The sequence below is a fragment of the Musca autumnalis genome, unplaced genomic scaffold, assembly GCF_047663935.1.
Source record: "Musca autumnalis isolate F117 unplaced genomic scaffold, ASM4766393v1 scaffold_2, whole genome shotgun sequence".
Classification (NCBI taxonomy): Eukaryota; Metazoa; Arthropoda; class Insecta; order Diptera; family Muscidae; genus Musca; species Musca autumnalis.
This window is the reverse complement of record NW_027411755.1, coordinates 175,838,030-175,905,968: the sequence shown is the minus strand read 5'-3', so window position 1 is coordinate 175,905,968 and position 67,939 is coordinate 175,838,030. Positions and strand designations below refer to the sequence as shown.

The 67,939-nt window shown below is 34.7% G+C and overlaps 2 protein-coding genes across 29 annotated transcripts in view; both read left to right on the top strand.

Annotated features, from left to right (window-relative positions):
• Positions 1-9,223: 9,223 nt before the first annotated feature.
• PLCXD (Phosphatidylinositol-specific phospholipase C X domain containing) lies at positions 9,224-49,989 on the top strand. 28 transcript variants are annotated; one of them, XM_073970018.1, is made up of 4 exons: positions 9,224-9,340; positions 22,965-23,977; positions 49,371-49,644; positions 49,716-49,989. In XM_073970018.1, the coding sequence occupies exons 2-4, from the start codon at positions 23,056-23,058 to the stop codon at positions 49,951-49,953; spliced, it is 1,434 nt and encodes a 477-aa protein (XP_073826119.1). In that variant the 5' UTR covers positions 9,224-9,340; positions 22,965-23,055; the 3' UTR covers positions 49,954-49,989. The 28 variants fall into 28 exon arrangements, with proteins under 28 accessions (XP_073826119.1, XP_073826104.1, XP_073826093.1 ...); XM_073970003.1 differs by lacking the exon at positions 9,224-9,340 and adding an exon at positions 14,722-14,983 and having other exon boundaries at positions 22,531-23,977; XM_073969992.1 differs by lacking the exon at positions 9,224-9,340 and adding an exon at positions 14,840-15,110 and having other exon boundaries at positions 22,531-23,977.
• An 11,897-nt stretch (positions 49,990-61,886) lies between these two features.
• Positions 61,887-67,939, top strand: part of LOC141394884 (uncharacterized) — a 7,155-nt gene continuing 1,102 nt past the window's right edge. Inside the window, exons 1-10 of the mRNA XM_073969987.1 lie at positions 61,887-62,110; positions 62,811-62,951; positions 63,033-63,310; positions 63,372-63,493; positions 63,562-63,847; positions 64,265-64,386; positions 64,471-64,867; positions 64,931-65,052; positions 65,112-65,314; positions 67,913-67,939. The exon at positions 67,913-67,939 is cut by the window's right edge and continues 188 nt beyond it. Coding sequence (XP_073826088.1) covers positions 62,008-62,110; positions 62,811-62,951; positions 63,033-63,310; positions 63,372-63,493; positions 63,562-63,847; positions 64,265-64,386; positions 64,471-64,867; positions 64,931-65,052; positions 65,112-65,314; positions 67,913-67,939 — 1,801 coding nt within the window. The 5' untranslated portion in view covers positions 61,887-62,007. The remainder of the gene's footprint in view (positions 62,111-62,810; positions 62,952-63,032; positions 63,311-63,371; positions 63,494-63,561; positions 63,848-64,264; positions 64,387-64,470; positions 64,868-64,930; positions 65,053-65,111; positions 65,315-67,912) is intronic.

Genomic DNA, 67,939 nt, shown 5'->3' with positions numbered 1-67,939 from the left:
ACTAACTTTAAATAAAAACCGCTTACACCTGGGAAGTTTTTTGCGGATTCTGAAACAGCAATGTTCATAGGTGAAAATTTTCCAAAAACAAGAAAAAATTGATGGAGGGATTTTTAAATAGATCGCGGTCAAAGTTCCCAATTTTAAGTTTATTTTAGGTTTTCGCGCATTTGCTTGGAAATCGCAAGTCCTATCGAAATGGGGCTAAAGAAAATGTTTCGTAATTTGTTCCTAGGTTGTACCATTTTTGTGATATATAAGTTTAAGTTGGGAAATTGCAGTCATGACGTTGTTTTATAAGGAGACGATACAGTCAGTGAATTGTCCAATTTGAACTTCTATATCTCAAAAATGGTAAAACCTACGAAATATCGTAAAGGGCAATCTTGTAGAGAATATTTCACTGCAACAAATTTTCTTTAGTTCCATTTTGATAGAGTTTGTGGTTTCCCAGCAAAATCGTGAAAACCTAAAAAAAACTAAAAATGTGGACTTTGATCGCGATTTATTTAAAAAGAGCTCCGGGGCTGTTCATCTATGAACATTGTAAAGGGTGTCCCAACTAGAACGCAATTTTTAAATTTAAAATAAAAGACAGATATTTAAAAAATCGTGAAACTTTATTATATCGTAAAGTAGACAGAATGAGGCTATGTATGAATTTCGTGCAGATGGCCGCCGCTGCTTTGCTGGCACACACGCGAAACAACACGACAGGGAAATGAATGATGCACCAATTGAATTGTTTCTTTGGCTATATGACATGTGGTGCCGTTCACACATTCATTTCTTCACTTCTAGGCAAGCAAAAACTGGTTATCATTTCACGATATCGAACCCCATTGCGAACTCCCTTCGCTATCCATGGTCAGCTGGCTTCAGTTCCTGAGTCAATTGAACTTTGTATGCATGAAGATGCACATCTTTCGTCAAAATTCGCTGCATAGTGGAATTGGAGACACCATTTTGCTGAGCTCGGTGTCGAATTGAGGTGGATGGAGTTTGAGCGACATCATCACGTACAGCTGCGATATTTTCGGTCGATCGAACTGGTCGAAGGCGCGTTGTTTTTTTTTACATCACTAGTAGACCCAGTTTTGGCAAATTTAGCCATTAATCACTTTACAGTTGATTTTTTGGAGCATTATTGTGACCCCAAATTGATCGCAATTTGCGAACTGTAGCCGCGAAACTGTCACCATTTTGGTAAAACAATTTCACAATCAGCCCAATTACGAATGAAAATTCCGTGCGGAATTTCTCTCTTTTCTCTTCTCTCCTATCTCAAACAAAAAATCCGCACGGAAAAAATTCCGATGGAGAAAAAGTAGGTAGGTACACTGCCCGTCACTTGAATAGGACACCCTAAAAATTTTTTTCCAACCTTAATTTTTTCCGGAATTATGCAAAATATGAAGTGTTGAAGATTTTTTATATTTAGTTTTAAGTGTTTGGAGTAAACTTAGTCATTCATTTGTATTCATATCTGATTTATATAAGAATTATACGACGAAAGACAAATAAAATCAAAAATTCATGTAAAAAAATTGCGTCATTTGAATAGGACCCCCCTAAAAACTTGGGTATACATAAAGATTGTACTAGAATATCGACGCACATTCACTCTATATTAAAAACGAAATAATTTCAGTAATATTCAATAAAAGTATATCCGTCCAGATTAAGGATACACCCCTATATCCTGCTTTGGCAAGGAATCGCACAATTTCCTTTCATAATCACGTGTAATGCTTAACAATGAAGGACTTTGGCGTCAATTCCTTTCCCCTTAAATGCGTACGATATTTTACAAAGGAATTCTAAAAAAGTCTTTTCCAGTAGTGGAAAGCATTTTCGGATGTCCGGAGTGGTAATTTCATCACGATATTGGTCCATTTTAAACACTTCGAGCAGCGAATACTAGCATTTCTCAGAAGAAATTCGGATATCCTGAAAGGACCGCCATATTTTGTAGTGGTAAATATTCTCTAAAATGTATAGGAAAGACTTCTGTGTAAAATCTACGACTCTGACAGACAGTACGCTTCCAAAAATAAACTTATTAAAGGAATAGTGCAAGCATTGTTAAGCATTACACGTGATTATGAAAGGAAATTGTGCGATCCCTTGCCAAAGCAGGATATAGGGGTGTATCCTTAATCTGGAGGGATATACTTTTACTTAATATTACTGAAATTATTTCGTTTTTAATATAGAGTGAATGTGCGTCGATATTCTACTACAATCTTTATGTATACCCAAGTTTTTAGGTGGGTCCTATTCAAATGACGCATTTTTTTACATGAATTTTTGACTTTATTTTTCTTTCGTCGTATAATTCTTATATAAATCAGATATGAATATAAATGAATGACTAAGTTTACTCCAAACACTTAAAACTGAATATAAAAAATCTTCAACACTTCATATTTTGCATAATTCCGGAAAAAAATTAAGGTTGGACAAAAATTTGTAGGGTGTCCTATTCAAGTGACGGGCACTGTATCATGAACGCTCTCAAACATGTGTTTTCCTCCAAAAAATCTCCCTTGCAAAACTAAAGGGAGATTACCAAAAAAGTTGGTATTTCCCAAAAATTTTGTATAAAACATGCAAAATAAACAGATTTGTTGGGTTTTTATACCAAAATCATCAATTCGCTGTTGTAAATTTCTTAAAAACTGAACATATTTTACAAAATAACATTAGTTTGCAAACGTTTTGTACCGATCAACGATGGGATGGCAGAATTTTATTTTGCACCTACAAAATACCGATTCGTTGTTGTTAGATAAATGCATATTTTCAATTATGTTAAATGTTTGCCATCTTTTTTAAAAACACTCGTTTTTAATGAATTCGAGATAGTGGCAGTTCCATAGCACAATGCACTGTTTCCTTGGAATTTTCCAATCTTATTTGATGTTTTTCGTAATAAGTAACATCTTCTGAATATCTTTGATGTGTAAAAGTGTAATTTATTTGATTAAATTTGTTTATTTTGTCTAAAAACACAAACACTTAACATTTCCTCTTTGTTTTCACAACAATTAGGGCACACAAGGTATGAAAAAGACCATTCCGTGCTGCCAAATTCAATGATTATTTTTCTCACATTATTCATGATAGGAGGAATGTTCTCTCGAGAAAAATCTATTCCGCGAGAACTGCATTCCGCAAGAATATTCATGATTGGGCTGAATGAGAATGCGTTGTTCATTCGTGTAGCGCTCCATTTTTACTATCCTCGTACCTTCTACTAGCAAACAATAACAATTGTTCAAATGTCAAACAATGACACTTCGAGTGGTGCCAAATTTAAAAATTGCTTTCTAGTTGGGACTCCCTTTAGTTTCAGAATCCGCAAAAACTTCCCAGGTGTAAACTCCTTTCATTTAAAGTTGGTTCAAGAGCACCGTGCAATTTGATAAATACGAATATCAACAATGTAATGAACTCCCAAATGCGCGTATTGTACAATGTAAGAATATCGTTCGAACAACATGCAATAAGCATTTTAGAGTTTCAGAATGTTCTAAAGAGTTGCTAAGCACATTATTGTTAAGATTTTTGCAGAATGTTCCTTCATGAAACTCCCAAAAGTTTAACAAATGTCACCAGAATTTCAGAAAATATGTTAAATGTTTAATATTTAACGATTTTGATGGATTAGATACAATTTGTCCTTTATTACTTTGTTTGAGATATTAATTCAACTACTTTAGGGCAACAATATTACTATAGACTCATTTCTGAGATAAAGCCCCGAACATTACAAAAGTGGTAGTTTTAGAGCGGTTTAGATGAGGCCATAAAATCCAAAAGGGATTTGAAAAGACAAAGCCCAACTAGAATTTTTGTAGTGTCAATATGTACTTTCAAACAATTCCTACTAAAAGTTGTCTTTTTAACCGATGCTGCGGTATTATCCATTTAATATTTCATATTTTATATTATAAAAATGTCCATATAATAATATTTCTAATATTTCAGCCGTCATCATCAGGCATATTTCTGGTATTATTTAACTAGCAAACAACATTCTTCCTTTGTCACTGGTGGTGTTGAAAAATGTTTCCACCAAGACCCATGAAGGGACATGAGGAGATTTATGTCATATGAACGAGTACAGCCCGATTCCATTTTTGTCTGAATGACATGAGGCATTCCACTTCGAACGGCGTGCTCTACATCTATTTTATTCTATAATCAGCTCGTGTGTTATGTTTAGCAATATTTCTACCATACACAATAGTAAGAAGAGTATATTATGTTTGTTCTTCCGTTTACGACCATATGTAGTATATAAACTCTTGATCAGGGCAGAGTTCTAAGGCGATGTATACATGTCCGTCCGTCTATTGTAATAATTCTATAATTTCAGCCACATTTTCGAACCGAAATTGCGGTAATTTACAAAACTTCTACACCAAAAATTTGGTATAGGTCTCCCAAAACGCCAAAGTAGCCAAAATCTGTCTAATGAACAAAACTGTCCAAAGCTTTGTCCGTCTGTCTTGCCGGCTGGTGTGCACAATATCTCTCGAAAGAAGTCACCGATTTCGTTCAACCTTTATACAAACTTAGAGCAAGTTCGAAAATGGAGTATTTCGGACGGTTCTCCCACAAGAACCCAAAAAGTTCAAGTAAATGCATTTTAAGGGCTGTTTGAGGATCGTTTTGATTTTTTTTACCGAAGTTAGTCATTGTTGTGCTGATTAAAAAGACATACTTTTTTCTGAGAGAATGTGTAGAAACCTCTAAGAACCCCTTCAGCCACCAACCAAAACATCTGTAGTGGGATTCTGTAGCTCATTTTTGCTGTTACCGACAAAAATCGGTAAAATTAAATCGCAAAATTATGACTAAAAACATAAAGAAAAGTTGGCATCACTGTTTGTGTCGGTAGAGCCTAGCGACCAATTTTTATTCATTGTTAACTTACCGAAAATTTTCGTTAATTATCGAAATTATAAGAATTTTAATTTTACCTACAATTATCGATAACAGCAAAAATGAGTTACAGAATCCCACTACTGGTGCCTACGATAACTCTTGGGTGTTACTAAAACGTATATTCGATTTTTTTTTAACATTTTTATATATTGCTTTTCAAAATAGTCAGGCTTAATCCCATAGTCGTTGTTTTAATATTTTATTAAAACAACTTTTATTTATTAGTGGGTTTTGTTTGCAAGTGCAGTTGATCAACTTTAGGTAGTACCAAGGCGAATTTAATAAGGCGATCCAAAACGCGAATTCAGGCCATAGTCTTCATTTGCTGTCAAAATTGTTTGCGCGATATATCGACAAAAGGTAGAAGAAACTGGTAAAATATTGTTCGCGATGCTTAAATAAAGATGTTGTTCACATATATTTTTGATAGAAGTGAAATATTTGTTATTTATTTTTGATTTAAAATATGTTTTGACAGCAAATGAAGACATCAGATGGTAATATTAGTTGTGTCTTTTTACTTTTTAGTAATAATTATTCAGTAACTTCTTTTCAGAGAATAAGGGAGATTTTACTCTTTGATACGAAAATAGAGAAAAAAGTAAAAAGACAGCATTTAGTAAACTTTAGCAAGATAACAGTTGATAACCATAACATTGGCGCCAATGCATGAAAGAAAAATTTACTCCAAAGCAATGAAAAAGATCTTCAATTTTAAGCAAAATAACTAAAAAATAATTAATATATTAATAAAACAATCATTAAATATAGGTGAATCGTAATATTTATAGTATTTTTCCAGAAAAATAAGGTAAACATTGAGCAGCTGACCATTAGCAGATGATTAAAAACAGCTGATCGAACTTGCAAAATGTTGCTGGGAAAAAATCTTTCAGCAACTTTTAGCAATTTCTGAGAAAACAACTATCAAAATGTTTCTCTCAGTTTGCTCTCTTTTACTGAACTTTTATGTAAAAAGACAGCATTTAGTAACATTTCGTAATAATTATTACAAATTATCACGTAAAAAGACACACCTATTGTATTCACCCTCTTTCTTTGGACACGTATGTATCTATTTGAGCGAGCAACTGCCACTTGGGTATAAAAAGTTTCTTGTTGAAAAAAACAAGGAAACTGATGAGGATCTGTGGCGAGATCCGCAACTATAGTCTTGCCTGCCTTACCACTTGGTAAACATCGCCAATTTTTCTCACTAATAAATTAAAGTTTTTTTAATGAAATATTAAAACAACGACTATGGGATTAATGCTTACTATTTTGAAAAGCAAAATAGAATTCGTCATCCCAAATAAAAAAACGCCGACCCTCCCATTTTTTATATATTTTACTTGCAAAAGTTGACATTTTGACCTCTTTTTCGAACAGATCAACCGAATTGGTCCAACATTTTGTTGTCATAATTTTCATCCAGACTTTTTGACCAGTTTCGAACATAAACTACATATGCATATACATATATCAGCCACTCCTTACGGTACCTCCCACACAAAATTTAAACATTTTTTCGCAAAAGTGTAGTTTAAGACCAGCTCTCGAATAGTTTTCAGTTTTTTCCAACAAGTTGTCCTCGCAGCAGCTATTACGATGGTACAAGTTTTTTAGGAGCAAGTCCATACTTCCTGAGATAATGTCCCAAAAGTTTTATGAAAACCTGCCGGCCACAACTAAAATGTCTGATAAGCAGCATAACTTACGTATTGAGTATTCCATTTGGGCGAAACTTTGCTCATGGTAAAATCTCTTCCAAACGTACATCAATTTCCCAGAAGATTTATATCGGGCAACACTAATGGGTATCACTCTCACAAAAGTTCAATATTTTCGCTTAAATGGAGTTTAAGGGCGGTTCAAGGATTCCTTTGAATTTTTATAGAAGGTGGTCAGTCCTTGTGATTCTGATTTCAACGATATATCGACACCTCCAAATAATAGTATGCTAATTCTGAATAGTGAGTTTTGCAGGACAAGCGCTAAAAGTTTGGAAATTTCTTTGACCTTCAGTACTATGCTAAGTAAATATTTGTTTATAACTTCTGTTCGGATTGTCCGATTATTACCAAAATTGGACAGAATTTATGTTAAAGGACGTTAATTTTAAAAATGTAAAGAACTTGAAAACATGCTAAGTCGACTTAGCATACTATTGTTTGGAGGCGTCGATATTTTTCCTACAACTGACTAACTAAAATGGCTGACACGATAACTAGCAGAAAGTAACGACTCCCAAATTTAGATGCAGTTCCTAGAATATGTTGGTGCATTCCTTTTGGTTGTTGTTGTTGTTTGCATGCTCGTTTTCCTGCTTAATCCAGCTCTGTGTCTAACTCCAGTTCTATGAATGTGGCGGCTTCGATGGCATGTAATCACAGATATACTGGACTTAGTTGAATAGGCTCGGCAGGGCAGTTGAAAAGGTGCAGTGTGCCGTGTGGGCACACGGCTCTCCGAGGACCGCATTCACACAATAGCTGTTTATGACGTCTGTGACTGCATCCGTGTGAATGCTATTTAAACCTGCTAGGCTTGTTGCATGTGTGACCAAGAAGAGAACAGACAAAATGTGAATTTATTTAAAATATTGACAGTGTGTTAGAAAGTTTGTATGCCCACAAGCTAGAAAACAATCCACCATATGGTGATTATGATGGCACTCACGGTAACACCCGAGCAAGTACTGCAACGAAAGCATGGCATTGTGTTGCCGTACTGGAAGAATCTTCCTTCAACAAATGTACAACACCCTTGCGGGTATATCTTAGTCGGCAAAGTAAAGTGATATTTTTTTACTTTATTTTTTTAAGAAATATAGGAAAATGAAATTTATTTGCGTACCCGATATTTGATATGTTTATAGAATATTTCTCATAAACCACCCAGAGGGAAAATATAGCCAACATTATGCTAAGACGTTAAACACCATGAATACACCTGGAATACATTTTAAACATCTCTATATAAAAAGTAAACAGGAGATAAAAATGCCGAAATGCTCTTTAAATTATGGTCATTATAACCATTAATAATAAGATTTAAAAATATACCAATTTATAAATACAAATATATTTATCAACAAATATTCATAATGCCTTTGTATTGATATTATTGCAGAGCAAAAAACGTGTATGTATTTTTTTCATTTTATGTAATTTTGTATGTATGCTTGCATTTAAACACTGACACATTTAGGGAAACATTTGTATCACAAATAAAATTGAAAAAAAAAAAAACTATTATATACATAAATATATATCGTGCTAAATAAAACTTACTTTAAAATATAACAAAAATGATATGCATTTTTACTATCAAATTTTTAAATTTTGACTTCATTTATATTTTCTGAATAATATTTTTTTTCTCTGCCACTAAGGACTAAGGATACGGATACCAAGTATCACAGCATCTCATAGCCCATATTCGAACCTGATCTATCTCTGGAAGAAATATTACGATCTGCAAAGTAAGGACCCAATTTGTTACTCCCTTCGACTCGAATTTGTCTGAAACGAATTTCATCCAAACCTACTTGGGGTATTATTTCGTTGATGTACATTAGCCTAAAGGCTGAGGCTTGGTGTTTTTCATTATTTTTCGGAGCTGTAAATATGTAATATAATAATAATATAATTGTTCCACAAACATCCCATACGGGACAAGGGAGACTTCTCTCATATCAATGAGTGCACACCGATTCATACTAGCTCAATGATATGGGACCTACTGTTTATTGCCGAGTCCGAACGGCGTGTCTTAAGACACCACTTGTAGAGAAGTTTTACATGGCTGAAATACTCAGGAAATGTCGCCAGCATTACTGAGGGGTATTTTGCCACCGTTGAAGATTGTTTGATGTTGCTTGACCGGGGAATCGAACCCACGACCTTCTGCGTGCAAGGCGGTTGTGCATACCATTGCACCACGGTGGCATATGTACATAGGTAAAAATAGCGCCACAACTACTTTAAATGGCTAGCATTTAGTATTTAGAATAGAATTACCAGTTTAGCTTCACGTTTTCATATAGCCTCTATAGAACGACAGTACCGTACCGATTTCCGGTATTTTTTAAGTTTTAGCCACATCATCCAACAAATGACTAAACTCGGGTCTCAATATAATTTATGGTTGAGGGTATAAAAAGTTCGGCCGAACTTAAACCGTTTTCATTTGTTCTTTCATTAAGTTGAAACAATTTCATTACGTTTAATTACCGTTACGTATAAATAACAATCAATTGAAACAGGTGACTCTAAATTGCAACAGCTGGGTAAACAAGAATAAAAAAACATAACAGCCGTGCTGTAGATTCGCACAAAACAACAAGATTTTAAATAAAAAATTATTGAATAAAATAATCTGTGTAAGTAATTAAATTTATTCAAAATTAAAATATTTGGAAAAAAATCATCGGGGCGATATTTTATGCCAATTCCAACAAAAGATAACAGAAAATAGTTTATAAACAAGATACCATTTCTCATCAAAACTCATCGTAGTGAGTCATATCAAGCATGTCACACATACATAACATTTTAACTACAGCTTTTATAACTTTTATTACCATAGCAAAAAAAAAACTATGTTAGACGTGAATGTTTGCATGATACAAAATAAAAGGGTGATTGGCTCCTCTTTGTGAGAACCAATAAAATGCAAATGTATTCTAACCAACATAACTTCTAAAGAAGAACAAGTAAAAAATGCGTTAAGTTCGCTACGACCTCTTTATACCCTCCACCCGTTGTATTTAGGCAAAATGGAATAAGTAGTTTCCTTAAATTTATGACAATCACCCTTATTACGGTTGGCGTAGTCGTAGACGTTCAAGTGACGTATACGTTGTCGTAGGCGTAGTCGTAAGTTACATTTTTTATGTGATGAAAAATGATATACAACGACAATTTTTTACTTTTATAGCACGTTATATCCTTAAAAAAATCGAAAGAAATACATTCGCAATACCCAGAACGGATTTCTCGTTTTAAACATAACATTTATTTTTTTTGATACGACAAATCGGCATTACGTTTGGCGTAATACGACAAATGGGTATAACGTATATGGCGTTGAAATACGAGGAAAGAGTCGTGACCGATTTTGTAAACGACAGCATATAAAAATAGAAACAAATCAATTTCAAAGGATTTTTTGGCAATGATTATTAAAATATATTGGAAAATAACTATAATAAATACAAACTTTACTACTTTTAAGCATTTGCATAAGATAAATTTCGTGTTTTTATCAGATGACAAACTTTCTATTGAAAATCTGTTAGAGTCCTCATATAACTCCCGCACATTTTTGAAGGTTAGTACAGATTGGGAGCAGTGTGACCGCTGCAAATTTGGAAAAAGTATCACAAAAAGTATCATTTCTGGAAAAAAGTGGCACAAGTTTTTTGAAAAAGTATCACAAAAAGTGGCACAATTTTTTACTATTGTTAAGGGGTTATATGCACTTATTAAGCACCAAAAAATTCATTATTCATGAATTTTTTTAAAAGAAATCTGAATTTTTGCATATTTTTCTGACAAATGCCCGCCTACCAAACATTGTTTTTACTAAAGCTGTTTGCGATGCCCACCGCAGTTCGAAAACAAATAAACCGATAAGCATATATTTAGTGGGATCAATTTCTTGTCCTTAAGCGAAACGGAAAATGTCGATTTCCTCATAAATGCGTCAAAAATTTAATAAAAATCCCTCGCTCGATTTTTATATTTATAATAATCCCACAAAAACATATGACGATCGGACCATCTGTTTCCAAGATGCAGTGGGCACCGCTTTCAAAATATCATTTCTATGCTACGTACAAAACACTATAAATTTGTCCCTATTCAGTAACTTTTTAACAACTATACTCATTGTTTATTTTACAACAATTTCATTTGTTTGTTTTGTAGTTGTTACAAAAACAAAAGAAATTTTAACGACATTTCAATCGATAAAAGTTACAGAATAGGCCTACTAGGGGCTTATTCTGTAACTTTTTAACAACTTTACTCATTGTTTGTTTTACAACAATTTCATTTGTTTGTTTTATTGTTGTTGCAAAAACAAAAGAAATTTAATCAATATCGATAGTTGTTAAAAATTACAGAATAGGCCTACAGGTTTTTAATTACTTATATGTAACTTCTTTTCTATATATTTGACTTTGAAACAGTTCTGCCTCTCAACTGGTACATTAAATGAAAAGGCCAAAGAGTTTAATTTTCCAGGATAGTTACTATGTAACGCGTTAGAATGGAGTTTGCTGAATGAGCGAATTCTTTAAATTTTCTTCCACTTAGCTACTCCTTATGAGAAACGGGAAACTCGTCTAGACATAGTTGTATTTTATTAATTAAGTTGTAATTCAATTCAGGGTTGCATTTTCTTAAACTAGGTTCACATTAATGTTTAAATTACTATATACGTTTACATATTAATTCAGGAGTTTTAACTTTACATACTAAATAAAATATTTACAAAATATACGCAGTGGACCGTTTCAACTTCCATTCTGATAATTTTAATTAGTTTAATTCTAGGTAAAACTTGATCACATTAATGTTGGTAATAGTACATTAAGACTACGCTGGATTTAGCAAATCCAAACGATTTAAATTGTTATTTTCATACAGTATACCTCAAATAAATCGGGATAATATCGTCGTATAAATTTGTGTGTTCGTCTATCCCTAGTCTAAAAGGCGTTTAATGGAAAAATTCCAATAGCCGAACGCACACACATACAACAACACACAATTAGAGACCATCTACGACTCATTTTTATTTGACTAAGAACCCGTCAAGGATCAATGAATGCGATTGTCGAAATCTTATCCAAAAGTGATCAAGCCCACTGAGCCACTCATATGATTGTGGCAAAATTCTTCCCGTGGGCTTGATCATTTAGGATAAGATTTCGACAATCGCATTCATCGATGCTTGCCTGGAAGTTCACATTATGTATACAGTTTAAAGAGGTGGCACAAGGTATGAAAAAGTGGCACAAAATATCAAAAAGTGGCACATTTGGTATCAATATAAAAAGGTGGCACAAAAGTATCAGTGCCGAAAAAAAGTATCAAAATTGATACTTTAGTGGCACAACGGTCACGCTGATTGGGAGCACTTTTATTGACAAATATCAGAGAGATTTTTATTTGTCGTAAACTCTCCCGGAGCGAATGTTCTCGTGTTATTCACTTATTGCTCTTTTTATTTGTATCAGATTTTGTTGCTGTTTTTCTTTGTTGGCTTATGTTTTGCACGAAATAAACGATATATTTAATAACAAAACGCAGAACTTTTCACTGACTTTATTTATTGTTATTGAGCACAGGGCGAACACAGGGTGTAAAGTTTAATTATGTATTACTTTTTGGGTTATAATGGTTTAAAAGTCACTTTAAATAGGATTTTCTTAGGAGCGAAAACAAACACGTCTACTCGCGGCAAAACACTTAAATATGTATGTTTTTACACCCTTCAGGCTTTTACCATCGTAATTGAGGCAGCGAATGCAAGTTGCTTCAACGAAAATCAAAGTGATTCGATATCAGGTCTTAAATTGAACTTATTATAAATTTTGTGTGGGAGGTACCGGATGGAGTGGACAAATGTAGTCCATATTGGAACCTGATCTATATCTGGTAGATATATTAGGATGTGTAAAGTATGGACCAATTCGGCCACTCCCTTCAAGAGTTACCGTACGAAAAAAATTTTCCGAAAATTTTTGAACTTTTGTGGGGGAGGATCCTGAAGGAGTGGACCGATATGGCTTATCTTCGAACTTAAACTATGTTTGGACAAAATATTGCTAAGGCCAAATTTTGGACCGAATCGTCAGATCCGTTCGAGAGTTATCTTGCGCTCAACCACCTCACACGGTGTCATAGGGGTTTTTTGCAACTTTCATGCTATTTTCTCAGGAAGTATGGACTTGCCCCTGATAAAACTTGTACCGTCGTATGGAGGGCAGTAAATACAAGTTGCTAAAACAAAAATCAAAGCAATTCGAGAGATGGCCCTAAACTGAACTTTTCCGAAATTTTGTGTGGGAGGTACCCGAAGGAGTGGGCCGATTAAGTCTATATTGAAACATTATCTAAGTTTGGTACACGTTTTACGATGGGCAAATTATGGACCAAATCGGTTACTCCCTTCAAGAGTTATCGTGCGCACTAACTTTCCGAACATTTTCGAACTTTTGTGGGGGAGGTACCGGAAGGAGTGGACCGATGTAGCTCATCTTCGAACTTAAACTAAGTTTGGGCAAAATATTACGAAAGCCAAAATTTGAACCGAATCCGTTCATCCGTTCGAAAGTTATCGTGCGCTCCAGCCAGCAGGACAGACAGACAGACAGACGGACGGACATGGCTAGATCGACTCAAAATTGTCTGAAACACATTTCGTCCAAACATACTTGGGGTCTAAAACCATTATTTCGATGAGGCACATTTTGCCCGTATGAAAGTGTATATACCCTCGTTAGCATAAATGCTGAGGGTATAAAAATTTTAAAACGATCCGAGATGAGCTGCTAAACTCCACTTTTCCCAAATGTTGTGTGGGATATACCCCAAGGACGGGACCGATGTATGAAATAATACTATGTGCAAAAAAATTCAAAACGATCCGGGAGGATCGCTTAAACTTCACTTTTTCCAAATATTGTGTGGGAGGTACAAGAAGGAGATATAGTCCATATTCGAACGCTATCTATGCCTAAAAGTAATATTACCATGGCACAATTATTACCAATCCAATTTGTTTACTAGCTTCGAAAGTTATAGTGCGCACTATTCTAGCGAACATTTTTGAACTTTTGTGGGGGAGTTACCGGAAGGAGTGGACCGACATTACCATCTTCGAACTTAAGCTAAGTTTGGAAAAAATATTACCAATGCGAAATTTTGGACCCGATCGGTTGCATCGTTCGAGAGTTATTGTGCGCACCACACTGACGGACGGACAGTTCTCAATCGACTCCAAATTGTCTGAAACAGATTTAGTCTTAGCATATTTGGGCTCTGAAGCCATTATTTCGTTGAGGCATATTTTTATTCATATCGAAGTGTATATACCCTCTTAAGCCTTACGGCTGAGGGTATAAAGGAGACCTATAACTATTCACATAGAAGTTTAATAGGTCTTTTCATAGAAGACCAATAGGTTTTCTCATAGAACACCAATAGGTCTTTTCAGAAGGGATCAACAGGTATTCTTATAGAAGTTTAATAAATCTTCACATAGACGATCAACAGAACATCTGACTGGAGGCCAACAAGTATTCTCATAGAAGTTCAATAGGTCTTCACGAAGACTAGTAGGTCTTCCTATAGAACACCAATAGATCTACTCCCAGAACACCAATATGACTTCTCATTGAAGACAAAGTGATTTTCCCATCGGTCTTCTTGTGGATTATTGATCATATAAATTTCCTATATTATGTATTAACGATTCCACTACGTAAAACAAAAAACGATCACGTTTTTTCATACTTCAAAACACTATCAATAAATCAAAAGTCATTACTCTGATTAGAACAAATAGACCAAAACAGAGAGCTCTGATTATAATTCTATTCTCCATCGTATTGATTATGAACTCTTAAATCTCCTTAATGGGGGGTAGTTCTGATGTCTGATGTTCTACTCTCAAATCTAAAACATTTATCATCCCACACAATAGCGCTGGCCGGCCGGCACAAACGACGACATAAAAACGACTCAAAACAGTCATTAATTTTTCTCCAAATGATTCTGATCCAGAGGCATCCATTCATCCATCGTTCGCTTGTGGGAGCAACAAAATTTCACTCATCATATTCCATGTGTTTTTTTATTGTGAGGCTTCAGTTAAGAATCGGATTTAAATGTGAACGGTGTTGAATCGGAAGATTAGTTTTTATTACAAAAGCAAAAAAGCATGGCAAGAACTTTCTGCTGACTGCAAAGCGAATTTTCAATTTTGTAAAATAAAAAAACAGATGTAAAATGTATAATTGAATTAATTACAAGTATTCGGAACGGAAGTGTATAATTAATAACAAAGAAGAAACAATAGAAAGTTGTGTGAATTTAACAACAAATACATACATATGTATATATATATTCTATTCAAACGTACTCGTCTGCCTCTTAGCCAACAACAACCTCTTATAGATGGAACTCCAACAATACAAAAAAGGGTAGTCTTCTGGTTATGGCTGTTAACTGGTCCCATTGATGATTTGTTTATTCAAAAATATAAATAATAATTTTTACTATTCAAGCCCCATCCCCTTTCGCCGATGCACTTTTGGCAAATAGTAATCACGACATTTCTGCATTATTTACTGCAATTTAAATCGATTGTAGATAACGTTGTTTAGAGGCTTAGTCACTCACATTAATAGGTCAAACATTGTTTAATTGTTGTGTAGAATGGTATATGGTCTGAAAAGTGACGGTCAAGTTGTTTATAGTATACAACGGATATAAGAAAATCGCATATAAGAAATAAACGTTGTTAAGCAAAAATAGTCATTTGTGAAATGGAAGGCATTACAATTCATGAAGGAACCCCCCCTTCGATTTGTACATCTGCATAAAAAGGCTTCAAAAATACTTCGCATGTGCAAATTTGCAATAATGATTTTATAAATAGAAGTTATCAAACTCAGCCTTTGTCTTTTAGCCATTAAAATCCGATATGCCTGATGAGGTGAATTAAACCACCAGGATCGTAGCATATTGGTTGTGTGTTTGGGACTTCGCTAGAATTCACTAAAAAAACTACTAATACAAGGTTATTTTAAATAACCTTTATACACTCAATTCTGTAGCTAGATTGTGTCAGGATCAGAAATGTGTGTCATTGAAATTTGGAATCGATCTGACCCTGTCCGTACGTCTGGCTGGTTAACTCGACAATCTCGATGGCAGTAACCGAATTTATCCATACTATGTATAACGTAATGTTTCTGTTAAACTTATATCAAGATCGGAGATGGTCTATTAGGGTCCACTTCTTCGGATAATTCTACCATAAAAGTTAAAAAATGTTTCATTATGTGCTGTTTAAGGACTCTTTGAGCATCCTTTTGGAATTTTTACTAAAGGTAGTCTTTGTGGCCCTGATTACAATTACAAAATTTGTTTCGTGGACAAGGCCAAACTTGCCGAGATAATGTCTCCGAAGTTCTAAAAAGCCTACCCACACTATCTAAAATAATTGATGAGTATGATAACTTACATATAGAGTTTCAGAATTATTCAAAACGTTGCAAATCTTAATATTTCAATTCAATTTCAATTTATTTACATTCAATACAAAGAAAGCCATTTAAGGCCAATAACACATGTATAGGGAGATTAACTTAATATAGTGCAAAACTATGATGGAATGAACAAATTTAACAAGTAAAAAATTATCAATTGGCTTTGCCGACAGAGATATACCTTCAGAATATGTGAATTGAAACATTCATCTACGGATTGATCGAATGAATTTAGGGCCTTTTCAGAATTTTGTCGACTTTTTGGGATATTTGAATTTGCCGACAAAAATGTGGATTAGGATTAAAGTTCAAAAGTATTGCGGAAGTGGTACTTAAAGGAATGGACCGACATAGTCCATTAGGGAAGTGAATCTTATTTTGGGAGTCATATCTTTTCGATGGATATCGCACCCACTAGTCATTTCGGTGCGTCATCGTACAACATTTGGGCCAGTATGCCAGGAAGCATGGACATGTCCACGGAAAACATAATATCGCTGTAAACAGCACCACAACGAACACAATCGGTAAACATTCCAAAGGATCTTCGAACAGACCCTAAACTGCACTTAGACACAAATGTTGAACTTTTGTCGGGAGGTACCCTAAGGAGAGGACCGATATGGGCCATTTTAGAATTTAAACTAAATTTGGACAAAATATTAGGAGATCCAAAGTTTGGTGATTCGAGAGCAGATCTTAAAGTGAACTTATCCGAAATTATGTGTGGGAGGTACCCGAATTAGTGCACATATATAGTCCATATTCGAACCTGATCTATATCTGGTAGTTATATTAGGATGTGTAAAGTATGGACCAAATCGGTCATTCCATTCAAGAGTTATCGTGCGCACAATTTGTCCGAACATTTTTGAACTTTTGTTGGGGCGGTACCTGAAGGAGTGGACAGATATGGCTTATATTCGAACTTAAACTAAGTTTGGACAAAATATTACGGAGGACAAATTTTGTACCGAATCGGCAGATCCGTTCGAGAGTTATCTTGCGCTCCAACCACTATACACCGTGTCATAAGGGTTTTTTGGAGCTTTCAGGCTGTTTTCTCAGGAAGTATGGATTTGCCCCTGATGAGACTTGTACCGTCGTATGGGGGGCAGTGAATACAAGTTGCTACAACAAAAACCAAAGCGATTCGAGAGCAGGAAATTTGTGTGGGAGGTACACAAAGGAGTAGACGGATTGAGTCCATATTGGAATCTCATCTAAGTCTGATAGACATTTCACAATGTGCATAGTATGGGCCAAATCGGTTACTCCCTTTAAGAGTACAAATTTTCCGAACTTTTTTGGGGGAGGTACCGGAAGGAGTGGACCGATATAACCTATCTTTGAACTTAAACTAAGTTTGGACAAATTCTCCGATGAAATGTGATTTCCAACACTTCTTTAGGTGACGTAAGAATAGCAAAACTTTTTTAGTCGATCAATAGGTCTTCCCATAGCAGATCATAAGGCCTTCTCATAGAAGACCAACATAACTTCTCAAATCAGTTCATTACATTTACTCGTAGAAGACCAACAGGTCTTCTCATTGTAGACCAATTCGTCTTCTCATAGAAGACTCACAGGTGCTCTCATAGAAGACCAACAGTTCTTCCCACAGAAGATCAACATAAATTCCCAAAGCAGATCAATAGGCCTTCTCATAGAGGACCAACATAGCTTCTCAAATCATACTTGTACTCATAGAAGACCAACACGTCTTCTATTAGACCAACGGGACGTCCCATTGTAGACCAATTCGTCTTCTCATAGAAGACTCACAGGTGTTCTCATAGAAGACCTACAGCTTGTCACATAGAAGGCCAACAGGTCGTCACATAGAATACCAACATGTCTTCTCATAAAAGTTCAAAAGTTCTTCCCACAGAACACTAATAAGTCTACTCAATGAACACCAATAGGTCTCCTCAGTGAAGACCAATTTATTTATTTCAGCAAATCAGTACATAGAAAGCTTCCTAAAAGGAGACAAACAGATCATCTAATAGAAAAACCAACAGATCTATCCATGTTTTCTCATAGGAAACCATCTTATAGAACAACATATCTTCCGATAGAATACCTTTTCGATTAGAAGACAAACAGGTATTATCATAGAATACCAACACCTTTCTCTTCGATGACCAAAAGTTCTCTCACAGAAGATTAATAGGTCTTCTCATAGTAAATAAAGAGGTCTTCCTATAGAAGACCAACAGGTATTCGCATATAATTTCAATAGGTCTTCACAGAGTAAACCAAAACTTCTCCTCATAAAATACCAGCAGGTCTTCTTACAGAAGACCAATATGTCTGTATGATGTATTCGGCTTCGGATGTAGATGTTGGTGAACTCTAGGTATTCGGCTGTAGATGTTCGGGAACACGATATATTCGGTATTCGGCTATAGATGATCGAGAACACAAGGTATTCGGCATTCGGCTGTAGAAACACAATGTATTGGGTGTTCGGCTGTAGATGTTCGGGATGTTGGTGAACACGAGGTTTTCGGCGCTCGGCTGTAGATGTTAGGGAACTCGACCTAGTCAGCGTTCGGCTGTAGATGTTAGGGAACAGGAGGTATTCGGCGTTCGACTCTAGAATTTTGGGCGAAATATCGTCCGTACCATTTAAGGGAAGAAATTTTAACTATTGTGTGGGAGGTACCGGTAGGAGTGAAATATTACGTTCGAAAGTTGTCGTGCGGGCCAGTCACAACCCATTGTGGCCGTTGGGATTTTTACAGCTTTCAGTCCTTCTTCTAAGGAAGTATAGGACGTGCACCTTAAAAAACTTGTGCCGAGAGCCAAATTTTGACCCAAATCGGTTGATCCATTCCAGATTTATCGTGCGCTCCACAGCGACAGACAAATAGAGTTGGTTAAATCGACTTCAAATTGTCTGAAATAGATTTCACCCATTCATCATCATAAAAAATACCAAACTTATGAGGTTAAGAACTTTAATGTCGATCTCAAAAATAAATGTCTTGCTATCTGGAGGGATTTGCTTCCGCAAAACAATGGAATGGAAGGAGACATTCAAATCCGAATCGAAAAAGCCACAAGAACACTTTTGTCTCTTCATAAAGTATGGAAATATAGTCGTATTACAAGAAAAACAGGTAAAAAAGTCACAGTCGGCTTGGTCGACAGAGATATACCCTCAGCCTCGGACCCATAGAGGGTTTTAAACCTTTCGTACTATTTTCTAATGAAGTATGGACTTGCCCCAGATAAAACTTGTACGGTTGTAATGGGGGCAGCGAATACAAGTTGTTACAACTAAAATTAAAGCGATTCGAAAGCAGGTCCTAAACTGAACTTTTTTCCCGACATTTCCGAAATGGGAGGTACACGAAGAAGTGGACCGATAGAGTCCATATTGGAATCTCTTCGACGTCTGGTAGAAATTTCACGATGTGGAAAGTATGGACCAAATCGGTTACTTGCTTCAAGAGTTATCGTGCGCACAATTTGTCCGAACATTTTCGAACTTTTGTGAGGGAGGTATCTGAAGGAGTGGACGGATATGGCTGATCTTCGAACTTAAACTAAGTTTTGATAAAAATTACTAGCGCCAAATTTTGGACTAAATCGGTTCATCCGTTTGAGAGTTATCGTACGCTCCATCCAGCCAGACAGACATACGGACGGACATTGCTAAATCGGCACCAAATTGTCTGAAACAAATTTCGTCCAAACATACTTGGGATCTAAAACCATTATTTTAATAAGGAACATTTTGCCCGTATGAAAGTTTATATATCCTCTTTAGCATAAATGCTAATTAGGATAAGGATTTTGAATATAAATATTATATGTCGGTTCTACTGTATGGAACCTGTCAATCATGACTGCAAAATTTGGTTTAGAGTTTGAAACATTTGGTCGAGCTGTATTTTATGTCGTTTCCGGCTTATATTTTATTTTGCTATATGTTTTTTTTTCTACTTTTCGAGATCCATACCCTCTACTTTTCTATGGAAAATTTAACTAAATCGTTGGCCTTAATCACTTGTCAATTCGTGTTGGCCAATACATGGTTGGCTCCAGTGGTTATAGCCATTGTTATTTGTTTTCTCTAACAAAGCGTGCTATAAATTCAAAGAATATCAATCGTATTCAAGTGTTTCTTTCATTGATAACAAAGGCTGACATAGATGACACAGGCTGGAAAGTGTCGGACAAAACACATTTTCCACAATCGTCAAAAGATATGGGTCATGATTCAACTTTGCTCAAATTCAGCTACCTAAGTTACCATCTTCGATCGTCCGAGACTCGTCCTAACGTTAAACCACTCCACTTATACGGAGGATTTACAAAAGTAAATAAAAAATAATCAGGATTTGTTTTGGAAGTATCATAACCAGTAGACCTAATAATTCCACTGACAAGACTAATCAAGACAATTTACACGAATAAAATCTACCCGGCGTTTTTTTGGAACTTTCAGACCCATTTTTGTGGATAAATTTTTTATAACTTTTTAATAGAGACCGAAAAGACTACCTGTAGTGGAATTCTGTAACTCATTTTTTGACTTACCGACAAAAATCGGTAAAATTAATATGCTTATAATTTCGGTAATTAACGAAATTTTTCGGTAAATTAACAACCAAAATCAAGCTGTCGCTAAGTTCTACCGATAGCAACAGTGTTGTCAACTATATTGATACTTTTCATTCATAAGTTTGTATTTATATTTTACCGATTTTTGTCGGTAACTCAAAAAATGTGTTACAGAATTCCACTACTGTAGTACGATTCTCTATCTCATTTTTTGAGGGTGCTTTTATAACACCTTTCTGAAAAAGGGTGCTTCTATAGCACCTTTCTGAAAGAAAGGGTGCTCCTATAGCAGCATTCTGAAAGAAAGGGTCTATCTATATCTATCTTAAAGAAAGGGTGCATCTATACCACCTTTCTGAAAGAAAGGGTGCATCTATACCACCTTTCTGAAAGAAAGGGTGCATCTATACCACCTTTCTGAAAGAAAGTGTGCATCTATACCACCTTGCTGAAAGAAAGGGTGCATCTATACCACATTTCTGAAAGAAAGGGTGCATCTATACCACCTTTCTGAAAGAAAGGGTGCATCTATACCACCTTTCTGAAAGAAAGGGTGCATCTATACCACCTTTCTGAAAGAAAGGGTGCATCTATACCACCTTTCTGAAAGAAATGGTGCTTTTATAGCACCTTTCTGAAAGAAAGGGTGCTTTTATACCACCTTTCTAAAAGAAAGGGTGCTTCTATACCACCTTTCTGAAAGAAAGGGTGCTTCTATACCACCTTTCTGAAAGAAAGGGTGATTCTATACCACCTTTGTGAAAGAAAGGGTGATTGTATACCACCTTTCTGAAAGAAAGGGTGCTTCTATACCACCTTTCTGAAAGAAGGGGTGCTTCTATACCACCTTTCTGAAAGAAAGGGTGCTTCTACAGAACCTTTCTGAAAGAAAGGGTGCTTCTACAGAACCTTTCTGAAAGAAAGGGTGCATCTATAGCGCCTTTCTGAAAGAAAGGGTACTTCTATACCACTTTTCTGAAAGAAAGGGTACTTCTTTACCACCTTTCTGAAAGAAAGGGTACTTCTTTACCACCTTTCTGAATGAAAGGGTACTTCTTTACCACCTTTCTGAAAGAAAGGGTACTTCTTTACCACCTTTCTGAATGAAAGGGTACTTCTTTACCACCTTTCTGAAAGAAAGGGTACTTCTATACTTTTCTGAAAGAAGGGGTGCCTTTATACCAACTTTCTGAAAGAGAGACTGCTTCTATATCACCTGTCTTAAAGAAAGTGTGCTTCTTCTATAGCACCTGTCTGAAAGAAAAGGTGCTTCTATAGACCCGTTCTTAAAGAAAGACTCCTTCTATAGACCCTTCTTAGAGGTCTACCAAACACGGAGATCTTTCCCTACAATAATCAATCTCTACGCATTTTACTTCACTTTCAAAACATTTTTTTCTTCCTTGTGAAAATATTCCCCTCATTGATAGGAAGCGAACAAAGCAAACATCGTAAACTGAACAATGGCCAAATTGGGTTTTCTTTTCAAACAAAGCAAATTTGCAGTTTACAACAATTTCGACCATATACGGTGGATCGGTCGGTCGGTCAGTTACAAAATTTCTCAGATAACTGTCATTGATAAATAAGTAAAAAAATGTCCGGCTGTTGTTGTTATTGTTGGAGTACTATGTATATAAATAGAGGCTCGTCTGAATAGAATGTTCTTAGTACGAGGTGTCATTCTAAATTAAAAACAATTTAAGATTGAAACGGATCGGAATAGCTTGCTAGTCCCGTCAGTCAGTCAGCAAGCCAGCCAGCCAATCAAAGTGTGTGTGTGTTGTGTGAAAACCAAAAGCCGACAACCACAAAAGGTGACAAGCAAATTTCCAAAAAGCTGCCGGCTGCCCAAGACGTTCGTTGTTCATGAACATGAGAATTTATTGAAGATTACGATAATCGTCTGTAATCTAATTTTGAAAACTGCAAAGAAAACAAAACTAAATTGAATTAAGTCAAGAGCAAAGACCCACTTCATTGAGAGCAAAAAAAAAACAAGAAAACAAGATACTGGCGCAACTATAACCGGGGCTGGATATCTATTCATTCATTCATCCAAGCGACCATTCATTATTTGAGACACAAAAGAATAAAAGAAGACATATTTCACATTCAAAATGATACCCAATTTCCACAGAGAACAACAACAACGACGACGACGACACCAGCAACAACATGTGTTTGAAATTATTGCCTTGGTCTTGATTTCTCAATGCACCGTACCCACAATGTCTGCCAACAATAACAACAATGACAATAATGAATTCTGGGATTTGGGTTCATCTCGGCCCGATGATAATCCCACAAAATTACGTCTGTGGCTAACAATTAGTGCCCAAAAACGTTTCCTGGAAATATCATGGATCAATGCTCCCGCTTTGGAAGATGATCGCATCATGTTAACCTCCGGTGAACCTTATAATTTTGAGAAATTAAAATGGATACCCACAGAACGTACGCCCATGGCAGAGTTTAGCAAAGAAGAAGATGACATCTCGGCCATAACTCAAGAGGATGGTAGTGGTGCAGGAGAACCACCCACCTCTACTTCAACACCTACAACTGCTTCCCCCTACAATGCCAAAGATATTCACTATTGGATCTCCAACAATGGCACCAATAAGATTGTGGCTGCTCTAACCCCCACTGCCAATTCATTGTGGTTTACCACAGGTGTTCCATTCGACTATAATCTATCGAAAAATGTTACCTCCCGGACGAGTTGTTATGGCTACTGGGCCACTTATGTTAGTGGTAATGGTACAGTTATGGCCAGCACTTGTTTGCGTGCCTTTCCACGTTGGATGCATGAAATGCGTTCCCAAATAGGTGGCTTGCGAATGCGTGATCTCTTTATTCCTGGTTCACATGATTCCGGTTCTTATCGCTTAAATTTTGATCCTTTACGTCACGAAACATTGGTCACAAAATATTCCCTGTGTCAGGATGATGATGTCCGTGGGCAGCTGATGCATGGTATTCGTTATTTGGATATCCGTGTGGGTTATCATCGCAATACGCCGGAACAGTTTTTCATTAATCATGGCATTACCCGGCAGCGGCCTTTGTTGGAAATTATTGATCAAGTGAAAGAATTCGTCGAAGAGACCAATGAAATTGTCATATTTGGTCTGAAGGAGTTTCCAGTTGGTATGTATTTTGGCAAAGAGAAAAAGGTTCTACGAAGTTCCAATATGGAATTTCATAAAAAGTCCTATATTAGCCCTATGTGGCTTTCTTCCGCTAGAAAATCCCAATACCAAAGAGGACAATAGGCGTGGATTTTTAAAGATTTTTTAGAAGGTACCAAAGAGGACAATATGCGTGGATTTTTAAAGATTTTTTTAGAAGGTACCAAAGAGGACAATAGGCGTGGATTTTTTAGGAGGTACCAAAGAGGACAATAGGCGTGGATTTTTAAAGATTTATTAGGAGGTATCAAAGAGGACAAGAGGCGTGGATTTTTAAAGATTTTTTAATAGGTGCCAACGAGGACAATAGGTGTGGATTTTTAAAGATTTTTTAATAGGTGCCAAAGAGGACAATAGGCGTGGATTTTTAAAGATTTTTTAATAGGTGCCAAAGAGGACAAGAGGCGTGGATTTTTAAAGATTTTTTTTAAATAAGTGCCAAAGAGGACAATAGGCGTGGATTTTTAAAGATTTTTTTTAAATAAGTGCCAAAGAGGACAATAGGCGTGGATTTTTAAAGATTTTTTAGGAGGTACCAACGAGGACAATAGGCGTGGATTTTTAAAGATTTGTTAGGAGGTACCAAAGAGGACAATAGGCGTGGATTTTTAAAGATTTTTTAATAGGTGCCAAAGAGGACAAGAGGCGTGGATTTTTAAAGATTTTTTAATAGGTGCCAAAGAGGACAAGAGGCGTGGATTTTTAAAGATTTTTTTTAAATAAGTGCCAAAGAGGACAATAGGCGTGGATTTTTAAAGATTTTTTAATAGGTGCCAAAGAGGACAATAGGCGTGGATTTTTAAAGATTTTTTAATAGGTGCCAAAGAGGACAATAGGCGTGGATTTTTAAAGATTTTTTAGGAGGTACCAAAGAGGACAATAGGCGTGGATTTTTAAAGATTTTTTAGGAGGTACCAAAGAGGACAATAGGCGTGGATTTTTAAAGATTTTTTAGGAGATACCAAAGAGGACAATAGGCGTGGATTTTTAAAGATTTTTAGGAGATACCAAAGAGGATAATAGGCGTGGATTTCTAAAGATTTTTAGGAGATACCAAAGAGGACAATATGCGTAAATTTTTAAAGATTTTTAGGAGATACCAAAGAGGACAATATGCGTGGATTTTTAAAGATTTTTAGGAGATACCAAAGAGGACAATATGCGTGGATTTTTAAAGATTTTTATTAAATACCAAAGAGGACAATAGGCGTGGATTTTTAAAGATTTTTATTAAATACCAAAGAGGACAATAGGCGTGGATTTTTAAAGATTTTTAGGAGATACCAAAGAGGACACGCCTATCCCAATCCCAATCCCAAAGAGGACAATAGGCGTGGATTTTTAAAAATTTTTTAGGAGGTACCAAAGAGGACAATAGGCGTGGATTTTTAAAGATTTTTTAGGAGGTACCAAAGAGGACAATAGGCGTGGATTTTTAAAGATTTTTTAGGAGGTACCAAAGAGGACAATAGGCCTGGATTTTCAAAGATTTTTTAGGAGGTACCAAAGAGGACAATAGGCGTGGATTTTTAAAGATTTTTTAGGAGGTACCAAAGAGGACAATAGGCGTGGATTTTTAAAGATTTTTTAGGAGGTACCAAAGAGGACAATAGGCGTGGATTTTCAAAGATTTTTTAGGAGGTACCAAAGAGGACAATAGGCGTGGATTTTTAAAGATTTTTTAGGAGGTACCAAAGAGGACAATAGGCGTGGATTTTTAAAGATTTTTTAGGAGGTACCAAAGAGGACAATAGGCGTGGATTTTTAAAGATTTTTTAGGAGGTACCAAAGAGGACAATAGGCGTGGATTTTTAAAGATTTTTTAGGAGGTACCAAAGAGGACAATTGGCGTGGATTTTTAAAGATTTTTTAGGAGGTACCAAAGAGGACAATAGGCGTGGATTTTTAAAGATTTTTTAGGAGGTACCAAAGAGGACAATAGGCGTGGATTTTTAAAGATTTTTTAGGAGCTAACAAAGAGGACAATAGGCGTGGATTTTTAAAGATTTTTTAGGAACTAACAAAGAGGACAATAGGCGTGGATTTTTAAAGATTTTTTAGGAGCTAACAAAGAGGACAATAGGCGTGGATTTTTAAAGATTTTTTTAGGAACTAACAAAGAGGACAATAGGCGTGGATTTTTAAAGATTTTTTAGGAGCTAACAAAGATGACAATAGGCGTGGATTTTTAAAGATTTTTTAGGAGCTAACAAAGAGGACAATAGGCGTGGATTTTTAAAGATTTTTTAGGAACTAACAAAGAGGACAATAGGCGTGGATTTTTAAAGATTTTTTAGGAGCTAACAAAGAGGACAATAGGCCTGGATTTTTAAAGATTTTTTAGGAGCTAACAAAGAGGACAATAGGCGTGGATTTTTAAAGATTTTTAAGGAGCTAACAAAGAGGACAATAGGCGTGGATTTTTAAAGATTTTTTAGGAACTAACAAAGAGGACAATAGGCGTGGATTTTTAAAGATTTTTTAGGAGCTAACAAAGAGGACAATAGGCGTGGATTTTTAAAGATTTGTTAGGAGCTAACAAAGATGACAATAGGCGTGGATTTTTAAAGATTTTTTAGGAACTAACAAAGAGGACAATAGGCCTGGATTTTTAAAGATTTGTTAGGAGCTAACAAAGATGACAATAGGCGTGGATTTTTAAAGATTTTTTAGGAGCTAACAAAGAGGACAATAGGCGTGGATTTTTAAAGATTTTTTAGGAACTAACAAAGAGGACAATAGGCGTGGATTTTTAAAGATTTTTTAGGAGCTAACAAAGAGGACAATAGGCGTGGATTTTTAAAGATTTTTTAGGAGCTAACAAAGAGGACAATAGGCGTGGATTTTTAAAGATTTTTTAGGAGCTAACAAAGAGGACAATAGGCCTGGATTTTTAAAGATTTGTTAGGAGCTAACAAAGAGGACAATAGGCGTGGATTTTTAAAGATTTTTAGGAGCTAACAAAGAGGACAATAGGCCTGTATTTTTAAAGATTTGTTAGGAGCTAACAAAGAGGACAATAGGCCTGGATTTTTAAAGATTTGTTAGGAGCTAACAAAGAGGACAATAGGCGTGGATTTTTAAAGATTTTTAAGGAGCTAACAAAGAGGACAATAGGCGTGGATTTTTAAAGATTTTTTAGGAACTAACAAAGAGGACAATAGGCGTGGATTTTTAAAGATTTTTTAGGAGCTAACAAAGAGGACAATAGTCGTGGATTTTTAAAGATTTGGTAGGAGCTAACAAAGAGGACAATAGGCGTGGATTTTTAAAGATTTTTTAGGAGGTACCAAAGAGGACAATAGGCGTGGAGTTTTAAAGATTTTTTAGGAGCTAACAAAGAGGACAATAGGCGTGGATTTTTAAAGATTTTTTAGGAGCTAACAAAGAGGACAATAGTCGTGGATTTTTAAAGATTTGTTAGGAGCTAACAAAGAGGACAATAGGCGTGGATTTTTAAAGATTTTTTAGGAGGTACCAAAGAGGACAATAGGCGTGGATTTTTAAAGATTTTTTAGGAGGTACCAAAGAGGACAATAGGCGTGGATTTTTAAAGATTTTTTAGGAGCTAACAAAGAGGACAATAGTCGTGGATTTTTAAAGATTTTTAGGAGCTAACAAAGAGGACAATAGGCGTGGATTTTTAAAGATTTTTTAGGAGCTAACAAAGAGGACAATAGTCGTGGATTTTTAAAGATTTGTTAGGAGCTAACAAAGAGGACAATAGGCGTGGATTTTTAAAGATTTTTTAGGAGGTACCAAAGAGGACAATAGGCGTGGATTTTTAAAGATTTTTTAGGAGCTAACAAAGAGGACAATAGGCGTGGATTTTTAAAGATTTTTTAGGAGCTAACAAAGAGGACAATAGTCGTGGATTTTTAAAGATTTGTTAGGAGCTAACAAAGAGGACAATAGGCGTGGATTTTTAAAGATTTTTTAGGAAGTAACAAAGAGGACATTAGGCGTGGATTTTTAAAGATTTTTTAGGAAGTAACAAAGAGGACATTAGGCGTGGATTTTTAAAGATTTTTTTGGAAGTAACAAAGAGGACATTAGGCGTGGATTTTTAAAGATTTTTTAGGAAGTAACAAAGAGGACATTAGGCGTGGATTTTTAAAGATTTTTTAGGAAGTAACAAAGAGGACATTAGGCGTGGATTTTTAAAGATTTTTTAGGAAGTAACAAAGAGGACATTAGGCGTGGATTTTTAAAGATTTTTTAGGAAGTAACAAAGAGGACATTAGGCGTGGATTTTTAAAGATTTTTTAGGAAGTAACAAAGAGGACATTAGGCGTGGATTTTTAAAGATTTTTTAGGAAGTAACAAAGAGGACATTAGGCGTGGATTTTTAAAGATTTTTTAGGAAGTAACAAAGAGGACAATCGGCGTGGATTTTTAAAGATTTTTTAGGAGGTACCAAAGAGGACAATAGGCGTGGATTTTTAAAGATTTTTTAGGAGGTACCAAAGAGGACAATAGGCGTGGATTTTTAAAGATTTTTTAGGAGGTACCAAAGAGGACAATAGGCGTGGATTTTTAAAGATTTGTTAGGAAGTAACAAAGAGGACAATCGGCGTGGATTTTTAAAGATTTTTTAGGAGGTACCAAAGAGGACAATAGGCTTGGATTTTTAAAGATTTTTTAGGAGGTACCAAAGAGGACAATAGGCGTGGATTTTTAAAGATTTTTTAGGAGGTACCAAAGAGGACAATAGGCGTGGATTTTTAAAGATTTTTTAGGAGGTACCAAAGAGGACAATAGGCCTGGATTTTCAAAGATTTTTTAGGAGGTACCAAAGAGGACAATAGGCGTGGATTTTTAAAGATTTTTTAGGAGGTACCAAAGAGGACAATAGGCGTGGATTTTTAAAGATTTTTTAGGAGGTACCAAAGAGGACAATAGGCGTGGATTTTCAAAGATTTTTTAGGAGGTACCAAAGAGGACAATAGGCGTGGATTTTTAAAGATTTTTTAGGAGGTACCAAAGAGGACAATAGGCGTGGATTTTTAAAGATTTTTTAGGAGGTACCAAAGAGGACAATAGGCGTGGATTTTTAAAGATTTTTTAGGAGGTACCAAAGAGGACAATAGGCGTGGATTTTTAAAGATTTTTTAGGAGGTACCAAAGAGGACAATTGGCGTGGATTTTTAAAGATTTTTTAGGAGGTACCAAAGAGGACAATAGGCGTGGATTTTTAAAGATTTTTTAGGAGGTACCAAAGAGGACAATAGGCGTGGATTTTTAAAGATTTTTTAGGAGCTAACAAAGAGGACAATAGGCGTGGATTTTTAAAGATTTTTTAGGAACTAACAAAGAGGACAATAGGCGTGGATTTTTAAAGATTTTTTAGGAGCTAACAAAGAGGACAATAGGCGTGGATTTTTAAAGATTTTTTTAGGAACTAACAAAGAGGACAATAGGCGTGGATTTTTAAAGATTTTTTAGGAGCTAACAAAGATGACAATAGGCGTGGATTTTTAAAGATTTTTTAGGAGCTAACAAAGAGGACAATAGGCGTGGATTTTTAAAGATTTTTTAGGAACTAACAAAGAGGACAATAGGCGTGGATTTTTAAAGATTTTTTAGGAGCTAACAAAGAGGACAATAGGCGTGGATTTTTAAAGATTTTTTAGGAGCTAACAAAGAGGACAATAGGCGTGGATTTTTAAAGATTTTTTAGGAACTAACAAAGAGGACAATAGGCGTGGATTTTTAAAGATTTTTAGGAACTAACAAAGAGGACAATAGGCGTGGATTTTTAAAGATTTTTAGGAGCTAACAAAGAGGACAATAGGCCTGTATTTTTAAAGATTTGTTAGGAGCTAACAAAGAGGACAATAGGCCTGGATTTTTAAAGATTTGTTAGGAGCTAACAAAGAGGACAATAGGCGTGGATTTTTAAAGATTTTTAAGGAGCTAACAAAGAGGACAATAGGCGTGGATTTTTAAAGATTTGTTAGGAGCTAACAAAGATGACAATAGGCGTGGATTTTTAAAGATTTTTTAGGAACTAACAAAGAGGACAATAGGCGTGGATTTTTAAAGATTTTTAAGGAGCTAACAAAGAGGACAATAGGCGTGGATTTTTAAAGATTTTTTAGGAACTAACAAAGAGGACAATAGGCGTGGATTTTTAAAGATTTGTTAGGAGCTAACAAAGATGACAATAGGCGTGGATTTTTAAAGATTTTTTAGGAACTAACAAAGATGACAATAGGCGTGGATTTTTAAAGATTTTTAAGGAGCTAACAAAGAGGACAATAGGCGTGGATTTTTAAAGATTTTTTAGGAACTAACAAAGAGGACAATAGGCGTGGATTTTTAAAGATTTTTTAGGAGCTAACAAAGAGGACAATAGGCGTGGATTTTTAAAGATTTGTTAGGAGCTAACAAAGATGACAATAGGCGTGGATTTTTAAAGATTTTTTAGGAACTAACAAAGAGGACAATAGGCCTGGATTTTTAAAGATTTGTTAGGAGCTAACAAAGATGACAATAGGCGTGGATTTTTAAAGATTTTTTAGGAGCTAACAAAGAGGACAATAGGCGTGGATTTTTAAAGATTTTTTAGGAACTAACAAAGAGGACAATAGGCGTGGATTTTTAAAGATTTTTTAGGAGCTAACAAAGAGGACAATAGGCGTGGATTTTTAAAGATTTTTTAGGAGCTAACAAAGAGGACAATAGGCGTGGATTTTTAAAGATTTTTTAGGAGCTAACAAAGAGGACAATAGGCCTGGATTTTTAAAGATTTGTTAGGAGCTAACAAAGAGGACAATAGGCGTGGATTTTTAAAGATTTTTAGGAGCTAACAAAGAGGACAATAGGCCTGTATTTTTAAAGATTTGTTAGGAGCTAACAAAGAGGACAATAGGCCTGGATTTTTAAAGATTTGTTAGGAGCTAACAAAGAGGACAATAGGCGTGGATTTTTAAAGATTTTTTAGGAACTAACAAAGAGGACAATAGGCGTGGATTTTTAAAGATTTTTTAGGAGCTAACAAAGAGGACAATAGTCGTGGATTTTTAAAGATTTGTTAGGAGCTAACAAAGAGGACAATAGGCGTGGATTTTTAAAGATTTTTTAGGAGGTACCAAAGAGGACAATAGGCGTGGATTTTTAAAGATTTTTTAGGAGCTAACAAAGAGGACAATAGGCGTGGATTTTTAAAGATTTTTTAGGAGCTAACAAAGAGGACAATAGTCGTGGATTTTTAAAGATTTGTTAGGAGCTAACAAAGAGGACAATAGGCGTGGATTTTTAAAGATTTTTTAGGAGGTACCAAAGAGGACAATAGGCGTGGATTTTTAAAGATTTTTTAGGAGGTACCAAAGAGGACAATAGGCGTGGATTTTTAAAGATTTTTTAGGAGCTAACAAAGAGGACAATAGTCGTGGATTTTTAAAGATTTTTAGGAGCTAACAAAGAGGACAATAGGCGTGGATTTTTAAAGATTTTTTAGGAGCTAACAAAGAGGACAATAGTCGTGGATTTTTAAAGATTTGTTAGGAGCTAACAAAGAGGACAATAGGCGTGGATTTTTAAAGATTTTTTAGGAGGTACCAAAGAGGACAATAGGCGTGGATTTTTAAAGATTTGGTAGGAGCTAACAAAGAGGACAATAGGCGTGGATTTTTAAAGATTTTTTAGGAGGTACCAAAGAGGACAATAGGCGTGGATTTTTAAAGATTTTTTAGGAGCTAACAAAGAGGACAATAGGCGTGGATTTTTAAAGATTTTTTAGGAGCTAACAAAGAGGACAATAGTCGTGGATTTTTAAAGATTTGTTAGGAGCTAACAAAGAGGACAATAGGCGTGGATTTTTAAAGATTTTTTAGGAGGTACCAAAGAGGACAGTAGGCGTGGATTTTTAAAGATTTTTTAGGAGGTACCAAAGAGGACAATAGGCGTGGATTTTTAAAGATTTTTTAGGAGCTAACAAAGAGGACAATAGTCGTGGATTTTTAAAGATTTTTAGGAGCTAACAAAGAGGACAATAGGCGTGGATTTTTAAAGATTTTTTAGGAGCTAACAAAGAGGACAATAGTCGTGGATTTTTAAAGATTTGTTAGGAGCTAACAAAGAGGACAATAGGCGTGGATTTTTAAAGATTTTTTAGGAGGTACCAAAGAGGACAATAGGCGTGGATTTTTAAAGATTTTTTAGGAGCTAACAAAGAGGACAATAGGCGTGGATTTTTAAAGATTTTTTAGGAGCTAACAAAGAGGACAATAGTCGTGGATTTTTAAAGATTTGTTAGGAGCTAACAAAGAGGACAATAGGCGTGGATTTTTAAAGATTTTTTAGGAAGTAACAAAGAGGACAATAGGCGTGGATTTTTAAAGATTTTTTAGGAAGTAACAAAGAGGACATTAGGCGTGGATTTTTAAAGATTTTTTAGGAAGTAACAAAGAGGACATTAGGCGTGGATTTTTAAAGATTTTTTTGGAAGTAACAAAGAGGACATTAGGCGTGGATTTTTAAAGATTTTTTAGGAAGTAACAAAGAGGACATTAGGCGTGGATTTTTAAAGATTTTTTAGGAAGTAACAAAGAGGACATTAGGCGTGGATTTTTAAAGATTTTTTAGGAAGTAACAAAGAGGACATTAGGCGTGGATTTTTAAAGATTTTTTAGGAAGTAACAAAGAGGACATTAGGCGTGGATTTTTAAAGATTTTTTAGGAAGTAACAAAGAGGACATTAGGCGTGGATTTTTAAAGATTTTTTAGGAAGTAACAAAGAGGACATTAGGCGTGGATTTTTAAAGATTTTTTAGGAAGTAACAAAGAGGACATTAGGCGTGGATTTTTAAAGATTTTTTAGGAAGTAACAAAGAGGACATTAGGCGTGGATTTTTAAAGATTTTTTAGGAAGTAACAAAGAGGACATTAGGCGTGGATTTTTAAAGATTTTTTAGGAAGTAACAAAGAGGACAATCGGCGTGGATTTTTAAAGATTTTTTAGGAGGTACCAAAGAGGACAATAGGCGTGGATTTTTAAAGATTTTTTAGGAGGTACCAAAGAGGACAATAGGCGTGGATTTTTAAAGATTTTTTAGGAGGTACCAAAGAGGACAATAGGCGTGGATTTTTAAAGATTTGTTAGGAAGTAACAAAGAGGACAATCGGCGTGGATTTTTAAAGATTTTTTAGGAGGTACCAAAGAGGACAATAGGCTTGGATTTTTAAAGATTTTTTAGGAGGTACCAAAGAGGACAATAGGCGTGGATTTTTAAAGATTTTTTAGGAGGTACCAAAGAGGACAATAGGCGTGGATTTTTAAAGATTTTTTAGGAGGTACCAAAGAGGACAATAGGCCTGGATTTTCAAAGATTTTTTAGGAGGTACCAAAGAGGACAATAGGCGTGGATTTTTAAAGATTTTTTAGGAGGTACCAAAGAGGACAATAGGCGTGGATTTTTAAAGATTTTTTAGGAGGTACCAAAGAGGACAATAGGCGTGGATTTTCAAAGATTTTTTAGGAGGTACCAAAGAGGACAATAGGCGTGGATTTTTAAAGATTTTTTAGGAGGTACCAAAGAGGACAATAGGCGTGGATTTTTAAAGATTTTTTAGGAGGTACCAAAGAGGACAATAGGCGTGGATTTTTAAAGATTTTTTAGGAGGTACCAAAGAGGACAATAGGCGTGGATTTTTAAAGATTTTTTAGGAGGTACCAAAGAGGACAATTGGCGTGGATTTTTAAAGATTTTTTAGGAGGTACCAAAGAGGACAATAGGCGTGGATTTTTAAAGATTTTTTAGGAGGTACCAAAGAGGACAATAGGCGTGGATTTTTAAAGATTTTTTAGGAGGTACCAAAGAGGACAATAGGCGTGGATTTTTAAAGATTTTTTAGGAGGTACCAAAGAGGACAATAGGCGTGGATTTTTAAAGATTTTTTAGGAGCTAACAAAGAGGACAATAGGCGTGGATTTTTAAAGATTTTTTAGGAACTAACAAAGAGGACAATAGGCGTGGATTTTTAAAGATTTTTTAGGAGCTAACAAAGAGGACAATAGGCGTGGATTTTTAAAGATTTTTTAGGAGCTAACAAAGAGGACAATAGGCGTGGATTTTTAAAGATTTTTTAGGAACTAACAAAGAGGACAATAGGCGTGGATTTTTAAAGATTTTTTAGGAGCTAACAAAGAGGACAATAGGCGTGGATTTTTAAAGATTTTTTAGGAGCTAACAAAGAGGACAATAGGCGTGGATTTTTAAAGATTTTTTAGGAACTAACAAAGAGGACAATAGGCGTGGATTTTTAAAGATTTTTAGGAACTAACAAAGAGGACAATAGGCGTGGATTTTTAAAGATTTTTAGGAGCTAACAAAGAGGACAATAGGCCTGTATTTTTAAAGATTTGTTAGGAGCTAACAAAGAGGACAATAGGCCTGGATTTTTAAAGATTTGTTAGGAGCTAACAAAGAGGACAATAGGCGTGGATTTTTAAAGATTTTTAAGGAGCTAACAAAGAGGACAATAGGCGTGGATTTTTAAAGATTTTTTAGGAACTAACAAAGAGGACAATAGGCGTGGATTTTTAAAGATTTTTTAGGAGCTAACAAAGAGGACAATAGGCGTGGATTTTTAAAGATTTGTTAGGAGCTAACAAAGATGACAATAGGCGTGGATTTTTAAAGATTTTTTAGGAACTAACAAAGAGGACAATAGGCCTGGATTTTTAAAGATTTGTTAGGAGCTAACAAAGATGACAATAGGCGTGGATTTTTAAAGATTTTTTAGGAGCTAACAAAGAGGACAATAGGCGTGGATTTTTAAAGATTTTTTAGGAACTAACAAAGAGGACAATAGGCGTGGATTTTTAAAGATTTTTTAGGAGCTAACAAAGAGGACAATAGGCGTGGATTTTTAAAGATTTTTTAGGAGCTAACAAAGAGGACAATAGGCGTGGATTTTTAAAGATTTTTTAGGAGCTAACAAAGAGGACAATAGGCCTGGATTTTTAAAGATTTGTTAGGAGCTAACAAAGAGGACAATAGGCGTGGATTTTTAAAGATTTTTAGGAGCTAACAAAGAGGACAATAGGCCTGTATTTTTAAAGATTTGTTAGGAGCTAACAAAGAGGACAATAGGCCTGGATTTTTAAAGATTTGTTAGGAGCTAACAAAGAGGACAATAGGCGTGGATTTTTAAAGATTTTTTAGGAACTAACAAAGAGGACAATAGGCGTGGATTTTTAAAGATTTTTTAGGAGCTAACAAAGAGGACAATAGTCGTGGATTTTTAAAGATTTGTTAGGAGCTAACAAAGAGGACAATAGGCGTGGATTTTTAAAGATTTTTTAGGAGGTACCAAAGAGGACAATAGGCGTGGATTTTTAAAGATTTTTTAGGAGCTAACAAAGAGGACAATAGGCGTGGATTTTTAAAGATTTTTTAGGAGCTAACAAAGAGGACAATAGTCGTGGATTTTTAAAGATTTGTTAGGAGCTAACAAAGAGGACAATAGGCGTGGATTTTTAAAGATTTGTTAGGAGGTACCAAAGAGGACAATAGGCGTGGATTTTTAAAGATTTTTTAGGAGGTACCAAAGAGGACAATAGGCGTGGATTTTTAAAGATTTTTTAGGAGCTAACAAAGAGGACAATAGTCGTGGATTTTTAAAGATTTTTAGGAGCTAACAAAGAGGACAATAGGCGTGGATTTTTAAAGATTTTTTAGGAGCTAACAAAGAGGACAATAGTCGTGGATTTTTAAAGATTTGTTAGGAGCTAACAAAGAGGACAATAGGCGTGGATTTTTAAAGATTTTTTAGGAGGTACCAAAGAGGACAATAGGCGTGGATTTTTAAAGATTTTTTAGGAGCTAACAAAGAGGACAATAGGCGTGGATTTTTAAAGATTTTTTAGGAGCTAACAAAGAGGACAATAGTCGTGGATTTTTAAAGATTTGTTAGGAGCTAACAAAGAGGACAATAGGCGTGGATTTTTAAAGATTTTTTAGGAAGTAACAAAGAGGACATTAGGCGTGGATTTTTAAAGATTTTTTAGGAAGTAACAAAGAGGACATTAGGCGTGGATTTTTAAAGATTTTTTAGGAAGTAACAAAGAGGACATTAGGCGTGGATTTTTAAAGATTTTTTTGGAAGTAACAAAGAGGACATTAGGCGTGGATTTTTAAAGATTTTTTAGGAAGTAACAAAGAGGACATTAGGCGTGGATTTTTAAAGATTTTTTAGGAAGTAACAAAGAGGACATTAGGCGTGGATTTTTAAAGATTTTTTAGGAAGTAACAAAGAGGACATTAGGCGTGGATTTTTAAAGATTTTTTAGGAAGTAACAAAGAGGACATTAGGCGTGGATTTTTAAAGATTTTTTAGGAAGTAACAAAGAGGACATTAGGCGTGGATTTTTAAAGATTTTTTAGGAAGTAACAAAGAGGACAATCGGCGTGGATTTTTAAAGATTTTTTAGGAGGTACCAAAGAGGACAATAGGCGTGGATTTTTAAAGATTTTTTAGGAGGTACCAAAGAGGACAATAGGCGTGGATTTTTAAAGATTTTTTAGGAGGTACCAAAGAGGACAATAGGCGTGGATTTTTAAAGATTTTTTAGGAGGCACCAAAGAGGACAATAGGCGTTGATTTTTACTGATTTTTTAGGAGGTACCAAAGAGGACAATAGGCGTGGATTTTTAAAGATTTTTTAGGAGGTACCAAAGAGAACAATAGGCGTGGATTTTTAAAGATTTTTATGGGGTACCAAAGAGAACAATAGGCGTGGATTTTTTAAGTTTTTTTTAGAATGTCCCAAAGAGGACAATATCCGTGGATTTTTAAAGTTTTTTTTTTAGAATGTCCCAAAGAGGACAATATCCGTGGATTTTTAAAGATTTCTTAGGAGGTACCAAAGAGGACAATAGCCTCGAATTTTCAAAGATTTTTAGAACATCCCAAAGAGGACAATAGGCGAGGATTTTTAAAGATTTTTAGGAGGTACCAAAGAGGACAATAGGCGTGAATTTTTAAAGATTTTTTAGGAAGTACCAAAGAGGACATTAGGCGTGGATTTTTAAAGATTTTTTAGGAAGTAACAAAGAGGACATTAGGCGTGGATTTTTAAAGATTTTTTAGGAAGTAACAAAGAGGACATTAGGCGTGGATTTTTAAAGATTTTTTAGGAAGTAACAAAGAGGACATTAGGCGTGGATTTTTAAAGATTTTTTAGGAAGTAACAAAGAGGACATTAGGCGTGGATTTTTAAAGATTTTTTAGGAAGTAACAAAGAGGACATTAGGCGTGGATTTTTAAAGATTTTTTAGGAAGTAACAAAGAGGACATTAGGCGTGGATTTTTAAAGATTTTTTAGGAAGTAACAAAGAGGACATTAGGCGTGGATTTTTAAAGATTTTTTAGGAAGTAACAAAGAGGACAATCGGCGTGGATTTTTAAAGATTTTTTAGGAGGTACCAAAGAGGACAATAGGCGTGGATTTTTAAAGATTTTTTAGGAGGCACCAAAGAGGACAATAGGCGTTGATTTTTACTGATTTTTTAGGAGGTACCAAAGAGGACAATAGGCGTGGATTTTTAAAGATTTTTTAGGAGGTACCAAAGAGAACAATAGGCGTGGATTTTTAAAGATTTTTATGGGGTACCAAAGAGAACAATAGGCGTGGATTTTTTAAGTTTTTTTTAGAATGTCCCAAAGAGGACAATATCCGTGGATTTTTAAAGTTTTTTTTTTAGAATGTCCCAAAGAGGACAATATCCGTGGATTTTTAAAGATTTCTTAGGAGGTACCAAAGAGGACAATAGCCTCGAATTTTCAAAGATTTTTAGAACATCCCAAAGAGGACAATAGGCGTGGATTTTTAAAGATTTTTTAGGAGGTACCAAAGAGGACAATAGGCGTGGATTTTTAAAGATTTTTTAGGAGCTAACAAAGAGGACAATAGGCGTGGATTTTTAAAGATTTTTTAGGAGCTAACAAAGAGGACAATAGTCGTGGATTTTTAAAGATTTGTTAGGAGCTAACAAAGAGGACAATAGGCGTGGATTTTTAAAGATTTTTTAGGAAGTAACAAAGAGGACATTAGGCGTGGATTTTTAAAGATTTTTTAGGAAGTAACAAAGAGGACATTAGGCGTGGATTTTTAAAGATTTTTTAGGAAGTAACAAAGAGGACATTAGGCGTGGATTTTTAAAGATTTTTTTGGAAGTAACAAAGAGGACATTAGGCGTGGATTTTTAAAGATTTTTTAGGAAGTAACAAAGAGGACATTAGGCGTGGATTTTTAAAGATTTTTTAGGAAGTAACAAAGAGGACATTAGGCGTGGATTTTTAAAGATTTTTTAGGAAGTAACAAAGAGGACATTAGGCGTGGATTTTTAAAGATTTTTTAGGAAGTAACAAAGAGGACATTAGGCGTGGATTTTTAAAGATTTTTTAGGAAGTAACAAAGAGGACATTAGGCGTGGATTTTTAAAGATTTTTTAGGAAGTAACAAAGAGGACAATCGGCGTGGATTTTTAAAGATTTTTTAGGAGGTACCAAAGAGGACAATAGGCGTGGATTTTTAAAGATTTTTTAGGAGGTACCAAAGAGGACAATAGGCGTGGATTTTTAAAGATTTTTTAGGAGGTACCAAAGAGGACAATAGGCGTGGATTTTTAAAGATTTTTTAGGAGGCACCAAAGAGGACAATAGGCGTTGATTTTTACTGATTTTTTAGGAGGTACCAAAGAGGACAATAGGCGTGGATTTTTAAAGATTTTTTAGGAGGTACCAAAGAGAACAATAGGCGTGGATTTTTAAAGATTTTTATGGGGTACCAAAGAGAACAATAGGCGTGGATTTTTTAAGTTTTTTTTAGAATGTCCCAAAGAGGACAATATCCGTGGATTTTTAAAGTTTTTTTTTTAGAATGTCCCAAAGAGGACAATATCCGTGGATTTTTAAAGATTTCTTAGGAGGTACCAAAGAGGACAATAGCCTCGAATTTTCAAAGATTTTTAGAACATCCCAAAGAGGACAATAGGCGAGGATTTTTAAAGATTTTTAGGAGGTACCAAAGAGGACAATAGGCGTGAATTTTTAAAGATTTTTTAGGAAGTACCAAAGAGGACATTAGGCGTGGATTTTTAAAGATTTTTTAGGAAGTAACAAAGAGGACATTAGGCGTGGATTTTTAAAGATTTTTTAGGAAGTAACAAAGAGGACATTAGGCGTGGATTTTTAAAGATTTTTTAGGAAGTAACAAAGAGGACATTAGGCGTGGATTTTTAAAGATTTTTTAGGAAGTAACAAAGAGGACATTAGGCGTGGATTTTTAAAGATTTTTTAGGAAGTAACAAAGAGGACATTAGGCGTGGATTTTTAAAGATTTTTTAGGAAGTAACAAAGAGGACATTAGGCGTGGATTTTTAAAGATTTTTTAGGAAGTAACAAAGAGGACATTAGGCGTGGATTTTTAAAGATTTTTTAGGAAGTAACAAAGAGGACAATCGGCGTGGATTTTTAAAGATTTTTTAGGAGGTACCAAAGAGGACAATAGGCGTGGATTTTTAAAGATTTTTTAGGAGGCACCAAAGAGGACAATAGGCGTTGATTTTTACTGATTTTTTAGGAGGTACCAAAGAGGACAATAGGCGTGGATTTTTAAAGATTTTTTAGGAGGTACCAAAGAGAACAATAGGCGTGGATTTTTAAAGATTTTTATGGGGTACCAAAGAGAACAATAGGCGTGGATTTTTTAAGTTTTTTTTAGAATGTCCCAAAGAGGACAATATCCGTGGATTTTTAAAGTTTTTTTTTTAGAATGTCCCAAAGAGGACAATATCCGTGGATTTTTAAAGATTTCTTAGGAGGTACCAAAGAGGACAATAGCCTCGAATTTTCAAAGATTTTTAGAACATCCCAAAGAGGACAATAGGCGAGGATTTTTAAAGATTTTTAGGAGGTACCAAAGAGGACAATAGGCGTGAATTTTTAAAGATTTTTTAGGAAGTACCAAAGAGGACATTAGGCGTGGATTTTTAAAGATTTTTTAGGAAGTAACAAAGAGGACATTAGGCGTGGATTTTTAAAGATTTTTTAGGAAGTAACAAAGAGGACATTAGGCGTGGATTTTTAAAGATTTTTTAGGAAGTAACAAAGAGGACATTAGGCGTGGATTTTTAAAGATTTTTTAGGAAGTAACAAAGAGGACATTAGGCGTGGATTTTTAAAGATTTTTTAGGAAGTAACAAAGAGGACATTAGGCGTGGATTTTTAAAGATTTTTTAGGAAGTAACAAAGAGGACATTAGGCGTGGATTTTTAAAGATTTTTTAGGAAGTAACAAAGAGGACAATCGGCGTGGATTTTTAAAGATTTTTTAGGAGGTACCAAAGAGGACAATAGGCGTGGATTTTTAAAGATTTTTTAGGAGGCACCAAAGAGGACAATAGGCGTTGATTTTTACTGATTTTTTAGGAGGTACCAAAGAGGACAATAGGCGTGGATTTTTAAAGATTTTTTAGGAGGTACCAAAGAGAACAATAGGCGTGGATTTTTAAAGATTTTTATGGGGTACCAAAGAGAACAATAGGCGTGGATTTTTAAAGATTTTTATGGGGTACCAAAGAGAACAATAGGCGTGGATTTTTTAAGTTTTTTTTAGAATGTCCCAAAGAGGACAATATCCGTGGATTTTTAAAGATTTCTTAGGAGGTACCAAAGAGGACAATAGCCTCGAATTTTCAAAGATTTTTAGAACATCCCAAAGAGGACAATAGGCGAGGATTTTTAAAGATTTTTAGGAGGTACCAAAGAGGACAATAGGCGTGAATTTTTAAAGATTTTTTAGGAAGTACCAAAGAGGACATTAGGCGTGGATTTTTAAAGATTTTTTAGGAAGTAACAAAGAGGACATTAGGCGTGGATTTTTAAAGATTTTTTAGGAAGTAACAAAGAGGACATTAGGCGTGGATTTTTAAAGATTTTTTAGGAAGTAACAAAGAGGACATTAGGCGTGGATTTTTAAAGATTTTTTAGGAAGTAACAAAGAGGACATTAGGCGTGGATTTTTAAAGATTTTTTAGGAAGTAACAAAGAGGACATTAGGCGTGGATTTTTAAAGATTTTTTAGGAAGTAACAAAGAGGACATTAGGCGTGGATTTTTAAAGATTTTTTAGGAAGTAACAAAGAGGACAATCGGCGTGGATTTTTAAAGATTTTTTAGGAGGTACCAAAGAGGACAATAGGCGTGGATTTTTAAAGATTTTTTAGGAGGTACCAAAGAGGACAATAGGCGTGGATTTTTAAAGATTTTTTAGGAGGCACCAAAGAGGACAATAGGCGTTGATTTTTACTGATTTTTTAGGAGGTACCAAAGAGGACAATAGGCGTGGATTTTTAAAGATTTTTTAGGAGGTACCAAAGAGAACAATAGGCGTGGATTTTTAAAGATTTTTATGGGGTACCAAAGAGAACAATAGGCGTGGATTTTTTAAGTTTTTTTTAGAATGTCCCAAAGAGGACAATATCCGTGGATTTTTAAAGTTTTTTTTTTTAGAATGTCCCAAAGAGGACAATATCCGTGGATTTTTAAAGATTTCTTAGGAGGTACCAAAGAGGACAATAGCCTCGAATTTTCAAAGATTTTTAGAACATCCCAAAGAGGACAATAGGCGTTGATTTTTACTGATTTTTTAGGAGGTACCAAAGAGGACAATAGGCGTGGATTTTTAAAGATTTCTTAGGAGCTACCAAAGAGGACAATAGGCGTGGATTTTTAAAGATTTTTAGGAGGTACCAAAGAGGACAATAGGCGTGGATTTTTAAAGATTTTTTAGGAGCTAACAAAGAGGACAATAGGCGTGGATGTTTAAAGATTTTTAGGAGCTAACAAAGAGGACAATAGGCGTGGATTTTTAAAGATTTTTTAGGAGCTAACAAAGAGGACAATAGGCGTGGATGTTTAAAGATTTTTTAGGAGCTAACAAAGAGGACAATAGGCGTGGATTTTTAAAGATTTTTTAGGAAGTACCAAAGAGGACATTAGGCGTGGATTTTTAAAGATTTTTTAGGAAGTACCAAAGAGGACATTAGGCGTGGATTTTTAAAGATTTTTTAGGAAGTAACAAAGAGGACATTAGGCGTGGATTTTTAAAGATTTTTTAGGAAGTAACAAAGAGGACATTAGGCGTGGATTTTTAAAGATTTTTTAGGAAGTAACAAAGAGGACATTAGGCGTGGATTTTTAAAGATTTTTTAGGAAGTAACAAAGAGGACATTAGGCGTGGATTTTTAAAGATTTTTTAGGAAGTAACAAAGAGGACATTAGGCGTGGATTTTTAAAGATTTTTTAGGAAGTAACAAAGAGGACATTAGGCGTGGATTTTTAAAGATTTTTTAGGAAGTAACAAAGAGGACATTAGGCGTGGATTTTTAAAGATTTTTTAGGAAGTAACAAAGAGGACATTAGGCGTGGATTTTTAAAGATTTTTTAGGAAGTAACAAAGAGGACATTAGGCGTGGATTTTTAAAGATTTTTTAGGAAGTAACAAAGAGGACATTAGGCGTGGATTTTTAAAGATTTTTTAGGAAGTAACAAAGAGGACAATCGGCGTGGATTTTTAAAGATTTTTTAGGAGGTACCAAAGAGGACAATAGGCGTGGATTTTTAAAGATTTTTTAGGAGGTACCAAAGAGGACAATAGGCGTGGATTTTTAAAGATTTTTTAGGAGGCACCAAAGAGGACAATAGGCGTTGATTTTTACTGATTTTTTAGGAGGTACCAAAGAGGACAATAGGCGTGGATTTTTAAAGATTTTTTAGGAGGTACCAAAGAGAACAATAGGCGTGGATTTTTAAAGATTCCCAAAGAGGACAATAGGCGAGGATTTTTAAAGATTTTTAGGAGGTACCAAAGAGGACAATAGGCGTGAATTTTTAAAAATTTTTAGGAGGTACCAAAGAGGACAATAGGCGTGGATTTTTAAAGATTTCTTAGGAGCTACCAAAGAGGACAATAGGCGTGGATTTTTAAAGATTTTTTAGGAGGTACCAAAGAGGACAATAGGCGTGGATTTTTAAAGATTTTTTAGGAAGTACCAAAGAGGACATTAGGCGTGGATTTTTAAAGATTTTTTAGGAAGTAACAAAGAGGACATTAGGCGTGGATTTTTAAAGATTTTTTAGGAAGTAACAAAGAGGACATTAGGCGTGGATTTTTAAAGATTTTTTAGGAAGTAACAAAGAGGACATTAGGCGTGGATTTTTAAAGATTTTTTAGGAAGTAACAAAGAGGACATTAGGCGTGGATTTTTAAAGATTTTTTAGGAAGTAACAAAGAGGACATTAGGCGTGGATTTTTAAAGATTTTTTAGGAGGTACCAAAGAGGACAATAGGCGTGGATTTTTAAAGATTTTTTAGGAGGTACCAAAGAGGACAATAGGCGTGGATTTTTAAAGATTTTTTAGGAGGCACCAAAGAGGACAATAGGCGTTGATTTTTACTGATTTTTTAGGAGGTACCAAAGAGGACAATAGGCGTGGATTTTTAAAGATTTTTTAGGAGGTACCAAAGAGAACAATAGGCGTGGATTTTTAAAGATTTTTATGGGGTACCAAAGAGAACAATAGGCGTGGATTTTTTAAGTTTTTTTTAGAATGTCCCAAAGAGGACAATATCCGTGGATTTTTAAAGTTTTTTTTTTAGAATGTCCCAAAGAGGACAATATCCGTGGATTTTTAAAGATTTCTTAGGAGGTACTAAAGAGGACAATAGCCTCGAATTTTCAAAGATTTTTAGAACATCCCAAAGAGGACAAAAGGCGAGGATTTTTAAAGATTTTTAGGAGGTACCAAAGAGGACAATAGGCGTGAATTTTTAAAAATTTTTTAGGAAGTAACAAAGAGGACATTAGGCGTGGATTTTTAAAGATTTTTTAGGAAGTAACAAAGAGGACATTAGGCGTGGATTTTTAAAGATTTTTTAGGAAGTAACAAAGAGGACATTAGGCGTGGATTTTTAAAGATTTTTTAGGAAGTAACAAAGAGGACATTAGGCGTGGATTTTTAAAGATTTTTTAGGAGGTACCAAAGAGGACAATAGGCGTGGATTTTTAAAGATTTTTTAGGAGGTACCAAAGAGGACAATAGGCGTGGATTTTTAAAGATTTTTTAGGAGGCACCAAAGAGGACAATAGGCGTTGATTTTTACTGATTTTTTAGGAGGTACCAAAGAGGACAATAGGCGTGGATTTTTAAAGATTTTTTAGGAGGTACCAAAGAGAACAATAGGCGTGGATTTTTAAAGATTTTTATGGGGTACCAAAGAGAACAATAGGCGTGGATTTTTTAAGTTTTTTTTAGAATGTCCCAAAGAGGACAATATCCGTGGATTTTTAAAGTTTTTTTTTTTAGAATGTCCCAAAGAGGACAATATCCGTGGATTTTTAAAGATTTCTTAGGAGGTACTAAAGAGGACAATAGCCTCGAATTTTCAAAGATTTTTAGAACATCCCAAAGAGGACAAAAGGCGAGGATTTTTAAAGATTTTTAGGAGGTACCAAAGAGGACAATAGGCGTGAATTTTTAAAAATTTTTAGGAGGTACCAAAGAGGACAATAGGCGTGGATTTTTAAAAATTTTTAGGAGGTACCAAAGAGGACAATAGGCGTGGATTTTTAAAGATTTTTTAGGAGGCACCAAAGAGGACAATAGGCGTGGATTTTTAAAGATTTTTTATGAGGTACCAAAGAGGACAATAGGCGTGGATTTTTAAAGATTTTTTATGAGGTACCAAAGAGGACAATAGGCGTGGATTTTTAAAGATTTTTTAGGAGGCACCAAAGAGGACAATAGGCGTTGATTTTTACTGATTTTTTAGGAGGTACCAAAGAGGACAATAGGCGTGGATTTTTAAAGATTTCTTAGGAGCTACCAAAGAGGACAATAGGCGTGGATTTTTAAAGATTTTTAGGAGGTACCAAAGAGGACAATAGGCGTGGATTTTTAAAGATTTTTTAGGAGCTAACAAAGAGGACAATAGGCGTGGATGTTTAAAGATTTTTAGGAGCTAACAAAGAGGACAATAGGCGTGGATTTTTAAAGATTTTTTAGGAGCTAACAAAGAGGACAATAGGCGTGGATGTTTAAAGATTTTTTAGGAGCTAACAAAGAGGACAATAGGCGTGGATTTTTAAAGATTTTTTAGGAAGTACCAAAGAGGACATTAGGCGTGGATTTTTAAAGATTTTTTAGGAAGTAACAAAGAGGACATTAGGCGTGGATTTTTAAAGATTTTTTAGGAAGTAACAAAGAGGACATTAGGCGTGGATTTTTAAAGATTTTTTAGGAAGTAACAAAGAGGACATTAGGCGTGGATTTTTAAAGATTTTTTAGGAAGTAACAAAGAGGACATTAGGCGTGGATTTTTAAAGATTTTTTAGGAAGTAACAAAGAGGACATTAGGCGTGGATTTTTAAAGATTTTTTAGGAAGTAACAAAGAGGACATTAGGCGTGGATTTTTAAAGATTTTTTAGGAAGTAACAAAGAGGACATTAGGCGTGGATTTTTAAAGATTTTTTAGGAAGTAACAAAGAGGACATTAGGCGTGGATTTTTAAAGATTTTTTAGGAAGTAACAAAGAGGACATTAGGCGTGGATTTTTAAAGATTTTTTAGGAAGTAACAAAGAGGACATTAGGCGTGGATTTTTAAAGATTTTTTAGGAAGTAACAAAGAGGACAATCGGCGTGGATTTTTAAAGATTTTTTAGGAGGTACCAAAGAGGACAATAGGCGTGGATTTTTAAAGATTTTTTAGGAGGTACCAAAGAGGACAATAGGCGTGGATTTTTAAAGATTTTTTAGGAGGCACCAAAGAGGACAATAGGCGTTGATTTTTACTGATTTTTTAGGAGGTACCAAAGAGGACAATAGGCGTGGATTTTTAAAGATTTTTTAGGAGGTACCAAAGAGAACAATAGGCGTGGATTTTTAAAGATTCCCAAAGAGGACAATAGGCGAGGATTTTTAAAGATTTTTAGGAGGTACCAAAGAGGACAATAGGCGTGAATTTTTAAAAATTTTTAGGAGGTACCAAAGAGGACAATAGGCGTGGATTTTTAAAGATTTCTTAGGAGCTACCAAAGAGGACAATAGGCGTGGATTTTTAAAGATTTTTTAGGAGGTACCAAAGAGGACAATAGGCGTGGATTTTTAAAGATTTTTTAGGAGCTAACAAAGAGGACAATAGGCGTGGATGTTTAAAGATTTTTAGGAGCTAACAAAGAGGACAATAGGCGTGGATTTTTAAAGATTTTTTAGGAGCTAACAAAGAGGACAATAGGCGTGGATGTTTAAAGATTTTTTAGGAGCTAACAAAGAGGACAATAGGCGTGGATTTTTAAAGATTTTTTAGGAAGTACCAAAGAGGACATTAGGCGTGGATTTTTAAAGATTTTTTAGGAAGTAACAAAGAGGACATTAGGCGTGGATTTTTAAAGATTTTTTAGGAAGTAACAAAGAGGACATTAGGCGTGGATTTTTAAAGATTTTTTAGGAAGTAACAAAGAGGACATTAGGCGTGGATTTTTAAAGATTTTTTAGGAAGTAACAAAGAGGACATTAGGCGTGGATTTTTAAAGATTTTTTAGGAAGTAACAAAGAGGACATTAGGCGTGGATTTTTAAAGATTTTTTAGGAGGTACCAAAGAGGACAATAGGCGTGGATTTTTAAAGATTTTTTAGGAGGTACCAAAGAGGACAATAGGCGTGGATTTTTAAAGATTTTTTAGGAGGCACCAAAGAGGACAATAGGCGTTGATTTTTACTGATTTTTTAGGAGGTACCAAAGAGGACAATAGGCGTGGATTTTTAAAGATTTTTTAGGAGGTACCAAAGAGAACAATAGGCGTGGATTTTTAAAGATTTTTATGGGGTACCAAAGAGAACAATAGGCGTGGATTTTTTAAGTTTTTTTTAGAATGTCCCAAAGAGGACAATATCCGTGGATTTTTAAAGTTTTTTTTTTAGAATGTCCCAAAGAGGACAATATCCGTGGATTTTTAAAGATTTCTTAGGAGGTACTAAAGAGGACAATAGCCTCGAATTTTCAAAGATTTTTAGAACATCCCAAAGAGGACAAAAGGCGAGGATTTTTAAAGATTTTTAGGAGGTACCAAAGAGGACAATAGGCGTGAATTTTTAAAAATTTTTTAGGAAGTAACAAAGAGGACATTAGGCGTGGATTTTTAAAGATTTTTTAGGAAGTAACAAAGAGGACATTAGGCGTGGATTTTTAAAGATTTTTTAGGAAGTAACAAAGAGGACATTAGGCGTGGATTTTTAAAGATTTTTTAGGAAGTAACAAAGAGGACATTAGGCGTGGATTTTTAAAGATTTTTTAGGAGGTACCAAAGAGGACAATAGGCGTGGATTTTTAAAGATTTTTTAGGAGGTACCAAAGAGGACAATAGGCGTGGATTTTTAAAGATTTTTTAGGAGGCACCAAAGAGGACAATAGGCGTTGATTTTTACTGATTTTTTAGGAGGTACCAAAGAGGACAATAGGCGTGGATTTTTAAAGATTTTTTAGGAGGTACCAAAGAGAACAATAGGCGTGGATTTTTAAAGATTTTTATGGGGTACCAAAGAGAACAATAGGCGTGGATTTTTTAAGTTTTTTTTAGAATGTCCCAAAGAGGACAATATCCGTGGATTTTTAAAGTTTTTTTTTTTAGAATGTCCCAAAGAGGACAATATCCGTGGATTTTTAAAGATTTCTTAGGAGGTACTAAAGAGGACAATAGCCTCGAATTTTCAAAGATTTTTAGAACATCCCAAAGAGGACAAAAGGCGAGGATTTTTAAAGATTTTTAGGAGGTACCAAAGAGGACAATAGGCGTGAATTTTTAAAAATTTTTAGGAGGTACCAAAGAGGACAATAGGCGTGGATTTTTAAAAATTTTTAGGAGGTACCAAAGAGGACAATAGGCGTGGATTTTTAAAAATTTTTAGGAGATACCAAAGAGGACAATAGGCTCGAATTTTCAAAGATTTTTAGAACATCCCAAAGAGGACAATATGCGAGGATTTTTAAAGATTTTTAGAATGTCCCAAAGAGGACAATAGCCCTGGATTTTTAATGATTTTTTAGAAGGATTTTTAAAGATTTTTTTAGAATGTCCCAAAGAGAACAACAGCCCTGGATTTTTAAAGATTTTTTAGAATGTCCCAAAGAGGACAATACTCGTGGATTTTTAAAGATTTTTTAGCGGGTCCCAAAGAGGACAATAGTCGTGGATTTTTAAAAAATTTTCAGAATGTTTAAAAAAGAACCATAGGCGTGGATTTTTAAAGATTTTTAGGAGGTACCAAAGAGGATATTAGGCGTGGAGTTTTATAGGTTTTTAGGAGGAGGACGATAGACGTGGATTTTTAAAGATTTTTTAGGAAGTCCTAAGGAGGGCGATAGACGTGGATTTTTAAAGATTATTTTAGGAGGTACCAAAGAGGATATTGGCCGTGGATTTATATGGGTTTTTTGGTAGGTCCCAAAGACTTTTTAGAAGATCCCAAAGAGGACAATAACTGTGGGTTTTTTTTAGATTTTTAGAAGATCCCAAAGAGGACAATAACTGAAGATTTTAACGATTTTTTTAAGGTCCCAAAGGGGACAATAGGCGTGGATTTTTAAAGATTTTTAGAAGGTCCCAAAGGGAAAAAAGTCGTGGATTATTAAAGATTTTTTAGAAGGTCCCAAAGAGGACAATACCTATGGAGTTTTAAAGATTTTTAAGAGGTCCCAAAGAGGAAGGATTTTTAAAGAATTTTAGGAAAACCCAGTATGACGTGGATTTTTAAAGATTTATTATAAGGGCCCAAAGAGGACAATTGTCGTGGATTTTTAAAGATTTTTAGGAAATTTCAAGGAAGGCATTAGACCTGTATGATTAAGGATTTTTAAAAGGTCCTAAAGAGGGTAATAGGCATGGATTTCTAAAGATTTTTCAAGAGGTGCATGTAAGTCCCTTACGTGACAATTTCTGTAAGAAGTTCCCTACTTCTTCTATAAGAAGTCGCTTACGAGGGCTTCTTTAATAAAAGGCCCTATAAGTAGTCCGCTATAGGACCTTTTATTAGAAGTCCGAAATATTATCTTCAGTAAGAAGTTCGCTATCCACCCTATAAGAAGTCAACTGTAGGACCTTTATAAAATATCCTCGTCTTTTTCCAAAAACTTCTATATACGGTCGGTCTCTATGAAAAGTTGTCGTCTGTATAAAGTCTTATATGTTTTTTTTCCACTCAATAGAGGTCCTAATGTAATGGTCACTCAAAACCCCTTGTTTTTTTTACTAACTTCTCAACAATTCGTTATCTTTTCTTTACAGGTTTTGGTAAAAATTTGACCGTTCATCATAAACTGTGTGAATTCCTCAAAGAACATTTCGGTGAACTGGTGGTACATCCCTCAGCAACATGGCGGGCATCCTTAAATGATATTTGGTCACGTAAACAAAATGTCATACTTGCCTATGATAAACCTGAAATGGTTCAAAGATATCCACATCTACTATTTGGCTCGGTAGAACAGAGATGGGGAAATGTTCAAAAGTGGTCCGATTTAGAGGCATTCCTGCGTTCCATTAACGATAGTGATGTGTCGTAAGTGCAATGAAATTCTCTCTCCCTCTGTTTCTTTTGAAATATAAATTTATTGTTCTTTTTACTTTCAGACGTCTCTCCAGCCGTCCACTTGCCGATATGGCCGAACTAACGCCCAAAGCCTGGGACGTTATAGTCAATAAATTGGGTGGCCTTAGGAAAATGGCTGACAAAGTGAATTGGCGTATCTCCCAGTTGTATGCCAATGATTTGGGAGCCAATGCAAATATAGTTGCGGTGGACTTTTATCGAGGCACAACAATTGTAGAGACAGCAATGGATTGGAATAGAAGGAAAATTGTATTCTAAAAAAAACTAATAAAAATTTAATTGTTTTTAATTAAAGAATGTTTTGTGAATATTTTCCTTGGAAACTAAAACGAAATTATATTTTTCTTATAAAATCAATATTATCTTAAAGACATACATATAATGTATGAAAATGACAACTTAAATCCACTGGATTTGCTAAACCAAGCATAGTCTAAACCAAGCATAGTCTTTTTGTAGAAAACTACACCATTTTCACATGTAATTCGAATAATTTCAGTTGTATTCCGAAACATTTCACTTGTAAGTTTAGAATTCCAATTGAATTTCAAATTATTTCATTTGCAATTTGAGAATTCCATTTGAAATTCGAATTATTTCACTTGTAAATTGAATTTTTTCATTTCTAATTTGAATTTTTTCTATTGTAATTTGAATTTTTTCATTTGAAATTCCGATTTTTTGATTTTGATTCGAAACGTATCGGACGTGCTTTTCTTGTCAAGAAAAAAAATAAATAATTTTTCTAAAAAATACAAATTTTGGTTAAAATTTGGATTTTTTTTAATTCGAAATAATCCTTCATTTGTATTTGCGGGCTGCTTAGAGAATTGATCTAAAGCTTTGAAGCGAATGTCTGCTTCATCTCAAGATCCCTTAAAACAGAAAAAGCCACCGGATAAGCCCTTGGGGGACTGGCTTAATGAAGCAATGTTCCAAGAAGAGGAAGTCTCCAGTCAAGACCAAAATGTAAATGAAGTCGCTAACTGTAATGCAGATATGAATGACTCCATGGATTTTCAAGTGGTTACGTCAAAACGAAGAAATATTGAAAAGAAAATTTCAAGTCAATGTGACGGTAATGCTGGAGCCTCAGGTTCTTCTAAAAGTTTGCAAGGGCCAAAAAAGGTAACAAGCTCTCAAAAAACTCTGCAAGATAAAAATGTTAAAGTAAGTGGAAACAATGCTACTTCGGTGGTTCCAAACAGTAATAAGAGATCGTTTCATGGCGCATTCCAGTCAAGTACATCTAATAATTATACAGATAATTCCACTATCAGATCAGATGAGAATAGATTTTCTATATTAGGCGACATTGATATCGACAGAAACCTTAAACTTTGTAAGACCGGCTGTAACCGAAGAGCCGTCAGTCAGGCATGAAAAAAGGAAAATTGCTTCCAAAGATACTTCATTTTGTCCACCATTTTTTCTATTTAATATTAAAGATATGGGTTCATTGATTGGTCAACTGAAAGCGAAGAATGTGGTGTTTAAAGTTGTTAACGTGTCTAAGTACAAAAGCAAGCTGTATTTACAGGACTCTGGTGTGCATTCGGAAATGATGTCTCTCCTTAGAGAAAAGAAGATTGATTCATATTCATTCACCCCTAAAAATTTAAGGAAACAGTCTCTCGTGCTTAGAGGACTGCATGCTAATATGGATTTGGATTATTTAAAATCTGAGATAAATAGCATTGTTCCGAATGCTGCTGAGTCTGTTTCTAAATTTGAAACGGTTTACACAAAGAAAAATGGGATTGATACCAGTCTGTACTTGGTTACTCTAAGTGTAGGAAGCATTGTTAAAGAGGTTCGCAGTATTGATTTTCTAGACTTCCAGCCGGTTACATGGGAAAGTCCAAATAAAAAGCAGAAGGAAGTACAATTTTGGCGCTGCCAGAAGTGGGGTCACATGTCAAATAATTGCAATCGCTCATATGTTTATCTAAAATGCGGTAAAGAACATCAGCCTAAAGATTGTCAGCTTTTGTCCGATAGTATTCCATTTTGTGCTAACTGTAATGAAAGTGGGCATACTTCCAACTGGAGAGGTTGCCCAGCCTTTAAAAAATATATAGAAATTAAAGAACTGAAAAAGGAATCAATTAGAAATATTAAAAAAGCAGCATCTGCCAATGTTGCTGCGGCCTCACGTTCTGATTCCATCCGTCATGGCTCCTCGTTTGCAGATGTTTTGAGACCACATCCTACTTTGGGTAATGCACCCGAAAAACCTCCTTTAATTCAGGAATTTTTGGCAATCGCTAGAGAATTATGTGGCCAGGAAACAGTTGAGAGCAAAGTTGAACGTTTCGTTAGGAACTTCAGAAGTTTGTCCAAGGAACAGGCTAAACATGAATGTCTTAGTCTGTTGAAAGAAGTTGTCCATCATTATGGTCCATAGATTGTTTAATCTTCTCACTTTTAATGTAAGATCGTTAGTTGATATTAGTCGACGTATTGATCTTTTAAATACAATTAATTTTGGTAATATTGATATCGCTTTTATTCAAGAAACCAGGCTTAGAATCGGTCAGAGAGTGTCATTTCAAAATTATTCCCTAGTATGTGATGATAGCGAACTTGGTGTGGCAATTATTTTAAAATCGTCATATAATTTTACGAAATTGAACATTGCAGGAGTAGACTTTCCAAATGTTTTCATTCAAATTAACGTTTTGGTGGATGGCGTGGTTAAGAAATTCCTATTTGGCTCAATCTACATTCCATGTAACTTCAACACTCAAAAGCTGTGTTCTAGTCTAGAAAAAATTGAACAGTTTTCTAGAAATTTCGATGGTTCTTTTATCGGTGGAGATTTAAACTCTAAGCATTCAACATGGGGGGATGTTTCCAGTAACTCAAATGGGACAAATCTTTACAATTGGTTGCAAATAAATTCGCTGTCGTTTACTCGCATCTGCAACACATTCCCTTCATACGCAAATGGTTCATCTTTTCTTGATCATTTTCTTGAATCATGCAACATGTTAGACCATTCTCCACCTAATTATCAAGTTTCGAGTCTATCCTCTTTTTCGGATCACTTTCCCATTAAGTTGTCAGTCTATAATCCCAATTTAGTATCATTTTGAATAGGCAGAGCTCATTTATATCGTTCGAAAATACGAATTGGAATAACTTCCGGAACGATATCAGTTGCGACCTTCAAAATTTTTACCCTCCAGATTCCCGTAATCTGACCAATACTGAAATTGACTACTATGTAGACGAATTTACCGCTTCAGTAAATTTTGTTTCTAGTGTTCACTCTGAAAAACGTGAGCCTTCAAATAGGAAGTACACTTTATCAGATGACGTTAAGGGGCTATTTAGAATTAAATACGGATGGCAAAAAGAACTCAAACGGCTATATAGAGCAAATTCTGACAGATCAAGACCTGAGTATGCTCTTTTATCAAAGCAAATTTAGCTGCTTAAGACTTTAATTAAGGAACGGGTTGCAATGGAGCAAGCTCAGGAATTTAATAAAAGAATGCAGAATATTCGTCCAGGACCTCGCGCATATAAACAAATTTTCAATGCTATAGGAAAAACAAGAGCTTCGACTTGTAAAGTATTGTCTGTCAATGGGTCAGTGATTAGCAATAGAACTGAGCAACTAGAAGTGTTGAAAGAACATTTTGGTAACATCTATAATGGCTCTTCTTCTCTCCGAACAATTTCAGAAGTAGAATCATCTATACAGTCGGTTGTGGGCAGTGTACCGGAATCTATAACTTCGTTTATTATGGAGAACACAGCTTTAAATGAAAATAATTTATCGGAATTTACTTCTGCAAACGACATTGTTGAGTTGGTGAAAACATTGAATAGTAAGAAATCATTTGGTCCTGATAATATATCTAACCGTCTAATTAAGAAGCTTCCAATGAAAGCAATACAGTTCATGGTTATAATTTTTAATAATTGCCTAAATAATGGATACTTCCTCAACAATTGGAAGGTTGCCAAAATTATTCCAGTTCCCAAAAAGGCAAATGAGTCTAATGTAAATAATTTGCGTCCAATTTCCTTATTGTCAAACCTAGGGAAGCTATTTGAGAAGGTAATTAGATCTAAAATGGACATTGGTGTATCTCCGGGGTACATACCACATCAACAATTCGGTTTTAAATCAGGCCATTCCACGGAGCATGCACTCCTTAAATTTCAGGATGATGTTTTGTGTAACCTGAGGGATCAAAAGTGTATTGTAGCGGTGGCACTAGATGTAGAAAAAGCTTTCGTCAAAGCTAATCACAAAGGTATCTTTCAAAAAATGATTAACATTGGATTCAATCCTCACGTGATAAAACTTTGTGAAAGTTTTTTAATAATAGGAAATTTTTTGTTTGCCTTGATGGATCAGAGTCTAGTTTCGCTGAAGTGAATTGCGGTGTTCCGCAAGGCTCAATTTTAGCACCGCATTTTTACAACATATATATGAGCGACTTTCCGCATCGTTTCCAGGATTGTCAGGGGATTTTGTATGCAGATGATGCGTTGTTGTACACCCACGCAGAATCTCCTGATAATGCTTTATTAGCTCTTTCCCAGTACCTTGATAGGGTTTGTACGTTTTTGTCTGATTGGGGGATTAAAATTAATGTTTCAAAATGTCAAGCAATATGCCTAAGAAATGCATCGGGTAAATGTAAATACTATGTTGTGCCCCAAACTAAAAATTTAAAATTGTGTCTTAATGGCCAAGAAATTCCTTTCGGCGAAAATTTTAAATATCTGGGTGTAAACTTTTCTAAATTAATGAAATTTAATGTGCATGCTCGCCTTGTTCTCAAGAGAGCCAATGGAGTAAAAGCAGCCTTTTCTTCATTGTTTAATATTAAGTTTCTCCCGGTAGAAACAAAACTTTTGATATATAAAGTTAGTATTCGTCCAATTTTATTGTATGCGTTTTCAATTTGGTTCGGTATATCCCCTACAGTTATGAATGAATTTTCTATCTTTGAAAGAAAAATTTTACGTATGTGTGTAAACCGAAATTTCGAGTCAGTTAATAGATGATACAGCAATTGTTTTATCTATGAAAAAGCAAATGTTGTACCCCTTCCTATGTATGCAATGAATAGGATAGCAACTTTTATTTCCCGTTTATCGCTTTCACCAAATCCGCTCATCGCAGATATCTTGGCTAATCAGACAGCTTTCAATTGGTCTAACACGTACTATATTTCTCCTCTTGGACTTACTGAGGCGGATTTGGAAGCAAATTCTCCTTCTGGCTTACCAAATTTTTATTTAAAGGCATTAGCAGGCACCCATAGGGGTTAATAGCTAGTTTTATGTTAATACACTCTTTGTATTCTCTTAGATTTGAGGATTAGTTTTAAGATTTAGTTTGTAAGTCATAGTTTTTAAGTCTAATTTTTGGGGAAGAACTCTCCTTGTTCTGTTAACGCCGGGAGCAAGCGTTTTCTCTTTTATTGTAAACATATATAATGATTGTTTAACTGCTGATTTTAATAACATGGGTTATATTCTTTTCATCAGTCATTAAAATAATACATTCCAGTTTTAAGTACCTCCTTTATAACGTTTCAAATACCTTGATTTTGTTAAAAAGTCTCAATAAAAATAAACTAAACTAAACATTTGAAATTCCAAATAGAAAAATTCAAATTACAAATGAAATAATTCGAATTACAAATGAAAAAATTCAAATTGCAAATGAAATAAATCGAATTGCAAATGAAATAAATCGAATTTCAAATGGAATTCTCAAATTACAAATGAAATAATTCGAAATTCAATTGGAACTCTCAAATTACAAAAGAAATGTTTCGAATTTCAAAAGAAATAATCAAATTACAACTGAAACTCTTCGTATTACATGTGAAAATAGTGTAGTTCTTTCTTTGGAAGTTTCTAGGACCTCTAATAGAAGTCCTTTCAAAGCAGGCATAATGCGGGGCATACACTATACTGCCAAACTGCACTGCCAAATGAACCCTTGTGTACGTGTGTGATTGAATAGTGTGTGGCATTCCTTCAATCCATATTCCAAAAATGATGAATTTTCCTCCAAAACTCGATTTTGGGTTGAAGTTTTCCAATTTTTTTAATTTCCGCACAAATAATATTTGTTGTTTTCAAAAATTATTTGTTGGTTACTTGGAAAATAAACAAAATTCATCGGATTGAAAGGGGTTCATTTACAAAATCAAAACTATTTTGATTTCAATCCTGCCAAAACTACTCCCAAATACATTGACAAAAACTTCAAAATTTACTAATACTATTACAAATGCTGTCCTGCATGCCCATAGTGTATGCCCGGCATTAAGGTCCACCAAGAGAATATTAGGTTTCATAATAAAATACCAACATGGGCTCAATTCTGTTTCTATGAAAATGTGAAATGAAAACTTTTATAAAGGAGAAAACTGTCAAATGAAAAAAATTATAAAGGAAATATTTTTCATTTCAAATTGTTATAGAACAAGAATCCAGCCCCAGGTCTCGTTGTTTTCGTTATGGGTACAAACATTTTCCCCAGAATTTTGTCGGTATAGGTCCACGCCTTCCATAGAGCGGTACCTGCCGATTTCGGGTGTTTGAAGGTTGTGGCCTAAATATTCCACCGAAATGGCTGAAATTTGGAATTTAGTCTTCATTTGGGGTATAAAACTTTCCCCTAGAAATTTGTTGGTATAGGTCCACGCCTTCATATAGCCCCCATAGAACGGTACCTGCCGATTTCGGGTGTTTGAAGGTTGTGGCCACAATAATCCACCGAAATGGCTGCAATTTGGTATTTAGTCTTCATTTGGGGTATAAAACTTTCCATATTAAATTTGTCCGTATAGGTACACACCTTCATATAGCCATAGAACGGTAACTCCTAATTTTCGGTATTTTGAAGGTTGTGGCCTCAATATTCCTCCGAAATGGCTAAAATTTAGTGTTTAGTCTACTTTCGGGGTATAAAATCCCCTTAATTTGTCGGTATAGGCCCACGCCTTCATATAGCCCCCATAGAACGGTACCTGGCAATTTTCTGCATTTTGAAGGTCGTGGCCTCAATAATCCACCGAAATTAGTATTTAGTCTACGTTGAAGGTAAAAAACTTTACGTCTGAAATTCGTTGGTATAGGTTCACGTTTCGATATAGAATGGTATCTCCCGATTTTCGTAATTTTGAAGGTTGTAACCATGGTAGAATAATTTAGAGGTAGGCCACAGCTAACAGCTGATTACAATTTTGTTCTTATTTCTTACTGTTGTCGGCATTATGCAATAATAAAGGTAGATGCGTCATTGAACTGTTGCAACAAAAAAATTTCTGCTGTAACACTATATCTTAAAATTGAAAACAAGGACAACACATTTTTATTCGCGTAGTAAAATTAAATTGATTTTTTAATAGAAATACATACGAAAGAATGATTTGTCAATTATTGATATTAATTGAAATTTGTTCTAAAAGTACAGGAACGGAAAAATTCAAATATTGTAAAAATTCTAGCTGAAATGTCAACATATCTGCGAATAGGATGCCAGCAATCACCTTGTTCGATTAGCGAAACTTGTCAAGTAAAAGATAAGAGAATTTGCATGTTTGTTTTCAGTGTCATATGTTTAGGTACAACTTTTGCTATTTTTGGAACATTTTTCTAGCAATAATATTCTGGGGCATAGCTAAAGTGATTTTTACTTTTAACATAAACAGTGAAGTTCTAAAGTCCATATGTGTATGTAAAACCGGCCAACCATGTAGGTACATCTACCTGTACTGTTGCTTCATGTCATTTGACGTTTTAAGCCATGGCTAGAGGGTTGTATTTTCAGGGATTTTCATACTTGGCCTACCTCTACTTTATTGTACCATGGTTGTAACGTTAATATCCCACTGAAATGACTGAAATTTGTTATTTAGTCTTCCATGGGGTTATAGCATATTCCAGAATATAATTATCAGTATAGGTCCACGTCTTCCTATATCCATATCTCTTGTTTTTCGGTATTTTTTAGGTTTACGCCACATTATCTTACCGAAATAACGGAAATTTGGTATTTACTCTTCTTTGAGTCTAAAAACTTACCGCCAGAAAGTTGCCGCTATAGATCGACGTTTTGATATATGTAGGTCAGATACTGGCTTTGAGTGTGATTGTGATCGAACACTCATAACAAAAAACAAATTCAACTCAATCAAACCATCGACTGTAAATTGTTTATTCGAATCGCTCCACAGAGGGGAAATGTGTGTTAAAAGTTGATCAAAAGCCCTAGAAAGCTCATTTACAGTCGGATTGATATAAAATTTTGCACGAAGTATATCTTCTGTACAAGGATTAATCCTATAGAAAATGATGAAAATCGGTCCAGATTTGGATGCAGCTTCCATATATATTCGCATCTGATATGAGATAAAAATGCACCAAAATCACTGAAATTTGACACATGCAACCTGAACTAGCCTAAAAAAACATTGTGCCAAATTTTAAACAAATCGGTACAGATGTATATATAGTCTCATATACATATATTTCATTCCAAATTTTATTTTTTGAAACTTACATAAATTAAATTTGTCTCAATTCACATGAGAAAAGCCGTGATTGTTTCTGAATAATGCAAACATATTTGATAGGTGTTGGTTTAGTCTGATAAATAAGAGCCCCGGTTATAAGGCGGAACAAAATTTAGTGTGAGTAAACCTTGCAATTCCATATAAAAATATTTCCTATTTTTGTTAAGAAAAATTAGATTTTTTCGGAATGGCGCAAATATGCGCAATTGTTTATGATTGAATCTGATATTTGAGAATCAAGCGCATAAAACATTAGAAGAAACTATGGTCGGGAAACGACGGGGAAATAGACTTTTTCACTATTGAAATTGTAGTAATCTTAAAAATTATCGTAAAAAAAATTTCATAAAGAGGATATGTATCACCATTATTAAAGAGCAAAGATGTAAAGTCAATCTGAAAATTTTAAATGCTAATCTTGTTCGGATACCGTACAAAAACAATAAATCTTGAAAAATATAAATTTTCGCGAAAATAATGTCATTTTAATGTTCACCTAATTTCTTAGTTTTCGAAAATTTACTTTTTGTTTTCAGTATGGCTGAGTTCAATCGACTGCTGCATTGGATTGGGTAATCTTACAAAGTCGGGGATGGTTATAGCAAATGTAGAAAAGAGTCTGATTGCCGCTTATCAAAATTTTTTTCATAAAAAACGATTTTCATATTTTGAGTTTTGAGCAACTTTAGGCATATGTTTCCCCTCTGTGCGCTCACACAAACAAATGTTGTGATCTAAGTCCTTGGTCACACTAGAGTGTTTCATTGAAACAATTTCATGAAAACAAGGGTACCTAGGTCGAGTTCCACAGTAGAGTGATATCATGAAGTTGCTGTAGTGGGCAACTCGATCTATAAATACCTAAAAGTTTCAATGAAACCACTCTAGTGTGACCTTCGACCAACTAGAATTGAATGAAGTTGGATGTTCACGATCGAGTGGCTCGCTTGATTGTTCTGTTTACGAACTTATACATATGTGATTGCTTCAAACGGGACGATTATCCAGAATGATTATTATTTATTTTGATTTTAGGTTGTGAAGTGTGTGATTTGATTGTACTCAAACTCAGAACATTTATTCTGATTGAAATCACAACAGACGAAAGTAGTTTGTGTGTGTTATAAATATGTAGTTACATAATAATTGTAAGGATAATTGTAAGAATTACTGATGTTTTCGATTTAAAATATGTAGAAAACTAAAAATTAATAAATTAGTACTAATTTAATACACGTGTATTAAAATTAAAAATATCGTTTATTTCATTTGGATTTGAGACAACTGTGGTTTTTAAAAGTACAACAAACAAACTTTAATTTCACAAAAGTATATGATTTTAAAAATTAATTAATTAAAAATTAATTTCATTTTATTATATAAAAATTATAAATTATATGAAACAGAGTTGAGCGAACACGTGAACAATCATTGAGCCAGAGCAAACACGATTGAAAACGAAATTCATATGTACATATCATGGTACAATTAAAAAGGTAGATGCATCGGCGAATTGCTACAACAAAGCAACTTTTTTTGTAATGTAAACTGTCAAAATTTTCGCCAAATGGTCTCTTTTTATCGCTTGTGTTTGTCTATAAAGTCTAGACATGCTATCTCTTTCTTACCGAATCATATGGTTTTTTTGTTTTGATTTTCCATGGCGAATTTCTAGTTTTTTGACGTTTTAGATTCGATCAGCTGGGCTGAGGCATCTACCTTTCTAATTGTACCATGGTCCGATCATGCCTTGTTACCAAATGGTCTCTTGTTGTCTCTTTTTATCGCTTGTGTTTGTCTATAAAGTGTAGACATGCTATCTCTTTCTTACCGAATCATATGGTTTTTTGTTTTGATTTTTCATGGCGAATTCCTAGTTTTTATACGTTTTAGATTCGATCAGCTGGGCTGAGGCATCTACCTTTCTATATGTACCATGCACTAGAGACAACAAGAGACCATTCGGCTTTGTTGTAGCAATTCGCCGATGCATCTACCTTTTTAACTGTACCATGCTAGAGTGGTTTCATTGAAACTTTTAGGGATTCTTAAATCGAGTTCCCCACTACAGCAACTTCATGATTTTACTCTAGTATGGAAATCGAGCTAGGAACCCTGGATATCATGAAATTGTTTCAATGAAACCATCTAGTGTGATCAAGGACTTACCAAACGCGTAGGTAAAGATAACAAATAGGTAGCTACCTAACCGGTTACCTACCGGAAATTTGGTATTTAGTCTTCTTTACGCCAGAAATTTGTCGATATAGATCGACGGTGTGATGTAGCCCCCATAGGACGGTATCTCCCGAATTTCGGTATTTTGGAGGATAGCCACATTGTTATACTGAAATTGCTGAAATTTGCTCTTTAGTCTTCTTCATAAACGAAAGGAAACTTATTATTCCTTTTTACTTCAATACAACTCGAGGTGGAGGGTATAACAAGTTCGGGCCGGCCGAACTTAACGACGTTCTTACTCCTATACCTAATTAACGACGGGACGTACACAAATATTTCACCTTTCTACCACAACAACGCTCTCTGAGCGTCCGTATTACCTAAATACGTTGAGTCCAAAATCACATTTCAAACACAAAATCCGCGATCAAAACTTATTTAAATGTTTTCATAAAATAAATAATTTTCCTTTGCAAGTTTGGGCTTTTGTTTTCGAAATACAAAACACACATATACATGCATACAAAACGCTCTGTCATAGTTGAATTTGTTCAACTTCCAAAAAGTATACGGTCGACGTATTTCGGTAGTTCTCATAAGAATACATGTGCTCTAGTTTTTTCACCACATACGTTTTGGGAATACGGACGTATTTAGGCATAGCAGTTACTTGTTTTTGTCTTCAAATACAACTCTGATTTACTAACACATACATACATTTGTAGGTTATCTTCCAGCTGTTCATCATTTTTTCATAGACAGTCGGGTTAACAAATGTTTGACATTTTTGTAAAAATAAGTGAAATAATAATTGAAATGTGTTGAAAACAAAAGAAAATGAACAAAACAAAAATATGTGGACGGAAAACAAAAAGAAATCGTCAATTTTCATTTATAATTTACAACTGTTTTTGCAGTTGTCTGGACGCCTACGTTACACCGACAAGTTTTGGGGTTTTGACAATTGCTCTGTTCCTTTACTTGCCTGAGGTTACCATTTCTTACCATTTTTAACCTGTAAAGTGTTTCTTTACTTTTAATAGCATACAATTTATATGATAGCAGTTTACCACTTTTGCCATTTTCTGCCACTGTTACCATTTTTAAAAGTAAAGGAACAGACCAAATAAATACATGTACTCAACTGTCCTGCCATGTGTAAACGCATGGTTAGATATTTACATTAGCTCTGTTCCTTTACGTTCAAGAATCTTCAAGTTTTACCACTTTTTACTTGAAAAGCGTTCCTTTACTTCTGACACCATACAACTCATATGAGAGCAGTTTTCAACTTTTACTACTTTTGCCGGTTTTACCATTTTCAAAAGTAAAGAAACAGACCAATTCAATTATGTACCATTTGTGGTGAATAAAATCGTATACATACGCCGTGTATTGGGTAGGTACCTAATAATTGTTTTTTTAATAGTGGCAACACTGTATGATTCTGGTAATTGTTTGGTAAACATAACCAAGTACATGCTGTATGTGTTGACAAGACCTCTTGTTATTAGTTATTGTAAAGGTTGTAGAAAGGTTGCTGTTCGAAAAAAAGAAATTAAAAAAAAACATGAGTGGCTTGAAATTAATAAAAACAACATTCCAAACAAGGAAGGAAATAGTTGCTGTAAAATTTGATGGAATTAATGACCACAATTTGTTTGTAAATGAAGGTGTGTATGTATGTAAAAGCTATAAATTATGTTGGAATTCGTATTTTTAAGTCTATGGTAGAATGCATCCTGTTTATTGTTATTTGTGGATAAATATAAAACAATGTGGTGATTTAGACACCAGCAATAGTTCCAGGCATTTCTTGGATTTTATTTTGTCGTTCATTCGTAAACAAGCTGATGAATGAAGGGTCTTAAAACAACAAAGCCGAGCGGATAAATTTGACGGTGGTGACTTATTGAATATTAGTAAATTGGCGGCTGAATTTTAAACTTAGCAAATACAAATGGAAATATGTAGATGCAATTTATAATGACAGAATTACTAGGAGGGTTGGCGTTTTTTATTTTGGATGACGACTTCTATTTTGCTTTTCAAAATAGTCAGTCTTAATCCCGTAGTCGTTGTTTTATTATTTTATTGAAACAACTTTAATTTATTAGATGGGCGGTATTTTGACAAATTGGAGTCTTATTCCATTGTGTATCACATAAATTCCGGGACCAAATTGGCACCGCCATCTTTTGGGGGTCACCCTTATATTAAATTCTTATGTGAAAATTATAAAAAGATGACATGTCAGACCATTCTTGGCATCGAACATTTTACTGGGAGGTTGAGGGAGTAAGTCATCGATACATATGAAAAATGTACTATCCTACTAAAATATTTCAATAATGAGTTTGTAATTATTTTCAGTTAAGAAGACCTACAACATATCACCATTAACTGATGTAGAAGTTTTGAACAAAGAATTCCCTATAAAACCACACATATTTACGGATTTTGTACTGCAATATATTTCTACAGATTTTATATTGGATATTAAATTAGCCTATAGTAAGTAAATTTCTTTTTTTTCTTCAAATATTAAACACTTTATCTTTATATTAATTACATTTTCGTACTTTTCTATTTTAGATGAGACTAATTTGGAAGAGAAACCGGAATCTAAGTATGATTTCGAATCACAAACATGCAGTGAAAGTTCATTACCGATTCCAAACCCCCAACACCTGCCCATTATTACAAAAGTTTATAGCTGCACTCAAAACGATGATATTACCGAGAGCAAATATAGTGTAGATACTACACCTCCCTCTCCCACTATTCTATCTTCTACAAACGGAGATATTTCCAAGAGGAAATATAATGTAGATATTAATGTTCGCACTCCCGCTATTATACCTTCTGCAGAGGTATGTGTAATGCGTCGTATTTTTGTAAGACTTGATAAATGAGAATTCGTTCTTGTTATAGGCTATAAGAGAATTTCCCGAAATGCGACCATATTTAAAAATGGACTCACTAAAAAATATAGACAGATCAAGAATAGCCAAAGCTATTATTAAAAATATCCTGGGAAGCGATCTAAAAAAGCAGTATGTCCGATATATACATATGTATTTTTCTAAATAAGTAATTTTAATGCAATTTTTTATTTTTGTAGAATTCTTAAAGACGATTTTTTAAAATTGTCTGTTGAAGTTGTAGATATTTTTCCATTCGAAAAGAAAGAAACCTATTATATACCTTTTACAAAAGGTCGTTTGCCAAGAGGTAAATTGTACGACGCATATAACAACTACCGGAGAAAATTAATGGCCCCCGGATTAAAGGCTGCAAGTGAAAATTCAGAGTCTGTAAAGAGTTACAATGTCAGTCAAGAGAAACACTGCTATAACAATGAATCTACGACCATCCATAATGAGCCATCTACTATTCTTTCAGTACAGGTAAGTAAAGTTTGCCAAATAATTCTTGTCGAAAGAGTGTACATTTTTTGTAAAAGAAATTTAGTTTATACCCTTTCATCGTTTTAATATAAAGAAGCCTACATGATCATTAACATATAAAGTCAAACTTCTCTCGGAACGAAGAATTACTATTTTATATAGAGAAACACTTTTCACAAAGAGACCATTTTATATTTTTGTTTTATAAAACAATTTCTTATCAAATTGTTCGTTTAGAGAGGTTCAACTGTTCAATTATAAATTCAGCTTTGACAACAAATATTCTTTGGCCACAACCAACTTCTTCTTTTAAATGATGTACAAATTTTGCTGTCGAATTTCTTTAACAATATGAATTTTTCTATGATTTACTCATTTGTATGTTTTATAAACATTACGACTTTGTTTCTATTCCAGCAAATAAGACACATTCCTGCAATGATAAAGTTTTTAAATCGTCAATCTTTGGAAAATAGTCATAGAATAGAAATAGCCAAGGCTATAGCAGAATTTATCCTAAATCGAAATCCCAAGAGACAGTGAGTTTATTAGAAAATTTTCATTTTTTCACCACTTTGACATTTTTAAGTATCTATAATTTATTTTCCCATTTAATTTTTCAGACTTATCAGAGAGGATTTTTTACAGTTGTCTCAATCGATTGTAGAAATTTTTCCATTCGAAAAAGCGGAAACATATTACATGCCATATTTCAAAGGACGCTTGTCAAGAGGTAAATTGTACAATGCATATTATAACTATAGGGCCCAATTATGCGCAGACGGAATAACTAGAAGTTCTAATTCAAATCCTGAAAGCAACTGTGAGTCTATAGAGACTCATAGCAACTTTGCACAGCAGATCAATGACTTGAAATCAGAACCTTGTGATGATTTAGAATTTGAGACTTGCAGTTCCAGTTCCATGTCTTGTATAGACAATGCTGAAGCTTCGAATTTAAATCAAAATCATTATATTGACAACACGGGTGAATTATTTGATGATATGCCTTCGGTAGAGGTATGTATGTTAAGGGATTTTTATGAAATTTAAAAAAAAAATTATACCGTTGTTCTTTTTTAGAGAATAAAGCAAATCCCTGAAATCACTGAGCTTTTAAATTATAAAACCCTACAAAATAAGAATCGAATAAAAATAGCCAAAGCTATAATAGAATTTTTATTGAATCCAAATCCAAACAGGCAGTATGTTTCATCGAACCTCTTTTATCCATATTTTTAATTTAACACTTTTTTCATTTCAGACTTTTAAAGCAACATTATTTACACTTGTCTCAGGCAATTGTGGATATTTTCCCATTGGAAACGAAAGAAACCTATTATATTCCTTACAGCAAAGGCAAAATGACAAAAGGAAAATTGTACGATGCATATACAAACCATAGAACCAAATTGTGTGCAGCAGGACTAATAACAAGGCGTTCTAATTCGAGACCTAAGAAAAATGGTGAATATGAACATATACCTTATATCATACATTTCAGAAAGGGTCTATAGAAGCACCCTTGCTTTAAGAAAGGTTACACAGAAGCACTCCTTCTTTCAGAAAGGGTCTATAGAAGCACCCTTGCTTTAAGAAAGGTTACACAGAAGCACTCCTTCTTTCAGAAAGGGTCTATAGAAGCACCCTTGCTTTAAGAAAGGTTACACAGAAGCACTCCTTCTTTCAGAAAGGGTCTATAGAAGCACCCTTGCTTTAAGAAAGGTTACACAGAAGCACTCCTTCTTTCAGAAAGGGTCTATAGAAGCACCTTTCCGAAAGGTTCTATAGAAGCACCTTTCCGAAAGGTACTATAGAAGCACCTTTCCGAAAGGTACTATAGAAGCACCTTTCCGAAAGGTTCTATAGAAGCACCTTTCCGAAAGGTTCTATAGAAGCACCTTTCAGAAAGGTTTTATAGAAGCACTTTTCCGAAAGGTTCTATGGAAGCATCTTTACGAAAGGTTCTATAGAAACACCTTTCCGAAAGGTTCTATGGAAGCACCTTTACGAAAGGTTCTATGGAAGCACCTTTACGAAAGGTACTATAGAAGCACCTTTCCGAAAGGTACTATAGAAGCACCTTTCCGAAAGGTACTATAGAAGCACCTTTCCGAAAGGTTCTATAGAAGTACCTTTCGGAAAAGTTCAATAGAAGCACCTTTCCGAAAGGTTCTATAGAAGAACCAAAGAACCTTTCCGAAAGGTTCTATAGAAGCACCTTTCCGAAAGGTTCTATAGGAGCACCTCGCCGAAAGGTTCTATAGAAGCACCTTACCGAAAGGTTCTATAGAAGCACCTTTCCGAAAGGTTCTATAGAAGCACCTTTCCGAAAGGTTCTATGGAAACACTTTTCCGAAAGGATAGGAGCACCCTTTCGAAAGGTTCTATAGAAGCACATTTCCGAAAGGTTCTATAGAATCACCTTTCCGAAAGGTTCTATAGAATCACCTTTCCGAAAGGTTCTAAAGAAGCACCCTTTCTTTTTAAAGATTTCTTAGGAGGTTATCCAAGAGGATAATAGGCGTGGATTTTTAAAGATTTTGTAGGAGGTCCCAAAGAGGACAAAGGCGTGGATTTTTAAAGATTTTGTAGGAGGTCCCAAAGAGGACAAAGGCGTGGATTTTTAAAGATTTTGTAGGAGGTCCCAAAGAGGACAAAGGCGTGGATTTTTAAAGATTTTGTAGGAGGTCCCAAAGAGGACAAAGGCGTGGATTTTTAAAGATTTTGTAGGAGGTCCCAAAGAGGACAAAGGTGGGATTTTTAAAGATTTTCTAGGAGGTCCTAAAGAGGATAAAGGCGTGGACTTTCAAAGATTTTCTAGGAGGTCCTAAAGAGGATAAAGGCGTGGACTTTCAAAGATTTTCTAGGAGGTCCTAAAGAGGATAAAGGCGTGGACTTTCAAAGATTTTTTAGGAGGATAAAAGAGTGGACTTTCAAGCATGTTTTAGGAAGATAAAAGCTTGGACTTTCAAAGATCTTTTCGGAGATCCAAAAAAATCGAAGGCGTGGATTTTTAGGAGATCCGAAAGAGGATAATAGCTCTGAATTTTTAAAGATTTTTTAGGAGGTCCAAAGAAGGCCATGGCTGGATTTTTAGGAGATCCTAAAGTGGACAAAGGCGTGGATTTTAAAAGATTTTTAGGAGATCCTAAAGTGGACAAAGGCATGGATTTTAAATGATTTTTAGGAGATCCTAAAGTGGACAAAGGCGTGGGTTTTTAAAGATTTTTAGGAGATCCTAAAGTGGACAAAGGCGTGGATTTTTAAAGATTTTTAGGAGATCCTAAAGTGGACAAAGACGTGGATTTTTAAAGATTTTTAGGAGATCCTAAAGTGGACAAAGGCGTGGATTTTTAAAGATTTTTAGGAGATCCTAAAGTGGACAAAGGCGTGGATTTTTAAAATTTTTTAGGAGATCCTAAAGTGGACAAAGGCGTGGATTTTTAAAGATTTTTAGGAGATCCTAAAGTGGACAAAGGCGTGGATTTTTAAAGATTTTTAGGAGATCCTAAAGTGGACAAAGGCGTGGATTTTTAAAGATTTTTAGGAGATCATAAAGTGGACAAAGGGGTGGATTTTTAAAGATTTTTAGGAGATCCTAAAGTGGACAAAGGCGTGGATTTTTAAAGATTTTTAGGAGATCCTAAAGTGGACAAAGGCGTGGATTTTTAAAGATTTTTAGGAGATCCTAAAGTGGACAAAGGCGTGGATTTTTAAAGATTTTTAGGAGATCCTAAAGTGGACAAAGGCGTGGATTTTTAAAGATTTTTAGGAGATCCTAAAGTGGACAAAGGCGTGGATTTTTAAAGATTTTTAGGAGATCCTAAAGTGGACAAAGGCGTGGATTTTTAAAGATTTTTAGGAGATCCTAAAGTGGACAAAGGCGTGGATTTTTAAAGATTTTTAGGAGATCCTAAAGTGGACAAAGGCGTGGATTTTTAAAGATTTTTAGGAGATCCTAAAGTGGACAAAGGCGTGGATTTTTAAAGATTTTTAGGAAGACAATATCCGTGGATTTTTAACGACTTTTTAAGTATATATTATTTTTTACACGCTTTAAAGGTTATGATGAATCTCTAACACGAATCA

Bases quoted from the DNA above. Each gene is read 5' to 3' on its own strand.
- PLCXD (XM_073970003.1), top strand. From the start codon at position 22,945: ATGATACCCAATTTCCACAGAGAACAACAACAACGACGACGACGACAC. The intron at 23,978-49,370 runs GTATGTATTTTG...TTTTCTTTACAG, and splicing joins TCTGAAGGAGTTTCCAGTTG to GTTTTGGTAAAAATTTGACC. The intron at 49,645-49,715 runs GTAAGTGCAATG...TTTTACTTTCAG, and splicing joins ATTAACGATAGTGATGTGTC to ACGTCTCTCCAGCCGTCCAC.